The 72,089-nt window shown below is 40.8% G+C and overlaps 1 protein-coding gene across 2 annotated transcripts; it reads right to left on the reverse strand.

Moving 5' to 3' along the window:
• Positions 1 to 11,342: 11,342 nt before the first annotated feature.
• Positions 11,343 to 56,978, reverse strand: ANKRD55 (ankyrin repeat domain 55). Of its 2 annotated transcripts, XM_062609513.1 has the most exons (10): positions 56,546 to 56,976; positions 50,272 to 50,394; positions 48,276 to 48,406; positions 46,084 to 46,193; positions 37,768 to 37,828; positions 34,125 to 34,253; positions 22,169 to 22,353; positions 20,237 to 20,404; positions 17,863 to 18,515; positions 11,343 to 12,371 (listed from the first exon to the last, which is right to left on the reverse strand). In XM_062609513.1, the coding sequence occupies exons 1-10, from the start codon at positions 56,583 to 56,585 to the stop codon at positions 12,208 to 12,210; spliced, it is 1,764 nt and encodes a 587-aa protein (XP_062465497.1). In that variant the 5' UTR covers positions 56,586 to 56,976; the 3' UTR covers positions 11,343 to 12,207. The 2 variants fall into 2 exon arrangements, with proteins under 2 accessions (XP_062465497.1, XP_062465498.1); XM_062609514.1 differs by lacking the exon at positions 17,863 to 18,515 and having other exon boundaries at positions 12,271 to 12,371; positions 56,546 to 56,978.
• Between the last annotated feature and the right edge of the window lie 15,111 nt (positions 56,979 to 72,089).

Consider the following 72,089-nt stretch of genomic DNA (forward strand, 5'->3'; position numbering starts at 1 on the left):
ACTAGTCTACTGGGAAGGTTTCACTGATGGAGAGAGTACTTTTTGTTAAGTGCTAAATTTCACTGGAATGTATTAAAATATTACCCAGTTGCTGTAAGGTCTCCATGGGTTTTAGCATCCAGGTGCTGTCCTCACATAAAAACTGAGAGGACAATAAAACCTGTGTGAAAACAGACTATTTTCCTGTTTACCACCTTACCAGAGAGCACCAGAAGTGTGCAAAAACTGGTGCTTGCTTTTTTCTATTTAGATAAAGAGCTTACCCTGGTTCCTGCCACAGCTTTAAATTCTGGTTTTGACACTTGTTTGGCATGTGCTGACCTTATGTTTACAAAAATAACATCGAAAACTGATGTTGATAGATATGACAGTATTGGTGTAAAATGAAATTTTCTTTATGACAAAAGAATTTGGGAAAGTATTATTGCTGTTGTGAACCACAATTACCATGGTTAAGAAGGTGAATTCTCCATGACTGCTCCATAGAAAGGAGCAATATTGCTGAAAACCCTGACGCATTGGTTTTTTGTCTTTCTGAAACTAAGTAGTATATATGAACTCTGCGCCAGGAACACTATAGGAAGGGCTTGAGCTGAGCCTTTAAAGTGCCTATAAATACAGTATTCGGTTAACTGTATATTAGGCAGGTATGTAAGAGTGAAAACAATAAAATCCCAATGTAAATTCATTGGCCATTAAAAAACCCAGCAGAACAGAAGGAAGTAGAATGGCAGCAAGGGCTCCTTGGTTGTGCTACTGGCAAGTCAATGTATCTTTGAGTGGAAATTTCCATGCATATTAATCAATATGAACCCTTTCAGTGGGCTATGTTTTGTGTCTCCTGAAGAAACCTAAGCAATGGCAAATCAGAAGTGGCTTTCAAAAGATACGTCTTGGAATCCACAATGAGAATTTATTTACAGGAAAATCAATCTTTGAAAAATGTCTAGCTGAGAGAGGAGTACCACAGGGACAGTGACAAGCTTCAAGTGGCTTAAGTCTGTAGTTTCTAGGACAAACTGAAAAAAAGCCCAAATCAACAATGGGAGGAAAATCTCCGTAAAATCACAACAGAGTGATCTGTGGAAAAAACACCACAGTGTAATAGTGCAACTAGGCTGAAGTGCAAAGATATTTTTAGAGTTTTAAGTATTAGAATTTTCAAAAGCATTCAACCCTTTTTGATAATTTCCCTACATTTGTTGTCTCTGTGGATCCACAGCTGAAGAGTGAACGAATCTTTAAGAAGCTCCAGACCTCCAGATCAGAAAAGAAGTACATCTGTCTGATGCTAAGAGCTGAACAGAATGGCAGCCGAAGCCTCTGGGTTAAGTCATCATTTAACAGTTTGGTTTAGCTGTTTTTAGTAATAAATCTCTGCCTTATTTCCAAGCATCTACTACAAGTAGTCACTTCACAAACAGGACAGTATGGGCAGATTTTAGAAACTGAAAACGCAGTCTTTACAACTGTAAAGGCTAGACTTTCTGGTTAGACTGTAAATTTTTTCCTTTCTTGGATTACCTTGGATACCCTCAACTTCTGTGTATGAAAGATAAAGTCCCATTTCTTTTCAGTCGTGTAAGTGCACTGTGGGAATGTCTTCCTTCATAGTTTTCAGTATATGTGCTAAGCTACTTTCAGCTCAGTTGACAGGCTGAAATTAATAGCTGAAGTTTTTGGCACGGTGTGTAAGCAGGAGATCTTCCTCTCCTGCTCCTTTCCCTCACTTGTCCTCTTACCAAGCTAATCTTCCTAATGTAATTTTTATAGGGAATGCTATGACTATGGTGTCTTCTGTAGTGATGATAATCATTACAGAGACACATTGGGAGAGCTGCTCTGAGCCTTTTCTTAGTGCATTGATGTGACAGATGAGCTCTTACAACCCTGTTAGAATTGTTTTAAAAGATGCGTGCTTTTGTATTCCTAAGTGTTAACTAGGATGCTTCTGATGTTCTGCAGTGGAAAAGCATATAGGTCGTGCAGACTTATCCTTGATGGTGTTCTCTTTGGGATGAAGAGACAGAGATCTCCACCTTTGGCAGTGGTAGGGGTGTTAAAAATTCTTTGCTAGGACTGAATCTTAGAGGATATAGCTTCCTCTTTAGGTATTTGTACCAGAAAATTAACTGGCTCGTCAGATACTCTGCTCATCAATAGAATAGCCTTTGAAAGATCCCCATAATACTGGATGATCCTTTGTTTTACATATGTTTACATTTTTCTCTGTTTTAAATGAATAATGCTAACCTCCTGCATAGTTTACTGGGAGAGTAGACCACTCACTCCATTCAGTATCTATGTATAATTAAATTGTCCACTGGAATAAAGGCTGCACCATTTTTAAAAGCATTCTCAAATCCTCTTCATAAGAATGATATATGAAATGTAGAGTGTGTTCCAGTGAGGAAGTATATTGTGTTTTTGTCAGAAAATGTATCCTCTATGTACATATATTTTCTTAGCTTTATGTGCCAAGCCAAACTCCCCAGACAGCTGGGTACTGCAACACTCTAGGAGTTAACACTCAACTAGTGTCACAGAAGAATATGCCAAAGATATTTAATTACTAGACAGAGGAAAAAAAATCTCTGTCATGACCTACTGACCAGACATTTCTTGGCAATTGCTGATCAACTGTGTTAGCCTTTTATTGTCTCTCCTGCCATTATCTTCCAGGAAAGATCTGAACAAGAGGTCAGTGTAGCTTAAATAGGTATTGGTTCATTTGTTATCTTTCATACAGTATGCTGCAGTCAACAGTCTGCTCTCCTCTGAAGGTGAAAGACTTCAATTTAATTTGATTTGTTTATTTACTGTAGACATTTGCTGTCCAATACAAAAGATAAGAATAGTTCTTGGTGAGAACATTTCTGAGAATAATTTTTATTGCTTTCTGTGAGCATTAATTTTTAAAAGATCTGTATTTGGTAAATTGTGGACTACTTCTTTATTGACAGTACAGAAGAAACACATTAGAAAAGTGACCTGGATCTTAGTTCAGAATACCGACCATTTAAGACTACTTCTGTTAAGTACTGTATTCAATGCTTTCCTTTGAGCATAGAGTCTATTTTGTGGGTTGTAGACCCAGGGAAAAAAAACATTCCTTCTATGAAAAAGGTGAGTGAATAAGAAGGCAATGATAGGAAAAAATCAGGTGGTGGATATCTTCTGTCATGCAAACTGATTGTATAGAGAGGAGGTGGTGGTAATGAGTCTGTCTTCAAATGACTGCACCTGAAAATCTGCATTTCTGAAGGAATTTCTTTTGAAAGGCAGAGTTATCTTTGATGGTGTTTTATTTTTCATTATTTTGCTTCATCTGTCCATGCTGCATTAACAAAGCACTGCTGAATAGGAAAACCAGAAAGCTGATTACTTCCTTTCTGGGAATGGAAGTGTCTAGCCAAAGGCATGGGGGAATGTCTCTCCCTTTCTCTCTTACTGTAATACTGGAAACATTTTAAATTTGTTCAAGCTTCTGTGGAAAGCCAACACAGACTGCTCCTGTATCTTTGTCTCCAGCATGGAACTGCAGCTGGCAAACAAATGGCCCTACCACAGCTTTTACATGATTGTTATTAGGCAGCCCAGGACTTTCCTTATCCCTGGACTGGCAGGGTAACACAGGAGATGAGAGATTCACCCTGTCTCTCAAAGCCAATCATAGCAATGAGGATCCTCTTCTACTCAGGAAAAAATGGAGTTGCAGCATATGGCCTACCTCTTTTGATGCATTCCAGCGGATTTGATGCATTCCAGCTGATAGCAGAAAGCTCAGTTTTCTAACCCACTCAAAAGGGCTAGAGTGGCAATGGAGATGATACAAACATTTGAACTCACTGGGACTTTCTTGCTGTGCCATTTGGTCTTCTCTTCCTTCCATACACTGAATCCATTCCAAGAGTGTGTTAAACTACAGAAAATTAATCTCTGCCAGAGTGGATACTCTGGGCTCTCACTTTGTGGAGATAAACCTTGTTCTCGTGATGTCTACGCTGACACTTAGGATTAACATAGAGATTATTTGCTGCCAGTCAGAGATGTATGAATTAGTTTTTCTTTCTTCTCTCTGCAGTCTGCACCAGAACCATCTGGTCTATACTGATAGTGGCTTAAGATTTGCACTGAAGTTTGAATGTTTCTAGGAACTGACTTACAAACCACTTGCCTCTTGTGTGGCCGCAGGGAGAGAGAGGTATAAAAGGGCTGGAGTCAGATTAAGAATCTGGGGATTGCAAGTGAAGTTCCAGAGAAGCTCAGGGGCTCTGGAGAGCTTGAGGGCCTGTAGAACCTGTAGAACAAATACCAGTCTGCTACACAGTAGGAGGGATTCTGGACTTTTCAGTGAGGCTAGACTGAGAAGGACTGGTCAGGTACAAACACAGCATGCCAGAACTGATTTTTCCCTAGCAGAGAATGCTCCTTTTGTGCAATAGTTTTTCTGTCCAGCCTTAGGGACTAGGTTGGCTGTCAGGCCCAAGCACGTGAGCATTTTCCTCTCACAGATTTCAGCAAAAAGCTAGAGGATTACATCACTTGTTGAATTTGGGCTTTATACCCTTACATTTGGATTAGATGTTTAAAAATAAAATATCCTTTCATTTTTGTGCAAAATTTCCCTCTTCCCTGTGTTGCATCAGAGCAGCTGTTGTGCTCTGCTTTTTTCCTTCTGGAACTGTGTAACAGCTACTAGCCACCCTTCTATTTACAGTCATTGCCACAAGGAAACTGGAAACTTCAGCTACTGGGACATGATTATCTTTCATGTCAGGTTTGTCTTTTGCTGTGACACAGCAAAATAAATGTACAGCTAATAAAAAGTTATCTAGAGATAAACAGAAATGTTATATCTTGGTTGAAAGAGCTGCTGCTGGAGACCTAATGTAGGACAGATTTACTAGAAATGGGGATACAGAATGTATTATGAAACGGGAAGATCCTCCCTTTTCCCCCATCCAAAGTAATGCCCACAGCCCCTCTGTAATAAGAAGTGGGAAAGTCTCCAGAGTAGTAGCAGCAAGATTTAGGTAAGCATTCTGAAGCAAGTAGAGGTTGGCATCTTTGTTGGCCTCTAGGAGAGGACAGTCTTGTGAAATGTTTAGTCAAAGGCTTATAGCACTTGCCAAGGCTCTTGAATGAACAGCAGTCTAGATAGAGATTTTCTTCTTCAGTTCGGTGATCAAAGGGATGTAATAATGCCGAATAACTCAGGACTGTGAAATCCTTGTTTTATGAAAATAACAATGCATAATTGCGTTTTTGTCACTGAGGAATGTGAAGAATCAAGTGAAAGAGACATAAATCTGTCAGTGCAATGAAGGGCGTGCTACAGCCCTGTCTGTCCCAAAGGGGTTAGCATTTCATTGTACTTATTTAGATTGCTGAATTCTCAAAACCCACAAGCTTACAATGTAGAAAATGTGTGAAAAACAAAGAGCCAAACCCCCTTATTTTTAAGACTGCATTTTATTTTGATTTTATAATGTTAAAAAGATGTTTTTGGTGGCACACAGCCTCAGAATCAGCACCTTTGCATTTACAAACTACAGAGAACCCCGACAGTTTGATTCCCTACTTTCAGCTTTTAAGTCATGCAGAAAATCTTACTCTTTGATCCTGTTTTCTATGAAAGACTTAACAGCACATTGCTGCAACAAGACAGCATGTTATGAGGATTCCATTCACAAAATAGATTTACAGCACATTAAATATTGATTTAGTAATTTTCATAAATAAAAACTACAATGAAAATGCCTATATAAATACACAGTGCAGCTTTTGTGATGTGCTACCCTTTCTTGGGTTTTGTTCATTTACACTCCAGTGCAAATTAATGAGATTTTACTATAGGGTTATCTTGTAGCAAGCTCTTAGATATATTTCAACTGATTGAGGCTAGTGTAATGAGTTAATTTTCAGCATCTGGTTTGGTGAGAGATTTCTTAAGGTCTTCTGCAGGGTTAGATCTCTTCTGGCTTGGGATAGCAGGTAGGACACAGCTTGGTTTCAGAGGCTCTCCTGATACACCAGGCAAGATGGAATAGAGCAAATGATTCTCAGAATGTCCCCTTTTATGGGATTTGGAGGCTGGGGCTGGTGGGAGAATAACTGCACCAGTCCTTGGGGAATTTAAAGGCAGTGACTTAAAATTCTTACCACCCTGCAGCTGAACTAGAGGAAAAAGAAAAAGAGAGAAAGAGTGGACAGAAAGTGAAAAGCATGACATTTTAACAAATGAATTTTCTACATTATTTGTTTGTCTTGTGTGTACTCAAACCTGCATCTGAAAAATGTGATTAAAATATGATTAAAAAGATCTCTAAAGCCTGGCAGAGCTAATCTTCAACTGAAGAAAACAATTCCAGTGTTCCAGTAAATCTAAGTGATTTACTTTGTGTTTGGTGATTGATAAGACTTGATAAATTCAAAGGTTTACTTTTGATAAGCAGAGAATCCATAGTTTGTCTGAAGGAGACTTGGTCTGTTTGAACAGATTGACACAAGATACTTTTTTCATCAAAAACCACAGGCTGATAGAAACAGAAATGTTGCATGGAAATATATTATTTTAACAAAACCTGTGTGTAAGGATGCTCTATTACGCAGGGTAAGTTCTTGGGAAGATGAAATGGAAGAACATTAAGGAGGAAATTCTTTCCTGCTAGGGTGGTGAGGCACTGGAATGGGTTGCCCAGGGAGGTTGTGAATGCTCCATCCCTGGCAGTGTTCAAGACCAGGTTGGACGAAGCCTTGGGTGATATGGTTTAATGTGAGGTGTCCCTGCCCACGGCAGGGGGGTTGAAACGAGATGATCTTAAGGTCCTTTCCAACCCTAATGATTCTATGATTCTATGATTCTAACATGGGACACTGTCTAGGTTGCTTTAGGCACAGTCAATCATGAGGATTGATCCACACAGGCTCTGCAAGTCACAGGCCACAAAACTAGACCATTACCCTGAAGCACACTAAAACCTGCACTGAAACTGAAGAACCACAGCTGTTGTATGCCTCATATGTGTCAGAAATCTTTTAAGGAACCGTAGGTTTTGATTATCCTTAATCTCCATCTCACACTCAGCAGTGTAACATTGTTTGTGCTTTAAATTTAGTATAGTTCTGAATCTTTTCTGAATATTCTCTAAATCAAAATCCTCAACTTCCTTCATTCAGGAAACTTGCTAACTAATTTCTTTTGTTTTTTTTTAAAAAGGAGAGTTCAAAACCTTAATTGCAGACCTGCTTTTCTCTGCAGGAAGAGAATTTACTGTGAATTGCATTAGCTTCTTTTCATTTTATTCTCCATTTTATTCCCAAGCTTTTTGTATACAAACAGTTTGGGGTTTTCAGTTTAACTATATGAAGAGTTCCTTACTGGAGTTAACACCACAGAATCTTCCTTGAATTTTTTCACATTGATTTTTCCTTGATTCCATTCTCATTCCAGCTGTGATTTCCTTTCATCTACATCTGTTATGATAAATACCTGAGAGGCTCTTAATTTTGACTTAATTTTCATTTTTCCTGGCAGCTCCTTTGATTATTCCAATTTCATAGTGTCAGAAATTTTTCTGGTGCAGGTTCAGGGAATTTCTACAGAAATGAGGGCTTGAGAAGAGTATTCTCTCTTAACCCACATAAATTCCTTTGTAATTCCAGAGAAACATCTGAAGTTAACCTTCTGAAGTCTGCCTTCTCACTGCTCATCAAGCAACACCAAAAAGAATAACTGGGATACTGGTGGAGTGGATGCAGAAGTGAGAAATTATGTAGTTTTAATAAGGAAGGGTTATTAACTTTTTCACAAATTTTCATAAAAAATAAGGTAGGTTTTGTTTTTGTTTTTGTTTTTTCTTTTCATGCTAATTTCAGTACAATTCAAGTTCTGATGGCCTGAGCAGGTGATGTTTACTAGAACTTTGGCAATGTAGTGTAATTTGTGGGTCATATTCAAAGTTCATTCATGTTCAAAATTTCAGGAAATCACTTAGTTCTCTTTTCCATGAAAAAGAAAACCAAACCAAAATAACAAAAAAGCAACAACACCCCTCCCCCCAGTAAATACTTTGCTTTATTTCGTATTGAATTTCTGTGAATTGGGCATGGTTAGATACAATAAATGAGTTCATTTGTTTTCTGGCACATTATAGAATGCTTTGAGTTCATTGAAACTTTGGTGTGTAAACCAAATACATACAGAGAGGCTCACTTGTTTCCCTCTTTGGAGCACAGGCATATGTTTGTGGATTAAAGTTTACACCTGTGTAAATTATCTCCAGAACACTTTCTGTACCAGATAAACCTTCAACAATGTGTTTAAGTAGGGCAAATGTAGGGTAGTTTAACTTCATTCACATGACCAGATAGCCATCACAAACCCATGCTCATTCAAAGGAGTAAAAAACAGCATCCAAATATCAAGTCTTTCTATGTGGTCTTACATACTGTGCTCAGTTTAGGGTATACTGTGAGGATATCAGGACTGGATGGCTTTGAAATAATGTATATAGTGACTAGTTTTAATATATGTATTGAAACACAGGAGCCTGGACCCAGCACTGGGGTGTGAGAGACACAGCCCTTAAGACTGGTTACTATACATCCAGAAGCTGTATAGAGCAAAAGCACCAGTAATTATTCACAGAGGGCAGAGTTAACCACCAAAGACCTAGTGATACAAGAAGAGCTACTAATTCAGGGAACCTTTTCCACTCAGTAGTGACTCTTGAGTAGCTACTATTACAAACTGCAGAGGTAATAATATGGGAATCAGGGAGTCATTGCCCAAGGACTATGTACTTCAGCAGAAGGAATGGTTCTTAGACTCTCTTACTTTTGCAAGCAGTGGACCATGGTAGGCCATGGTAGACCCTGTGCAGAGAGGATGGTGCTTTGTGGAGTCCTTTGCTTTTGAGTTAGGAAAGAAGAAACTTCAAATCATGACAAATAACAAGAAAACCAACCACTGATCAACACAAAATATTGTTAAATGACCTGCAGAAATAGATTTTTTCTTTTTCCCCAACAAGTAATATCCGCGCTATGGCTTCAAACTTTAGACCAGGCTTAGAAGGCTACATGAAGAAATGAGAGCAGCAGAGTTCTCTAGAAGTCCCGTATTTGTTTGGAAAATGATTCTGGTGTTGTGTGAGCAGTGTGTGATTGTTGTAAGTCTGTTTTCCAGGTGTCCTTGGGGGAATCATGTGGTGAGATAGAAAGTGTGTGCAGGGGATGGAGCAGCAGCATGCAGAGTATAACAGAGATGCCAGACTGCTGAGGCTACTCAGGAAGCCCTTGAGGGACCTTTTAGGCCTTGGGAGTGTCTGGAGGGTGGAAGTTTATAAAGTGTGGTTTAAAGTCACTCAAATATTCTTTTCCTAGGCTACTGTTTAATTACTTTTATCCTCTTTCTAACTTTTATTTTTAAATGTTTTTGCTTAGAGATTAAAATATCTCTTCCTTTTTTTTTTTTTTTTTTCATTGCCCTTCCTTTCTTGGGAGATGTTTCTGCTTTCTGTTACTCTCTAAGCAGTTTCAGTTCTCTTTCTGATTTATGCTTACTTTATTGTTCTAACTCCCTGGTTGCTTTTGTTTTCCACTGGCTTTGTTACATGCTTTTAACACACATCTTCTGTAATGAAACCGTTAGAAAAATGTTTATATTTAAACTTCCTTGCTGGAGCCATTTGCCTGGATGTCCAAATCATTTTTCCTGTGTTCAAATCAGTAATATTTTTAAGGCTGCACGGAGGATGAGGAAAATCTTGGCTCTGAAGCACATATTTGCAAAACTTTAGGATCAAATGTGTCATTTATGTTAACAAAGACGAAATGTAAATCTATTTTCCAAATAACTTTCTCTTTTCTTTTTTTTTTTTTTAATTTATTTCTTTATTGGCTTAAACTGATGTTCAAGCAGTAATGGGCACCTTGGTATCTGTGCTTTGGTAGTCAATTAAACCATGATTATTAACTGTGATAACTGAATTTTATTTGTAAAACACAGGTTTTTTGCATGAGCCTAGAACTAAAATCCCGATCATTTGTATGATTTACTGCAAGAGCACCAGTGATTATGAAATTTTTTTTTTTTTTAATTTTTTTAGGATTTTGCTTACAACTATGTTTTAACTAGAAAACACAGATAACATTAGTAGAAAGCTTAAAAATAGGAGTCTTGGAACTGGGGATTTGAAAGCAGTGAGATTATTTTCCTTCCTCTGAGCAGACAGAGAATACCACCTCAGTATTCCACATATCTCTACTTTCTTCTTCCTCTCTTACTGTGCAGCAGCAGTGCAGGAGTCTGTATTTCCCCTACCCAGTCTGATGTTCCCCATAAAACTATCTGCTGTTTCCTTTTTAGTAGTATTGTTGTAACTGCAGAATTGCTTCTGAAACTCGTATCATAAGAGGCAATGAATCCTAAGTTTAACTCTGAGGGCTTCAGGACCTGGCTGATATGTAGGATGACAAATAGTAAACTGGAAATCCTAATCCAAAGTACACTGGGGGATTTGTGCCTTGTGGAGAGCAAGAATGTGAGGTCAGGACACTGCTGGGAGTAGGGCCAGTGTTTGTATGTGAAGAACACCCCAGTTGCTGGCTGGATCCAGCCTGGGATACTCACTTATTCTTGACACTGCCAGGTCTGTGGGAGCAGGGTGAAGCTTTCCATGCTCTTTGAGACCTTGGTTCACTGCCTTGGGAATAAGGAGCTAGCTGAAAGTACAGAGAGGCTGCTGCTCTCTCGATTGTTTTATTTTTGTTCCTGTGTTATAGAAGCTACCCTAACTGTTGCTTTTAGAATGAGAGAAATGAATGATTCCCATCCTCATGTAAAAGCTGCTCTATCTGCTGTACTTAAGGCAGGGAGAGATAGACAATCTTTTCAGCTATGTAACATTTAGAAAATGACTGTTTCTTGTTCTAATCATCTTCTCTCTAGTTTTTGCTAGCAAAAGGACACAAAAATCTGTGTCATATTTTTGATGTTGTCTGCAGAAGAGTCTTTACTTATCCTGGCTTTCATCTCACATGTCTGACCTCTCTTTGCCAAGCAGTCATTAGGGTGTTGTCATCCATCTCTTTACATCCTGCCCCCTAAGAAAAGCTTCCAGAGTCATACAAATATATGCAATTGATAGTGAAACCAAGAGCAAAAAATCCTGTCTCTGAGAATTCCAGTCACCTCTGCTCTGGAAAGCAAATGTAGAACCATGCTCTCATCTGTATTGATGTACATCACTTCTACTAGCCCAGCTCTATTAAATTTATTGGAGAAAAGGGTTGTGAAGAGCAACCCAACCTGGAGGTGGGCCAGTCACTAGTGGAATACCCCAGGAGCTGATACTGGGGCTAATACTATTTAATGCCCTCGTTAGTGACTTGGATGATGGGGCAGAGTGCACCTCCTGCAAATTTGCAAATAATGTGAAACTGGGAGGAGTGGTCTTCACAGGCTGGAGAAGTGGGTGGACAAGACTCTTATAAAGGGAAACGTATAGTCCTGCGCCTTGGGAGGAGTAAGTCTCTGCACCAATATATGCTGAAGATCAAACAGCTGTAAAGGAGCTTGTCAGAAAGGGATCTGGGAGTTCCGATAGACAATGAGCTGAACATAAGCCAGCAATGTGGCCATGCAGCAAAGACAGCCAACAGTCTCCATTAGAAAAAGCGTTGCCAGCAGATTGTGGCAGGTGATCTTTTCCCTCTGCTCAGTATTGATAAGGCACATCTGGAGTGCTGTGTCCCATTCTGGGACCTCCAGTACAGGAGAGACATGGACATACTGGAGCAGCAGTCCAACAAAGGGTGGTGGAGATGACTAAGGGATTGGAGTGTCCAACCTCAAAGGGGTGACTGAAAGAGCTGGGACTGTCCAGCCTTGAGAAGGGGGAGCCAGACTCTTCTCAGTAGTATTCTATGAAAAGAAACAAGTCAATGGGCAAATAACTAAGAAGAAACATTTTTTGCTCTAAAGGAGCTCAAACACTGGAACAGGCTTTCCAGAGAAGTTGTGTAGTCCCCGTCATTAGAGTTATTTAAAACATAGGTGGATACGACCCTGAGCAGCCTGCTGTAGGTGACTTCTCCATGGACATGGAGGTTGGACTAGACAATCTCCAAATGTGCTTTCCAACCTCAGCCATTCTGTGGTGCTGTGAAAACAGGAACATGAAACCTCTCTCAAAACCCTCAGATGCCAGTGCTGGAGGCACACAAGTATGATACTGTAACTGAGACTTGACTGTACTTACGTTTGTGAGCACAGTGGTTGGGCATGGGAGCTAGGCTGTTCTGTACAGGAGTATTATTTTGTATTTTGGGTTGGTCTGTGAAAATCTGTTGAAAATTTTTACCTGTGAAAGAGAAAATATTATCTGTTACCGTATGAAAATAATTGTTAATAATATGATGCACTGTAGATCTCTGGCTTTTAGAAAAAACCCTAGATTTAGTAATTCTCAGGCATATGTAATAACAAGAAACCACTGATGGAAAAAAGCTTTTCTTTCTTTTTTTTTTTTTAATCTACATTCATTTAAAAGAATGACTGATTTAATATAACCTTCATGTGTACCCTTATCACTTCCTTTCATATAATATAATAATTGGTTTTAAAACAGGCACAGTCCAGTAGCTAGGTCCATGTAAGAATATTTGGACACTAAATTTGTAGAAATATTCAACTAGATGGATTTGATTTCAGAATCAAAGCTTTCATTTGCAAACTTTTCTAATAGGGTCTCAGCCTTTCTAAATACTACAACACAAATAGAGTTCAACTTCTGGTTGGTAAATGAGACTGGTGGAGGTCTATCAGCAGTAAAGATGAGGTCTGAGAGGGTTTTACCACAGATGAAAACATAGCAGAACTGATGTAAACTGTTACTGATTCTTATTAAGCTATGTTAATGGCAATTACATTTTTCCAAGAACAGATACTGGAAAATGAAAGGTTAATTGGCTAACTGTGGCATTTCACTGGCTATGATTAAAATTAACTTGGTTTTAGTACTGTTAAAAAAGAAAATACAATAGATGACATATTGCATTTTGCTACGTAAATGACAAATCAAATAAAGAGGAAATTCAAGCACCAAATAAACATTTTCACCAGATCATCTTCCTGAGTTGGTCTTATTCAGTGATGTTTGAGTCCCCAGATTTTTCTTTTTTGTTATCCCCAGAGCTGAGATGAGCTGTGTAAGGAGTCTTGGGTTGTCTTGCCAAACAGCTGCTCATCCAGCATGGCATTGCAATGTAAGCTCACTGCAGATCAAGTATATGCTCTGTTGGCACGCAGAGAGAAAGGGAGACATGGACTGCATGTAGCAGGACATCTTAGGCAACAGTTAAAAATGGAATTATGTAAATGGCCTTTGTGGCTTTGTAGTTACTTAAAAGTACATATGTATTGCTGGCTTGTTCAAGATAAAGCTGTAGGAAAATAGTTGTAGAACTGTTTCCTAGAAGTGCACTAAAGTAATTGTCAAGACTGCTGTAACTGTGTTACTGACCAAATGGATTCTCTATGAAAGGAGCTAACGTGGTCTTTATTGGACAAATCCCCATGGTATAGTGCATCCTTCAGCTGAACATGGAGCAAAATTCTGGTCCAAAGACCACTGCAGTTGATAACCATTGGCTCAATCTACTGGATCCCAGGCATAAAGCTGATGTATATTGGACTAAGAATTCCTTACAGATGAGGTATGTCTATTACAAACAGACTTTAGTTTCCTTTTCCCATGTTTTACTCTTTATTTAGTCTTTGACACTTCTCCAGGGTGATCCATAAATGGGTGTAAAACTTGGGAAATTTCTTCTATAGACATTGCATCCACTGTGCACAAAGAAATAAATACATAAATTCCAAAACAGCAGAGTATCAAGCCTGCTGTTTCCATTAGTGAAATTTGAATTATGTTGATTTCAATAATGCTTGTGCTGAGAACTAATGGTTTATGTACCATTATGGCCTTGATTATGGGAGGTTGTTTCTATCAAGAGACATATTTATTTCATAAGTGGGGATATATGGCTGCAAAACAACAGTACAAAGTGTAATCATGTTTGCAAGGCTGATATGAATGTTTGGAATGGAATCCTTGTGTCTAAAAGTTCTGGCATCAAGGGAAGGTATTCTTCTGCCCTTTCTTTCTATCTGCTCCATGTAACATCAGAGAAAAAAGTTTTTCTTTTTTTACTATATCATCTTTGTCATCCCTAAGAGCATATTTATGATGATATTTATTTTTTAATGAAATAGAAAGGGTACAATTTATTATCATAGAATGCAGGACTGCTCTGCATTTTATTTTGTTTGCTGACATTTTTTACAGGTTGTTCTTTGTTTTTCCTTTGCATTTAGGTAGGCGAACCACATTGTGGTGTGTTTTGTGTAAAAATTGTAAATATTATGATGAATGTCCCACTGTAAATCAGTCCTTCAGTTTGAGAAACAAACAGCTACACCAATCATCTTTGCTCTATTCTTTCCTGGCCAAAAAGTGCTTCCTGTTGAGCTATACCATACTGATTATGCCAACATAAGCTTAATAATAGCCTATTTTTTACATTACCTGTACAAGCAAATAGAAGGTACTGGGCTGGTGTAGTAAAACCCTTAATAAAGTATCACCTTCAGCAAAGGTTGATACTCTAAAAGATGAATGAAAGAAAAAAAATGCTCCAGCTGGTTAGGGGGTGCTAACAGCTGCCTTACATTTGAGACAGTTTCCCTTTTACCTATTTGCTTGGAGTTTCTCTACTTGCACCATTTTCCCTGTGGAAAGTAGATGGCAGTACATTTTGCAAAAAGAGATGATTACAAAGCTCATTAATACAAAATGTTTTGGATTGTGGATGCCAGCTCAGCACTGTGGCTGGCAAACTCTTGCAATATTGACAGTGGTTTTTGGTATAATCTGTCTTTGCTCTTCCCAGTGGAGGGCAAGACAAAGTAGTTATTCTGAGTGAAACCAGTGCCATGACTGTAAGGTAAGTCTCATTGCTACCCAAAGCAACTTCTCCCCGCTGTGTAAATGCAAAGTCTCAGCTAGTATAGTGACTCATGTTTCATTTCCAGGAGCACAGAAACCAGAACAAAATACCTCCAAAAGTCCCAGTCTATGTGCCAGTCTATGTGCCTTAGTAGCTTACTCAACTCTGACTTTAATAAAAGGTCATGCAAGAAAATCAATTCTGGGTGTTAGCTGAGAAAATAATTTTAAAATTGAGTTCCTCTAGATTATTGATACCCATAATCCTGCCCTGGATGTTCAGTGATTAGGGAGTTATTTTTAACCCCCACAGTCATGACTTGAGAAATGCAGTTTTAACACTTCACTGTCTTTCAGAGTCCAGATGAAGTTTTTCCCCTCAGCTAGGCCTTCTGCAGAAAAAAACCAATGAGGAAATATCTCTCCTCGGAGACAGCTGCCTGCACAGCACTGCTGGCTGGGCTGGAGCCAGGATTACTTTACTTCTGATCCCTCTCAGTCCTGCAGGCACAGTGCACTGGAGACCTGGAGCTCATACAGTAAATGCAGCTCTAATTCACAGCAAGTCAGGTGCCTGTCATTACAGGGGCAAACAGATTTAAACCATGCACACAGGCATGAAGGAGGATAAGCAGATCTTTTTATCATGAAGAAATGTTAGGCAGTATCTGAGTTGTGCAATGTTTTCCTGTCAGACACTCCTTGCGTCCTTAAAAGCTTTTAATTCATATGCTTCAGTGGAAGTTTTTTTTGCCAGCTACAAGAATCATTTTATTGTTGGAAAGTTTTGTTAAAGGGAGCTGGTACACAGAGAGCTGGGCTTAAAGCAGACTCAGGCTTTATTTTCTCTGAGGGAGATAATAAACTGTTAGGGATAAAATGACTTACTCCTCCTTTGGACATGCAAAGACTGCTCCCATTGTGACAATTAGAAGATTTCCCATAATTGATACAATTTTTCCCTTATTCATGCATGTAGATTGCGGGTGCTATACCAAGTCTCTGTGCAGATAACAGAGCACTGAATGGATGCTCAGGGTCTGTCCTGATTCAGGGTCTGTCCTGATTCAGCTGGTTGCAACTTTTTATCATAGGATGTTCACAGAAAACTGCCTGTCCTTCTGTCCAGAGCAAAAAAGGATTTAACCATACAGTATTCCACAGTCTTAAAAAAAATCTATAGTCACATTTTAAGTAACATGATCGTTACTTCCACATCACATGCATTCATGGTCTAGCTAATCCCATGAAGAAATGTTTTTCTATAGTTATCCCCAGGTTTGGTTTTTCCAGTTTGAGTTCATTCCTCCTCTGCTGTCAACAGCCCTCAAATATCTCAGTCTCAGTGTAGCCTGTTATATTTGGGTTGTAGAGAAGCCCTGCAGATTTTCTTGTCTTTCATGTGTGAGCTGAACCTTGAAGAGTTCAGTGTAGAAAGAGTCATGCTGGAGCAGTCCTTGTAGCCATATGGAGTTTGGGGTTTGTATGGTAGAGTGAATAGCTGAAGCGTGCATAGTAAAAAAGTAGTGACACTTATGGATCAGGCCTACCAAATTTTCAGGAATGTGGCCTGATGTTCAGGAAGTGGAACTTTTTGAATAGCTACTTTTTTAACCCTGAAAACCAGTGTAAAATATCCAGCCTTTGTTTGCACAACGTAGAATAACCAAACATTCTGAAATTGCCACATCTACTCTCATTATTAGAGATGTGAACAAAGATTTGCTATTTTATAGATCCCTTCACGTAGAAGTCTGCACTATCATGCAAGCTCAGATAGTTACCTGACCTCTGAGAGTGTTCTTTTCAGAGAGGGTTTCTGTTCATTCCTATTTCCTGTAAAAGATAGCAGCTCTTGTTTGTTGGGGTGAGGGTAGATTAACTTATTGTGTAATATTTACTTCTTGTAATGGTGTATCGGTAAGTTTGGGATTTTTTTTTTGTTTGCTTCATTTTCTGTTGGATATTACAGTGGTTGGAAAGCACGCTAGATGTGTTTAATTTTGGCATGAGACTAATCCCAAAGGAGATGAAGTTGAAGACACTGATATGTTGAGGTAAACTCCAGCATGCAGGCTAGCCAGCCACATTCATTTAAACATTAATATGAGTCAAACAAAGTACTAGATCCCAAATCCAGTCAACCCCTGATTTTGTGTTTACTTCAGAATTCTGATGCTCTTCTTTGTTACTGTTGCATTACAGTTTCCAAACCACAACATAAAAGCATTTACTCTGTGTCTGTAAATCTAGCAACCTGAACTCAGCTTTGCAAAAACTGTAAGAGCAGCACCTTGGACCAAAATGCTGGCACTTGGGGTAGGAAGGGTGAGAAGGGGTGACACTACAGTCTAAAAGTGCCAAGGTGCAGAGCTGTCCAGCATGGCACACATGGGCTTACCTGGTTGGATCCAGAAGCAGCTGTCAGCACAGTTGGAGATTTGAGTGCAGTACTGTTCCCTTGCACATCTAGTTCCAAGACTAAATGTGGACACAGGACAGCAGGTGTGTCTGAGGGTGTTACCATGCAATTCACAAAGCACATATATGATCTGAAGGTACTTACCTTGCTCAGGTACATTCTGTGCTTCCTGACTACCTGTATTTTTATTTCTTCATCAGACCTACTTAAATCTCTTATTTCTCACCCCTAAGCACCTTGCTTAAGCTGTCAGCTGATGTTCTGTACTTATGCTATCTTCAATTGCTACTACATACAGGGAGAAGAAATTGGAAAAGGTATTGAAAAACTTGGAATGTCATGGGTCCGACTTAGAAGTTTTTTCTGACTCAGCTTGCTACATCAGTAGACATTATAGGGTTTGGAAGATAGAAAAGAAATTACCTGATGAAGAACTGGGAAGTGAGGGAAGGTGGGGAGGGCACAAACGCACATGGTGAGATCTGCCAGAGTTTAAGCCATTTATCAGTTTGTCTGAAGGAGTTCTAGTGCAGGCTGAGTAGGAGAATAGCTGATTGGAGCCTGTGTTCCAGGGATCACCCAACAAAGCCTGGCAGCTGCTTCTGGGGTCCAGCAAGTTGTGTTCACTCTGCCTCTTCAGAGACTCGTGTGCAAATTGATGGGTGCTGGTGCTGGAGGAGAAGGTTGATGTGCTCCGGGAAGCAGTTAGGAAGGAATTGCCCACAGTGATGGGGGGAAGGCTCTGGGTTCTGATGGGCAGAAGTCCCTGACACTCTGGCTGCTTCTTTTCTGGTATGAGGTACTTTGTGTCTGTGTTCCTTCTTTTAAAGCCAATAGTGGTCACACGCTTATCTTTGCAGTTTGTGTCCATAATGCAATCAAAAGTGGTGATGATGTCATCTACATCTGACCTCTCTTCTCTGGGATTTCGGTCTCTGCTTTTCTCCTTCTGACTGTTTTTTTGATCATTTTTATTCTTTTTGAAAGAGAAGATATGGTTCAGTATACTGAATCGTCCTTCTTTCTTTGGGGGTCTGTTGTTCTGGGAGGGAAACTGTTGACCTGGCTCAGATCTACTGGAATTACAAATCAAAATGTGATGTCATTATTGCCAAATAATAAATAAATACTGTATTTGCCCATGAAATGGAGTATGTATTGTTCAGACACATTTGCAGGAGTCATTCAAGGAGGCAGAAAATTAGGAATGCAGGTTTGTAATTAACAGAGACTATAAATGATACCATGTTACTTCACTCTTTCTTATGGGGTTCATTGCCTTACACTCATCTTAATGTAGGCTCAGTGCAGCTATCAGGAAAAAAAAAATAAACAAACTTTCCTGGCTTCAGCATCTACCAGCTGCGGAATTATTCTTACTGGTGAAGCAAGATCCAATAATAACAAGAATAACATGATGGGATTTTTAAAACCAAGTGGTCTTTGTATTATGTCATATTTGGAAAATAGTACTTCCAACAGCACAGTCATTGCTAACACTGTAACAAAGGCACTAGTTGGCCATTCCTCCCCTTTCTCTTTTCCCTTCCCTTTCCCTTTTCCTTTCCTTTACCCTTTCTCTTTTCCCTTCCCTTTACCTTTCCCTTCCCTTTCCCTGTCTCTTTTCCTTTCCTTTTCCTTTTCCCTTTCCCTTTCCCTTTCCCTTTCCCTTTCCCTTTCCCTTTCCCTTTCCCTTTCCCTTTCCCTTCCCTTTCCCTTTCCTTTCCCTTTGCCTTTCCTTTTCCCTTTCCTTTTCCTTTTCCCTTTCCCTTTCCCTTTCCCTTTCCCTTTTCTTTCCCTTTGCCTTTCCTTTTCCCTTTCCTTTTCCTTTTCCTTTTCCTTTTCCTTTTCCTTTTCCTTTTCCTTTTCCTTTTCCTTTTCCCTTTCCCTTTCCCTTTCCCTTGCCTTGCTTGTACTAAAGATGTCTGGTGTAGTTTTAGATCTATCAAGATAATTGCCTACAGTAATGATGCTGTAGTGTTTTTAGTAGTGTTTTTTAGATGAGATTTTGCTAACCAACATTTCAGATCTACTCTGTCAGGCAGAGTGCAGGAGGAGGAGGGGAAATGTTACCCATGTCTCAGAATTTGTAACATAGGAAATAATACTAACTTCTGACTGAAAGGAGGGGAAAGCACAAAGAAATGTGATAATAAGTGCATGCTCATTTACCAAAGCTGAAGAACTAAAATTAATTAAATGACAACTGCTGAAACATGAGAAATACAAAGAGAGAGGAAGATCATAAGCAGTGGTAAAAGGCTCATACTTTTTAACAGAAAAAAAAAGTCAGAGTAAGAAGAATTCAATAATATAATCAAGGCAGAGAACTAAATAAGGAAAACACTCCTAAACACTTATCCAGAGGATGCAGACTTGAAATTTAATTTATTATCTACCTGGCAAAGCTGCTTTTGTGTTCAGTCTATGTCAGATTAAATGAACACACAGCTAGTTACAGAGCTTTCAAAGAAGAGGAAGGCATAATAGTGAGGGGTGAAATTATTCTGTAAGATAAATTTTCTGAATGAAGGCGACTGAGCAAGATCTATACTCACATCTTCTTGCTTCAGAACCCTCTACTGATTGGCAGACTAACACTGTAACCTCTGTGATGAATTTTCAGTAGATGACTAATTCTAATGTTGCTACTTGGGTGGAAAACTTGAACTGAGTATTGCATATGAATCGAGAAGACATCACCCAGGGCTCAAACCCTATGATAGCAAACAAAAAGCAATATATTTGCTTTCTAGTAACTAGCAGTATATGAGCAAAATGTGAACTTTTGTTTTACCTGCTCTCCTGAGACAGCAGATTGATGCATGCTGTATGCCCACAGTACATTGCATATATCAGAGGAGTGTTTTCATTGATGTCTCGAGGGTCGCTATCTATCCCCAGCTCTAGCAGTGTCTGCACACAGTCAGCTTTCCCTGCTGCTGCAGCCCAGTGCAAAGGTGTCCTATGGAAAAGGAGGAGTATCATTAAAATAAATGGATAAATTTACTATTGAAACTACTAATGACATAATGAGATGTGCTTCTATGCTACTTATCCAGATCCACAACATCCATTTTATGGTATTCTTCAGTGACTTACCCCGTGCTGATGTAGTTGCCAGTGGTGGTAATAAGGCCACTGAAGAACTTCTATCTATGTGTGACTATTTAGCTGTAAAGAAAGTAGATCTGGGGTTGCAAAATGCTTATACATGCTATATAATAGCAACTGCTGGAGCTGCAGAGTGGGAAGAGTCCCTGAAGTTTTCAAAGCAGAATTAGAAAAAAAAGATCTTTATAGTGTCTCCTGCATAGTGTCTCCTGCACAGGGACAAGGTCTTTTCATCTTTACACCAAACACAATTAGCAATGGTTGGCTCAGGCATCTCCGTGGAAGTAACTGGAAAAGAAGCCTCCTCTGGGTAAATGAGAAGGACTGGACACATCTGCCAGGCTGTTGTTGGCTCTTTGTCAGTTTCTGTGTTTTTTGACGGGCACAGACTGGAGCAGATATAATTGTCTTGAATATGTGCATGACAATTAAACATATTTTCTGCTTGGCAGAAGATTTGCATCTTGTCTTTGGAAAACTATGTGAAGTTTCCAACTTGTAATACTTTGCACTTATGAAAAATCTGGAAGCACAGAAAACACCATAAGAAAACTGTGAGAATGAAAAAGAAAATTAACCTTTCTTCTGCCTGTTTCTTTGCAATCCCAGTGATTTCAGATGGATGCAGTCGGACACATAATAGAATGGAAATTTGCTGTATTTACAGTGAACAGCTTATCTTTTCCTCTCTTCAAGTATAACATCTATGGAAATATCTGAGAATGTGCAATAGTAGGTCACGTCTTACTGAGCTCTTTACTGTAGTTAAACTCCTCCCTTCACTCTTCTTTCCATAAAAACACAGCCTTCTCAGCTACATTTTACTGATGTTTAGAAACTTCTCCAGAACCCTGTTGGTTTTATTTCTGTTCCATTTTATTGCACTTTTCCATGAAGAATGCTATTATTTTAAGTACCTGAAGGCCTAAGCCAAGAAAATGTTCGCTTTTGCTCCACTGAGCAGAATAAGCAATGTGAACAGTCAGTTGGTTCTGTTTGCATTAAATAGATTTTAGAGCAAAGTTCCAAGGGAGGTAGGTGTGGGCTGAAAAACAGTAAAGGAGATGACTCTTGTGCACTTATGGTATAGGTATGTCATCCTAGAAGAAATCAAATGCGTCATCAAAATGGAAGGTGAAGTTCCCTTGGTCCTAAGGAATACTGTGTAAGCATTCTTATGAAACACGGGAGAATGTGTTTCATTCTTAAATGAAACAAGGGAACATTGCCATTTCTTAAATACAAATAGCAGCAGGATCCTAGTCAAATTGTAGGATCCTGTTCTATTGTTTTGAAAAGAATGTCTACTTTTGATTGAAAGAAGTTAAGTCAAATGGTGACAAAGTCCTTTCACACATAATCTTATCATTTCCTACCAGAAACACAAAGCTAAATAACATTCCTACTAGTCAGTTATTATACCAGATATGATATGTGTGGGCTGGACTGCTTTGCACTGCTTCTGAGCAAGCACAGTTCTCCCTAAGTGCGGTTCATTAGTCTAGTGCACAAGACCATGGCCTGTGAAACAGGAAACACCATTATAGAATAAACAGAGCTAGTCTCAGGTTAATAGAAAGGAAGCAGCAATTTCAGTCAGAGTTTCCATGGTTACCTTTCATCCACATCAAGGGCCTGCAGGTTGCACCCCGGGACTTTAGCCAGCTCACTAATAATATCACTGTAGCCTGAAGCAGCAGCAATGTGCATACATGTTTTGCCATTCTCATCATCGTAGTTTATTATTGATGATCCCTGGTAGTGGTCTAGAATGATGGAACACAGAACCCTGTTGCCACTCTGGGAGGAAGTTCAGAGAAGAAAAGCATTTTATGATGGAGCTTACACCAAACTGCATTTTCTCTGCTAGAAAAGGCTAAATACAATAATGGTATTTTGTTTTGCGTATACCAGACTCCCCAGGTATGAAAGCCAAAAGCTTCCGATCTCCTGCTGGGAACTGAGTTTGAATTATGAATTTCCTAGAACACTTTGAACACTGCAAAAATAATAAATAATGTACCACTACAAACATCTCCAAAAGTTACAGAGTGTAAATTACTCAACAACTTTCTCAGAAATAACTTTGGGTTTTTTGCAGTTTTGCTAATCCAGAGTCCAGAAAGACACAAGCCTAAGGACCTCAGAAGACCAACCCAATTCTGTAAGCCTGTCCAGCTACACCTAGAAAAGCCATGTCAAATATTTGCTCAAGTGGTTCTTGAAAATTTTCTTAGCTAGTATGCTCTAGTACCTTAATAGTAAGTTGAAATTGTTCTCTAGCTTGCAAATGAAACTGAACATTTTATATGCTAACTTGGTGGAAAGAGAGAGAAAGAATCTGTGATTTTTTTCTGTAACAAGAGAGAAGCACACAGCTGGAGATGTCTTACTAGACCACCAAATTCAATCCCTGTGATCACTAGCAGCTATGTTACATCACCCATTTCATAGACTTACTGTGTCCAATAAAAGCAGTTAGTTTTTTTTTTGTCCCCATTACTCCCAGAGGAAGTCAGCTCAAGAACTTGTTTGCTTTAATGATTAATATCTCTAATTTGTATACATACCCATGTCTGATTTATGTCATTTTGGTTCTATGCCAGCATTACTATTTAGATTAAATACTTCTTTACCTGGTATGTGTTCTTCAGATCTATTCATAGACAATCTTCATATTGTTTCTGAGCAGTTCTCTTGTTGCTCTAATTAATCAAGGCCTTTTAAGTTTTCCATGTAAAATGCACTTTTTATTTCTCTCATCAACCTACTAACCATTCTCCTTTTATGTTTTAGTTGTGTATCCTTGGAGAGGGATGAATAAAATTGTATGTAGTTGTGCATAGTAGTGGAGACCTCATAGTAGCCTTCCAGTATCTGAAGGGGGCCTACAAGGATGCTGGAGAGGGACTGTAGTGATAAGACAAGGGGTAATGGGTTTGAACTTGAACAGGGGAAGTTCAGGTTAGATGTAAGGAAGAAATTCTTTACTGTTAGGGTTGTGAGGCACTGGAACAGGTTGCCAAAAGGTGTGGTAAATGCTCCATCCTTGCCAGTGTTCAAGGCCAGGCTGGACAGAGCCTTAGGTGACATGGTCTAGGGGAAGGTGTCCCTGCCCATGGCAGGGAGGTTGGAAGTAAGTGATCTTAAGGTCCTTTCTATACCTAACCATTATATGATTCTATGATAGACGTTTTTGCTAGGTCTTTGTACAGTGACACTAGCTCTTCCCTATTTGTGTTAGAAATACCTCTTTTGGTATGTCACAGAAGAGCATTTGCCTAATTCACAGCTGTGTCTCATTAGAAGCTACTAGTAATTTTGGAATAACTCTTTACAACTCAGTACTTCTCTCTCTTCCATAATTGTTTCCAAACAGTTTCTAGTTTCTGGGAGAACCTTCTGTTATTAGTGCCCAAATGAATGACTTAAATTTTTTATCCTATGCATTTTTTCCCATTTGTATTACTGTAGATTTGAAGGTACTCCATTTTCCACTGTATGATATCCCTATTCCTTTCTGTTAATGTCTTCCAGTTTTTTCGCTTTGGCACATTTCATCAGAAGGTCTCTGTATTTTGTGCCACGTTATCATGAAAATATTAACCAAGATTGATTCTGCACCTTATTCCTGAAAGTAATTTCTTTTCAGGCATTATTGAACATTCAGTTATTACTCTTGACTTCTTGATTTTGAGATACAAGTTCTTTTGCTTCTCCATACTTTTGCTTATTATTCTGTAAGGTGTCTACTTATTCTAAATATGTCTTTCAAGATGGAGAGACATCCATTATATCTCAAGTCTTTTCTACACACTTTTCTCCTCCGCTTTTGGGACACAGATATCTGCTACATATTGCACCATTGGCAGGATACAAGCCAGGTCTCTGGAACCTGGTGGTCCCAGTGATTCTCAGTCCCACAATTTACTGAAATATGTCCCTCTGAAATAAGGAATTTTGTCTTGTATATATTGTTTTTAGTCAGCTGTTTAATTTATAGTCTACTCATGATCATGCCATCCAAGCTTGTTTTCTATGACCAGGCATTTTATAATACCCTTATTAACCACATTAAAATTGTTAATAATTAATAGTTGCTTGAATATCTAATGAAAAAAGGGTGTTGATCAACATTTTGAAGAATACCAATGTCCTATGAATAATGGTTTTATTCTCCAGTCCTTACACCAAATGTCCTCCATACTAGCATAATTCTGGTTAGAGATATAAATCCCTGGTCGCATTCAAGGCTAACTGAATCTAAATGTCTATTATATACTGCTAGTACTACCACAATAGATATCTATCTATTGCCATCCTTCTCCAACTTATTTTGGTTAGAAAAGAATAAAATTAGTAATATGCATTACCTTAGTATTTCTGTATTTGTGTTCTAATGATACTACTGTTCTTCTAATCTTATGCTATCTTGCTAAATCCAAATTTCACATCTGCACCTACCGTTTCAGTCCCCCAGTGTTTTTGCACAACACCTAGTATTTGCGTAAGAAATTTCCCACTGTTCTTACTGGCATTTTATACATTTACAGACAGTTCTGTCTCCCACTAATCTTCCACTTTCTAGACTAAACAAACCATTTCAACCTCTCTTCATCAGTCAGGTTTTTCAACCCACTTATAGTTGGTTCTTTTGGCCTCTTTCCAGTTTGTCTACAGCTTTCTTCAACTATGGCATCTCAAACAGTACAATTATCCAGCTGAGGTTTCTCTCCTGACACAGAAAATGACATTGCTACTTCCTGTAGCCCACATATATGGTGCTTCTGTTAATATGCCCCAGAATGATGTTAGTTTGATTTGTATCGACATTGTAAATTAAACCTCTACTCACTTTTTAATCCACTACTCTTAATTTTGTGCAAACAGCTTCAGTCTTTCACTGTTCTACTTTACACTGTTCTACTCTATGAATTGCAGTTCAATCCTAAAATTTATCAAAATAATTTTGAATATCATCCTAACCCATGAAGTGTCCCTCTAATTTGGTTCTAGATGTAGGTTATATGCATATTCTGTATTTTATCATCTTATTATGGAACAAATAAAAGCATTCTTATGATAAATCCCTAGTTAGACTCTCTATGAGATGTCCAAATCCAAAGGTTATTTGAACTGTTCTGAATGTGTCTGATAGAGAATATAGGAGTGTGAACAATCATATAGTGATTCATATATATAATCCCAGTCTCTGGGTTGATTTTGATTGCATTACTCCTTATTCTTCCCCACTGGGACTTTGGACTATCTTTGGACTGAGTTCTGAGTCCATTATAGAAGATTGTATTTATACAAATTGTGCTGTTCACATCATTCAGTGTGCTCAAAATAGTATGTACTGCTCAAAACAGAAAGAGACAAAAAATTGGACTTTCTATGATCACTCTATTCACCACTTGCTTAAGAAAGGTTCTGTGCTGTGTGATGAATTTTATTTTGTTGGCACTCTGCCAGTATTTCTATGTTTTACTACATGGTATTAGAGTGATTAATTGACATTCAAACTATAGCCTTACTATATCCAATAGCCTCTTATCTGAGGAAGCAAGAATTGCTTTGAATATGGCTGTTAAATTTCTGTCCTGTTTTAACAATATTTGATTCTTCTGCTGAAGGAGATCTCCGGCCAACTGTTCTGTGGTTTTCCAGCTCTCTCTTCTTAGGAATGCCTTCTTATCTTTACATTCATCTTGGCTTTTTTAAGTTGCACACAAAATTCTCCTAAAATGCTTACGCTGCCCTTATTCCTAGATTGATAGCTTTGAGCTGAGGTCACCAAAAATATAGGCTTTCTGTGGTAAATTTACCATGAACCACTCTACTATTGTTAGAGCAGAGGATGTTCAGTGGTAAATTTACCATAGGAAAATTATATGTTTTTGTAACCTTACTCTATGTATCCCTACATTTCATCTTTGCTTTTTGTATTCAAATTCCTCTCACCAATGTTCTCAGAGATTATTAGTTATTTTGCTGTGTGTTTCTATATAATTCTGCAGGGCTCCCCACTCAGTTTTATTTACACTTTTTTCCCATCTCACTCCTTTAGCTCCTTCCACCCAGTATTCATTTTTGTAAGTGAAATTTTCTTTATTAGATCACCCATCTAAATTAGACTGACTTACTTCATTAAGGAGAAATGTCCTAAAGCCTCAAGCTGGGAGACCTTGAAAGGCAAGCTGTCATTGTGCTTTATGCAAGATTTTGTCTGAGGTTTGTGTCTTCTCCAGACTGTGGCAAACATTCAGTAACAGGGTCATTAGTGAATTTGTTGTTAGCTCTTAACTTTGACTTCATTACAACTCCATTTTTGTCAGGTTTGTTAATAAAAAGCCCAGCTCCTGATAGTTGCATCTCTCAGTACTTTCAAAACAAGAAAATAATTCTTCACGAAGTATTCACTGAATCAGGTGCCATAAGGAGAATTATGAATGTTTGGTGCACTTTTATGGTTTCAGTACATTTTTTACCTGTTTCTACCCAATTTATCCTCGTTGTTATGGCCATTGTTCTTATACTTCTGCCATTCTGATATGCAGAATGGTAATTTTACTTAGAAAGTTTATTGTCACTTGTGCAGTATTCTGCTATAACACTGCATTTTGTTTTGCCAGGTCTTCAACTGTACATAATACAATATTTTCTTTGTTCACTGCACTGTATAGAGGGTTATTTTTCCCACCTTGTCAGAATACTCTAACGAGCTACAGATTTCGATGTCAAGGAGAAGAACCATGTGAAGGGAGTCTGCTAAGCTGGCTTGTGGCTACCAGTAATGTAGAGGTGGGAGGAGGAGTGGGACAGACTATAGACCACTTAACTGTTTTCAGGAAACCCTGACAAAGTACTTTTCTTCCAAGTGAATGCCTCCAGAGGTTATGTGGTTAGGTATTATTAGTTCTCCTATACTTTCTGTCTGTTTGTATTAGTGTGCAGTTTAAAACCTTCCTGTATCTATAGCCAGCTTTGCTGAATGGAAATTCCCCACTAGCAGCTCTTGACATTTCTTCTTATTATTAGCATTGAAGGCTAAATTAAGGCCGTCTGTGTTCCCTGTCCTTCTATATCCTCCCTTTTCAATCCCACGCCTTTCTCTTTGTTGTCTTTCTGCTCTGACACTGAAGGGCTTGACATTTTAAGTATTATTTCACATCTCTGTCTCATTGTAGGTGAAGAGTCTTCCATTTCAAACACAGCGAATGCCAATCTCAAGAGCAGGGACATGCTGCAGCACCTCTAGTCTGCCATAAACACAGCACATTGAGAAATGCCCATAAATATTGCAACCTGGGTTGCTGAAGGGTTTTGCACACATGGAAGCTTTCTCCCATTTTTAAGGACATTCAGCATCCCTCTCTGTACTCCAGACTAGGGAAAGCTGAGGAGTGGAAGCATGTTCACTCTACCTGCACTGCTGCCCTGCCCTGGCTGCCAGATGGCTATGCTGGCAGTGCAGAGGCAGCGCACAAATTCAGAGCACCCTGTGGTTTCTCTGCTCTCAGGGGACAGAGGTCACTGGGCCCTATGCTGAGCAAAGGAACAATCCATAATGCCATCTTCAGCTTTCCTTCTGCCAGGAAACTTGCCAGGAGTTGCCTGGATGCAGCCCAGGCCCTTCACAGGGTATGTTTCTGATGGCAAACCAATATAAATTAACAACAACTCTACTGACGCCACTGTAGTTACACTGGTGAGACTCGGCCAGCTTAGAGAGAAGCTCATAATTCTTCTCCTAACCCTAGTACTTCAACCTCAGACACCCACTGAGACAGGTCACTTGCAGACTCAGGAGTGACCCAGCTTGGCTTGACTTTGTGGTACTCTTGGAAAGAGATCGTGTTGCTGTGCTACAGGATACTTTGTCCTGTGGTCCTCAGAGCACTGCTGCCTCTGGTACAGCTAGGAGACACGGTGTTTTTAAAATACTTACCCTCTCAACAGCCTTAGTGGGTATTGGAAAAAGCTACCAAGTGACAAAGGCAGTCATGGAGGCATGCCTCTATAGTTACCACATATTCCTCCCTCTCCTACCCTCTCTTTGCTCAAACTAGAAACTGCATGAAATACTCGCCAATTCTCTGAGAATGAGTTTCACTTGTAGTCTTCTATAATAAGTGCGTGATTTACTGTCTAAATGACTATGGCTATGACTAATATTACTTGGCAGCTTTCTCCTGCTAGTACGTTGTCGTGAGGGCTAATTTGTCCGGATGAGCTGTTTACGTGCTTTGAATAAGAGGTCATTTTTTATTCTGCAGGAGAATAAGAATTTTTTTCTTTACTACTAGCAGAGAAATTGAAACATTTCTCTTCCAGTACCTTTTTCCAGGTATAGGAGATCAGGACATTTATAGATATGCAAAAAGTGTGATGCATGTACATTACTCATGTTCTGGTGTCCACTTGCAGAGTTACACATAGTCTGTTCTGAGAAGAGTTCTGGTAATTATCCTGTACTTACCTACAGGTTTTCCCCAAGACAAATTTCTACTATGCTCAGTGGGAGTTCTGCAATTGATTTCCTTGATTTGGCACAAATAATTACATTGTCAACAGCATGTTGACAGTTAATTATTTCAGGTAAAGGCATTTTTTTCTGATGATCTGGTTGTACTGATGAGTTTGTATATCAATACTGCTGTACCCTGTACAAGTCACAGAAGGGGCTTTGGCTTATGAAATGACACAAATGAAACCACAAAAGTAGGTTATAGCTCTTCTGAAAAACTAAGTAGCAAGAGGGAACATTCCTGAGCATCAGAACTTGGCTGTATACAGTAAAATTTTAGAACTCCTCCCTGGCATGGATTTGTATTGGGTCAATTAACACTTTCCCTACCAGTTCCTGTATGTAGTTCAGGAGATAGCATGAGCTGCAGACCATTTCTAATAAGTGGTCTGCATACTATGACCATCCTGTTTTAGAGAATAAGAGTTTAGCTTAATTAGTTGGTAGGGACACAGGCTGTCCTGTGATAGTGATACCGGGAAATAAAGGGTTAACATTGTGCCTGCTTTCTTAAGTAGTCGCTGTGCTTGGTGAAGCAGAACTGTAGGAGTTAAAGTTGCTAGAATGGTGAAGCAGAATTGTAGGAGTTACAGCTGCTAGGCAGAATTGTAGTAGATAAGATTCACAGCTTAATATTTAAGACATTCTTGTTCAAATAGTATCTTTAGAAAGAAAAGGAACAAAAGATAGCCAGAGTAACAAAATTTGCAAACTCGACAAGTTTCTGCTTTAAGATACATAAAACCAGCTTGTACCGAACCTGAAGTCTGGATAGGAGCCAAAATGAGTCTGCGTGAAAGGAAGAGGTTACTCACTGTGATGAAGAGGAACTACAAGCGTTCATCCTGACGACCCCCTAACAAGGACCACCAGGAGGCACTGCGCAGGCACACCAATGGAATGAGTGCCAGAAAACTAATTATAATACTAGATGGGAATAGGTTTTGCATATGTATTAGGCGTGAAGCAATCTCACGTTTAGGTAATCATTATATGTAATATAAACGAACTGAGTGTCAAAGGGGGGTGCGCATGCTTTTGGAGGAGCAACCCCCAAGCGCCTCAGCGCTGAATAAAGCATACCTACTTTACAACTCTAACGAGTTGTGGAGTCAATCCATGTATCAATAGTTAGCCTTGATGCCAGACTCAAGGCTAAATCACATTCAATTTTTATTGCTGACATTGTCACAAATGTTTACTGCACTTTTTGGAAGAAGCTTCTGATGGTACTGGAGCAGTTTTATTTCTTACTCAAAGCTATTTGCAAACTCTCTTCTTCCTTGTTTTGCAACTTGACAGCTCACTCTATATAGAGTCTTGCTGCTATGCAAAGAGTGACAGCTGTACCTTTGCTGGAATGACAATATTTATACAACAAAGGGATTTCTTAAGGGTATGCTTGGCAAATGCACATAGAACCTATTTTTCATTTGTTTGCTAACAGTCAAAATTGTCTTTAAAGCTTAGTGACATAAATAAAGAAATCAGTACTCTTTCTTTCAGTTATTTCGAGAAAACTGCATGAAACAAGGAGAAAACAAGTACAGTTTTGCAGAGAAAGAAATCTGCCTGAAACCAACCAGACTGTGAACAGTGCCTAGCAAATACACTTTTTCTGGCCCAACTGAACAACAAACATGTCACATGGACAAACACCCACTAAATTTAAGGAGGTTTTTGGAAGTCTCTCTGAATCCTTCAACAGTAGGCAGCCCTCAGAAAAAAAAACAGGGTGCTGGGCAGAAAGCACACAGATCCCTCAAGGAAGACCCCGGGCCTGAGGCATTGCTGCCTTCCCTGTCCCCTTCCTCTGCCCTGGCTGTGTGGCCAGCTGTGTCCTTGAGGTGCCCAGCGTCAATGAAGAGGTTTGTTCCTAGAGATCCTGACATTTAAGCGTGCTTTCACCTCCCAAATCATTACAGAGGCTGCCACGCTTGCTCAGCCAAACACAAATGGATAATTGCCTACACTTTTCTTTTACGATGTGTTTAAGATATACAAGTATTTTGCTTTTCTCTTAGGAAACAGGGTGCTGAAATAATTGCACTGTTGTGGAGCAAACACGCAGGCTTGTAATTTTTTTAAAACTTTGCACTCCAAATCAACCTATAAAAAGTCATCAGCGCAGTTTTGCATGGCAGAATATTATTTTTAATACCTTCTTTTTAGTTGCCTTTTTTTTTATCCCTAAGAGTTTGCATTTCTTCACTTGAGAAGAACTCTTTAATGGACTTTTTGTTTATTCTTTAAATGAAAGCTGATATTTTTCTGTAATCCTATGACTTTGGAAAACAGTTTTAAAAAAGAGACAAAGAAATTTCTGGTAAAAATTATTACAACTGGCAAGGCAATGCAGAAAGATGCCCAAACTTCTCAAGCTATTTCCAAGGTACTACTAATTTTATTATGATACAGTAGTATGTATGACAGTGTATACCATATAGTATGTACTATATTCTACTAGGATTTCAATTACACCATTATCTAGATCTGCTAGAATGGCTTTAAACTTCGTTGCGGTACCAGTGAACTTTTTTTTTTTTTTTGTCACAGAGGTGCGTTTCCTTTTCATTACAGAAATTAGTGCTGGTTGAAATGAGAGAAATGTCTCCTGAAATACTTCCAATATAGTCCTATCCGCACCAGATGATAAAAATATGTGTAAAAAGTGTGACATGAGATATTCTCACTCCAAAACAGAATGATTTGTGTCTTTGACACTGCTATAACACATTTGCACTGAAGATGCGAACTTGAGTGGCAGGACGTTTCAGCTTTTCAATAGAGCAGACTTTGGTGCGGGCAAGGTCTGTCTACTTAGATGGTTGGGCCTCCACAGCTGCCATTTGTCTGATGGAAGACCAAGTACCAAACATATGGTCTTTGAAACAGCCATTGTGGAACAACTATTTCACAGGAAACATGCCTGAGAATCTGGTTTTGAATGGCAGCCAGGGGATTTTATGTGGTCCTGGTCTGCGTTTCAGCCCAGTGTGCACAAACTGCCTCTTTCCTGCAACAAGTTTCAGTGCCTGGTCTCCCCCTTGATGTATTTTTAAAAATGAAATTTAACACAGGGCCCTATTCAGCCGAAAAAAGCTCCTGCAGCTGGTACTGCCTGAGCAATGTGAGTCTCTTGTGCCCTGAAGATATTAATACAATACTTAAAGCAAAAATCCCCCCTTTCCAGCAGCCACAGAGGAGACAATTAGACAAAACAATAATCCCACCTAGCAGAGCTGTTGTTCTGCTCTCTATCATAGAAGAGAAAGTCATGCCTGTCCATGGTGTCTCTTTCTTCTGGGTCTAACAGGGCAGCAGAGAGCACCGGCTGAAAATAATTTTTCTTGGCCAAGCCTAAGTAGGAGAAATGGTAACAGACCTGTTCCATGCTCTGGTATTTCAACTACCCCTTCTGGGACTAGAATATGCAGAAGTATGTGGATGGAAGAAGCAATTTATAAGGCTTCATAGCAGAAATCTGACAAGAAGGATGTTATTTCCTCTGATTTCTGGGAGTAACTTACAGGGAGAAAGAAAAGGGAATTCTGATGTGCCTCCATCTTAGTCCAAGTGGGTTTTGTGAGGTTTTAATTTCCCCCTTTCTCAAGAGTTATTCTGCGTATTTGTGACAGAAAAGTAGAAGTGGGAGTTAATCCTGCAATTACATTAATGAGGTTTACAAAATACAGAATCAGGGAGAGATTAAGGTATGAGAGGAACTCTGAAGGTCATGATATGAAGGGGATTCCCTATTGTCTTTCTGTCTGAGAGAAAGCTTATTCCCAGAACTCTGATCCAGACCACTGCATAGCCTGTAGGAGCTTGCATGAGTTTCAGAGATTTCCCACTGGAAGCAGCCTGCACTGGAATATGCCTAGTCAAAATGAAGAACAGGTTTTAGAGTAGATACGTTTAGTCTCCCAAGGCAAAATAACAGGGGATGTAGCTGAGTTTCAGACTGATTGGGGTCAAAGAATAACAAAACTAATGTTGAAACAATACCAGTTGCAGAGGCCAAAATATACCCCTGCTTAAGACAAACAAAAGTTGAGCCTATTGTACAAGAACCATCTGTGTGAGGTCATGGTCAAAGGAAACAGATTATTTGTTCTAGGTGTCCTTGCTCATTTACAAATATAACATGTGGCAGTTCAGAGCTTTTAAATTTCTTTGTTGACACATTTTTTAAGACAAGTGAACTTAGACCAAAAGGTAAGGATGCAAATATTTAGTCATTGTAGGCAAATGTTACTGGATTTTTATGCAAGTTCTATTTCTGGTTATCTGTTGTGCAGGTGTTTTGAACATTGATACCAGAACTTGCTATGGCAAGTGAGCAAGTAAAAACATATTTATATAATTCCATCTGGGAAGTTTTCTGCAGTAAAGTTTGAGAATAACTTAGTAAATTTGGCTATATTTTATACCCCTTACTACCAATTGCATAGTACAGTATTTAATGCCACATTAAACCTGCGTGTTTTTTTTTCTAATTACTGCCTGAGTAATTTTTAGCAATTTGACTTTTTTTTTCTTTTTCATAGAAGATAGGAACATATAGTTCAACAGGAAATGTGTTTGCTTCCTTGTCTGCCTTAATCTCCAGAGAAGCAGGGCCTCAACCCTTCAGCTAATTATTCTGCAACTATAGCATACATTTTAACTTGTATTTACATTATTTTATTCCTAAAGGCCTTTGGCAACAGCATTTGAGCTGCTGATTTCTGCAACCCTGATTTGGTGAAAAAATTTAAGCATGAGTTCAACATGAGGCATACATGTGCTCTCATTGAGATAAATGATAACTTTGTTCAGGGCAACAGAGCCGAGCCTATTTTAAGTATGCCTTACTCTCCAACAAAGGTGTTAGATCCTTGATCTGTGCCCACTGGCAAAATGCTGGGGTTTTAGTAGGCATTCCTCTCATCACTTTTCCCAATTTCACAGCCAAAATAATTGCTTTTGAAGTATTTCAGACACCCAATAGCCAGCTCAGCTCAAGCAACTGCCTGGTGAAACCATGGCCATGGCTCACCTGTACTGCCCAGTGCAGAGCTGTTTTGAGGTCTTTGTCCACCAGAGTGAGGTCTGCTCCCCTGTGCAGCAGAGTCTGGGCGTGCTGGGGCCTGTTGTGGAAAGCAGCCCAGTGGAGTGAAGTCATTCCCTGAAAGCCACAAACCCAAAAGAGGAAATTATTGTCACTCAATAGGACCGTCAAGTCTCTTCTCAAGTCTCTAGATAAGCTAGACAGTTCTGAAACTGTTTGGGACTGATAGACTCTTCCATCTTGCTCTTGATTTGGAATAATTAGTAACAGCTTCTGAATCAGTGGAGTCACAAGGAGGAATCAAGCTTTTTGAAGTTATTACAGAACATGGATACAAATGCAAATGTGCTTTTTGTACATCACTGCAGCCTATTCTAAATAATGGGTAGTCAGGACCATGACAGAAGGGGGGGGGGGGAGGGGGTACTGCCTTACTACTCAGTTTGTATCCTGTCAGAAAAGCCCATTTTAGACTGGTGTTTGACATGATGCAGTATGGTGTTTTGTTTAGGTCTTATCCTGGATCCAAAATAAATATTATAAGCTAGTATTCTTAGCTGGCACTAAAAAATGTCAATAAAAAAGTCACATTATAAACTTGTTATTTTTGTTGTTTAGGGAGAAAACAAAGCAGCTATTGACCTGCATTTACATCCCATCCTAGCTGTGTTCAGTCAGTCTTGGTAGATCAGAGAATTCATGGCATGTATTTGCACTGTCATCACCACTGTTACACACTACATCCATAATATTAAAGATTCTTTGTATACAGTTACTTTTTAAATGTGTTTCCTAAAAACTGCTACTGTTCTGGTGTGGTAGCATAGTACTTTGGACAGGATAGTTCTTTACTATCTCTTATCAGGGAAAATGCATTTCAAGGGTCTTGTCTGATTTCAAAAATTATAAAAAGCAGAAAATGTGGAGCGGAACATTAAATTAAAACTTGACATAGGACCCCATAAAGCCAACTGGCAACAATGTACAAGCTATAAGATGTTGGCACAAACAGTTTATCTGTGCATTAATACTGGAAGTTCTTAGAAGTGATTTTCTAACTAAAAGCTTGAATGCCCTAACAGTAATATCTCTCACTCATTAGGTATTCTAGAGGGCTTTTCAAGTCTCCTGATGTCTTAAGTATAGGCGATGACAAAATAGAGCAGTTGAATAAGAGCAGTTTTGGTTTTAGTTAGGGCTTCAGTGTGGGGGGTAGCTTTTGTAAAACCAAAAATGTGGGTAAAATCCTACCCTAACTGAAATTAATGGGAGATCTGCCACTGACATCAGTGGACCGAGGTTTTGACAGAAGAGACTTATTACTGTTGATGGACACTCAGTATCTGAGTGCTGTGAAGTGAGGATTCACTGAAGTTATTTTCATCTAGGAAACAGGTCCTTACCCCTAGTCTAGGACAGCAGGAAAAATCAGTGAAAGAGAAGAAGCGACAGTGTAGCAAGCCAGATTTCTGTCATCCCCTCTCAGTCTATTGACACGGACAAAATATCCTTGAAAAATCAACTTTCTCTCTGTTTCTACTGTGGTAACCAGCAGTCAGCTGTAACATAGGAGTGTGAGAACTGTGGGTGGGGATCAAAGTCCTCTCTAGTCCAGGAACACAGCTCAGAGAGGTCAGTAGCAGATGCTTATGGAGAAATTATAGGAAACAAGGCTTGACATACAGTCTCCTAAAATTTGGTAATCAGACTGAAGACTTCCTATGAAATCCAGACCTCCACAAGCTAATGATGCAAAGAGTAAAATGTAATTATTTTTATTTTTTTCTAAAACTGCTGCTGGATAATTTCTGTAGGTGTCCCCATCAATTTAGATGTAAAAAAACAGTTAATAATTATTACCTTTCAAACTTGTCCATGAAGTTTATTATGCCATGGATTTATATAATTCCTCTGGCATAGCTGCCAAGGTGAAAATCCTGTTTTTGTTCATTTGTTCTAGTTGTTAGCCTGCCCATGAAAGGAAGCTAATCTACAACTACTGCCATCTTTCTAGTCTTTTTCTGTTGATTTTTATTCTCCTATATTCTTTTTCAGATTACTCCTCCAGCTGACATTCAAGCATAATGCTGTTTCCTGGTTTGTTCTCTATTTCTTTTCTAATAATTTGTACATTCCATGTGTCCTTTTGGAGCAGCCATCTGGGCAAAGAGCATTGAGCTGTTTGTAGCAGCAGCTCACATGTGTGGGCCTGTGCAGTGGGCAATGGCTGTCTAGCCTGCACCCATCCATATATGCATGGTGATACCACCCTTGACTGGCATCTGTAGATAGGTTACTGTTGGTGAGAGGAAGCATGAGAGTGATATCAGAACTGTCAAAGCTGAAGATCTAGCAGATTATATTAAAGGTGAGACAGCCAAACAAACATTTGTAAATAATAGTGGACATAAAAGGAGAAAACCCAAGAAATGGCTGTGGGAAATAAAGTGTGACACTTGTTTTGCCCAGATTTGAGGCTTATTCAGGGGATGTTTCTTCACATTATCTCACAGGCCTCATAAGTAAACCCACAGAAAGCTGCCGTTGTGGAAAGTATGAAACCTCCAGATGTATTTCTTATTGTTTATGCATTCATGCATTTATTGGGGTGTTTTTCTCAAGTGTAAGATGAGAAAACTGAACTGTTTTATGACAAAAGAACAGTTCTGTTAGCTGAAATAATTTGTGAGGATCCATATTTCCAGAAAACACGACTGTTCAGGGCTTAGTACTCACACTTGAACAAGTATCTTCTCAGTGCCAAATGCCAGTGAGATGGACTAAAAGTTCCAGACTGCATGTAGCAGTGCATTACAGCAAAAGATTACAGCTTGAAATCATGATCCACAGTTCCATGCAATTCATTAGCAACATAATTCTATACCAAGACAAAGCATACATCTGGTTTAGGTTGTGAGCAGTGTCACCAAACCGTCCACTGGATAAGGAAGGTTCATAGGAAGGGGATCAATTAACAACTCTGTGGCAGCTCTGGCACAGTGGAGAAGAGGTACATTCTCGAGCAATTGTTAGAGTGAAGAGAAACATATGAAAAGACATCCAGGGTCTCTCTCTTGTTTTGGCTTCTCTATTAGGAGAAGAGAACATTTGGGAAGTTAACACTCATCTATGAATACTGTATATATACATATATATATATATATATATATATATATATATATATATATATGCAGGACACAGTTCTTTAAGGACCAGAAGACAGTATAATTTTTTTGTCTCCATGACTGTTCTGTGTAATGTTAGCTTGCCAGTATTTTTTCTAATAACAGTAGTTTAATGAGGATGACTGGTAAAGGTGACAGTTTAGTCCAGTGTCTAACTTCAGAAAAATCAAAAGCTATTGACATCTTGGCAAGTTGAGTTAAGAGACTGATTCAATATACTTCATAGTTGGCAGTGTATGGAGAAGGTATATTAACCTAATGGTGAATCACGTATAGTAAGAAAAATGACATAATGCTTTCCAGAGTTCAGCAAAAGCATTCTAGAAATTTTTGTCTAGTGCACAAGTTCATTGTAAAATTGATACTACAGTGGACTTTTTCTGAGCAGCATGAATTGTATGCCCCCAGAGCCTGAGACTGTGACTTTTAGCACAAAACTCACTCACCTCATTGTCCTGATGATTGATTTCATGAAGATTTGACTTCTGCAGAAGCACGTTCAGAAGCCTGTGGAAGCAATGACATAATCAGTGTGCTGTTGTCCTGACTAAACCTGAAAAAAAGACATTTTTTTGAGAAACGAAACATGCAATTTCAAGAAAAATCAGTATTAGTGATAGGCATAGGTCAGAATGTCTGACCTATGACAAGTCTGTGCTTTGTCATATTAGAAAAGACAATAGGACTTTATGGCTTACTGTAACAACAGAAGTTTAATGCTGGGAATTAAAAGCAGATCCCCTAGGAAGAATTCTTGTGCTGATTGCCAGACTGGAATCAAAATGTGTAATACTATACATGTGTGCAATTTTTGGTAGCTTAGCAATTCATTGTCATACTATTTAATGAAGTTTTTAACAAAGAGAAATGCTAATGACCAGTTTCTAAGAGGATTTTTCACTCTCCTTAACTCTTGGACTAATGTGATGCTGTGTACAAGTTTGTGTGTGTGTTCATGCATACTATATATTTACACACACAAACCAACAGTATTTTACAAGGACTTGCAGTTTGTCTGCTGGGATAGGACATTGTTATGATATAAAACATAGCAGTGAATTGATTCACATTTTATAGAATAATAGACCACAAACACTCCTCTCTGGTAGAGGGAACAGTTACAATAAAATAGTTTCGTGAAATATTATCCAAGTGCAATAATACTTTTAACACTGCATGGATTTTGTTTTTCTTTTCCTTTCATCCCTATGAAGGTGTTCTAAAATAGGTTTGGTGAAGGTGGTTTTGTTTTATAGTAGGATGCTAAGTGTTTGGATCTTGGTAAAGGACCATCCTGTCACAGGCTATAACAAAACCAAATAGCATAGATCCTAACATGGATGTACAGATCTTATGATTCTGGCAAATGGGAAGATAGATCCTTAGTCGATTCCTAGGTAAGATCGTACTGCAAATCAGTGTCTCATATGAAGGTGTAAATGTGCTAGAAACCTTCAAAATATAAGCGTGTTTAAAGACATACTGATTTGCAAGGAAACCAAAAGATGATGAAGTGTCAAGAATGAAACTCTGATAGATGTACAGACAATGCACAGATAAATGTGTACAATCATGCATCATTAACGTGCATAGGAGGTAGAAAAAAAATCTTGTACTGCTTTTCACCAGGACAATTTTCAACATCTTCCAGTGTGTTTTCTGTATGGAACTGTCCTCAAGTGTGTGGATCAGATCAAGTCAAGCATGCTTATTTTCTCCCCAGTAAGGACAACTAGATAATTTAATTTATTCAAAATAAAGACATTTGCAGTTGCTTAGGGGTGATTTGAGCAATTCTGCAGGTGAAAGTCTTAGTGATTGGTAACCACATCTTCAGGTGCCAGAAATCCAAATTGAATATTTTCCTAATGAGAATATTCCTAAAGGGTGAAGACTGGTCAGACGCCAGTGCTTTGCTAGGACTTCAAATCCATTTGTATATGGATACAAATACTTGTAGAAAAGAGGTGTTACACATCCTTTTCTGAATCATACAGCTGATGGCATAATGAAATTAAACTATAGGAACTCTGAAAAGGATGGTATTTTAGAATTGCTGCGATTAGCTTGGTAAAAATTTATAAAATGGAAGAGACATTTTGTGGTCATTTGGCACAATGACTCAGAGTCTCAGAAATACAGGTCTTGGTAAAAAAGAATTAGTGAGCAGCAAAGAATTTGGATAACCATAATATGCTGGTAAAACCCATTTATCACACAGTTTTATAATCTGATGCATGGTTCTGTTTAACCCCAGATATCATCAATAAAACTAGTGATGTGAAGGAAATCTCATTCTTTTAGGGTAAAATCTCTGTCAACAGCAAACTTTGGGTCACTTATATCCTTAGAGATTATGGGAACAGAAGTGCTACCACTACAATATGTAGATATTCCACCATGCAGCTGAAATTTCTGTGATACCTGCTCTAAAAGGCATAGACCAGGAATGGATTCTCTGTTTACCCTTCCTCTTAGGCTCTGCAGAACATGCTGAAGCAGGTAAGTCAATTACCAAAACAATACATAAAATGGCTGATCAAGCTTTCAGACTCGGCTGAAAAAGCATTTCATAGCTGGCCACTGCATATACCCTTTGACAACACCTTTGGTTTCAGAGAGTGACAATGACTGTGGTGGAAAAGCCTCTCCGCTCAGTGCTCCAGGCAAGTCTTCTGGGCCTGGTGCAAGCTCAGTGAGAAGACACAGGAAACGGAATCACAGAACTGGTAAATTGGTCTGTTGGTAAGGTGAGTTGGTAATTGGTCAGTTGCTGAGGTGAGTAGCTCGAGAGAGGACTCATTCAGCACCGGAGCTGGGGCGGAGATCAGCGTCCAGGAGCCTCAACTCAGAGCGCCAAGAGCCACCGAGGGAGCCTCAACTCCTCGACGGGACCTGCCCAGGAGCCGGCAGCTCAGCTGACGAGAGCGAGCGGGGACTCACAGCGGGCGGAGGCAGGAGCAGCGGCACCAGCCCTGAGTGGGTAAAAACCTGCCCCAGGGAGAGCGGCGAACAGAGCGGGTCGGGGCAGTTTGCGCGGGCAGGCGGGCGGGACGGTGAGCGCTCGGCGTATGAGCAGGGCCCGGTCCGGGAGCTCTGCTCTGGCTGCCCCGGCGGTGGCAGCGTAGGCACCCAGACAGAGCCGGTGAGAGGGGAGGCTGCAGTGCAGAGCTCGGGGTGTAGAGAGTGCCTGCACTGGTCTGGTGAGGGGAGGGTGCACAATGGGCAGGGCTGCACTCGGTGCTCCCTGGTGGAGGTCCTCCTGCAGCAGGGGCTGAGCTGCGGGACGCTGTCAGTAGGCTGCGAGATGTCAGGGAAGCTGAGAGGAAGCAGGAATGCTTGCTCCCGGCCCAAACTGTGCAGGGGCCTCGAGCTTCACCTCTACCTCATGAAGGAAAGAAGGAGGCCGTTAACCTGGGAAGCTGGGAATTAGTGACAAAAAAAAAACAACGAAAAACAAAAACAAAACAACACAAAAAAGAAAAAAAGGAGGAAAAGGACAATTAAAAGCAAGGGGCTTCCCCCTAAATCCCCTGTCTCCACGCAGAACTGCTTTGCTGTTCTGCAGGGGGCTAATGAGGAAATGCACTCGAGCCAGAAACAGCCAGGCTGATGCACTGGTAAAGAAGATCTCTACTGGTGCTGCCAGGAAAAAGCAGCGGGTCGTTATGTAGTAGGGGACTCTACACTGAAAGGGACAGAAGCACTTGTCTGCCAGCCAGACCCCGTCTCAAGGGAGGTGTGTTGCCTACCGGGGGCACGGATCAGGGATGTGGCAGAGAGGCTGCCTGCTCTAGTAAGTCCCACGGACTATTACCCACTCCTGGTGATACATGTGGGTGCTAGGGATATAGATAGTAGTAGCCCGGGGAACATAAAGAAGAACTACAGAGCCCTGGGGGAGGTGGTTAGGGGCTCTGGAGCTCAGGTGGTCTTTTCGTCAATTCTCCAGGGTACAGGGGAGGACCTAAAAAAAGCTAGGAGGATTGGCCAGGTTAATAACTGGTTAAAAGGGTGGTGCCATAGTCAGGGATGTGGGTGTCTTGAACACGGGACCCAAGTTTGTAGGCCAGGTCTAGTGGGGGCTGGTGGAGCTGGTCTGAAAAAAAAGGGAAAGAGCAGTTTTGGTAGGAGGCTTGCCAGGCTGGTCAAGGAGGCTTTAAACTAGATGTGTTGGGGGAGGGGGTCATCATTCCATCCCAACACACCCAGTCAGTTGCCAGCACCTATAATAAATGCTTGGAGAAATGTAGATATAGAAACATAGAATCATAGGATAGTTAGGATTGGAAAGGACCTTAAGATCATCTAGTTCCAACCCCCCTGCCATGGGCAGGGACACCTCACACTAAACCATACCACCCAAGGCTTCGTCCAACCTGGTCTTGAGCACTGCCAGGGATGGAGCATTCACAACCTCCCTGGGCAGCCTATTCCAGTGCCTCACCACCCTAACAGGAAAGGATTTCCTCCTTACATCCAATCTAAACTTCCCCTGTTTAAGTTTCAACACGTTACCCCTTATCCTATCACTACCTTCTCTTCTCCAGGCTGAACAGCCCCAACTTCCTCAGCCTGTCTTCATACGGGAGGTGCTCCAGTCCCCTGTTCATCCTCGTGGCCCTTCTCTGGACTTGTTCCAACAGTTCCATGTCGTTTTTAAGTTGAGGACACCAGAAAAGCACACAATACTCCAGGTGAGGTCTCACGAGAGCAGAGTAAAGGGGCCGGACCACCTCCTTCAACCTGCTGGTCACGCTTCTTTTGATGCAGCCCAGGATATGGTTGGCTTTCTGGGCTACAAGCGCACACTGCTTGTTCATGTTCATTTTCTCATTCCAGCTGCTCCAGCCAATGAGCTGGCTTCATTTGGAGCTCCGCTCAGATGCCTCTATACAAACTCTCGTAGCATGGGGAACAAACAAGAGGAATTAGAGATGTGTGCACGTCTACAGGGGTATGATATAACAGGCATCACAGAAACATGGTGGGATGGCTCCTATGACTGGAGTGTTGGAATGGAAGGTTACAGGCTCTTTAGAAAAGACAGGCCCAGTAGGTGGGGAGGGGGAGTTGCTATTTATGTTAAGGATAGGCTGGAGAATATGGAACTGTCTGGGGACAGGTGAGCAGTTAACAGAGAGTTTGTGGGTCAGGGTTAAAGGGAAAATAGCTATGGGAGACATTACTGTGGGGATCTGTTACAGACCGCCTGATCAAGGAGAACCTGCGGATGAAGCACTCTATAGACAGACAGGAAAAGCCTCACGCTCGCAGGCCCTTGTTCTCATGGGTGAGTTCAACCACCCTGACATCTGTTGGAAGGACGGTACGGCCCGGCACAAGCAATCCAGGAGGTTCCTTGATTGTGTGGAAGTCAACTTCCTTCTGCATGTAACAGAGGAGCCGACAAGGAGAGGTGCCATGCTTGACCTCGTGCTCACCAACAGGGAAGGGCTCCTTGGAAATATGATGCTCGAAGGCAGCCTTGGATACAGCGATCACAAGATGGTCGAATCTGAGATCCTCAGGAGAGTGAGAAGAGCATGCAGCAAGCTCACTGCCCTGGACTTCAAAAGAGCAGACTTTGGCCTCTTCAGGAACCTGCTTAGTAAGGTTCCATGGGATATAGCCCTAGAGGGCAGGGGGGCCAAAGACTCTTGGTTGATATTCAAGGATAACCTGCTACAAGCTCAGGAGTGTTGCATCCCAACCAGAAGGAAGTGCAGCAGGAGGGCCAGGAGACCTCCTTGGGTGGATAAGGAGCTCCTGAGGAAAATTCAAATGAAAAAAGACATTTACAAAAAGTGAAAGCAAGGACAGGCGGCCTGGGAAGAGTACAGGGATGTTGTCCGGAAAGCCATGGACCAGGTTAGGAAAGCTAAAGCCCAGTTAGAATGAAACTTGGCTAGGGATATTGAGGATAACAGGAAGGGATTCTAGAGGTATGTAGCAAATAAAAAACAGACTAGGGAGAATGTAGGCCCCCTCAGGAAGCTCTCGGGAGAGCTGGCTACACAGGATTTGGAGAAGGCTGAGGTTCTGAATGACTTCTTTGCCTCGGTCTTCACTGGCAAAGGCTCTGCCCAAACCACCCAAGTCTTGGAAGGTGGAGGCAGGGACTGTGAGAATGAAGACCTTGGGCCCACTGTAGGAGAGGAACTGGTTCGAGACCATCTTAAAAATCTGAATGTGCACAAGTCCATGGGACCTGATGCGATCCATCCACAGGTCCTGAAGGAGCTGGCGAATGAAGTTGCTAAGCTACTGGCCGTCATATTTGAGAAATCATGGCAGTCAGGTGAAGTTCCCGACGACTGGAAAAAGGGAAATATAACCCCCATTTTCAAGAAGGGGAAAACGGATGACCTGTGGAATTACAGACCAGTCAGTCTCACCTCTGTGCCTGCCAAAATCTTGGAGCAGATTCTCCTGGAAGGCATGCTAAGGCACATGAAAAACAACAAGGTGCTAGGTGACAGCCGGCATGGCTTCACTAACGGGAAATCCTGCCTGACCCATTTGGTGGCCTTCTGTGATGGGGCTACGGAACTGATGGACAGGGGTAGAGCAGTTGATGTCATCTACCTGGACTTGTGCAAAGTGTTCGACACTGTCCCACATGACATCCTCGTCTCTAAATTGGAGTGACATCAATTTGATGGATGGACCACTCGGTGGATAATGAACTGGCTGGATGGCCGCACGCAAAGAGTCGTGGTCAATGGCTCAGTGTCCATCTGGAGACCAGTAACGAGTGGTGTCCCTCAGGGATCGGTGTTGGGACCGGTCTTGTTTAATACCTTCACCGCTGACATGGACAGTGGGATTGAGTGCGCCCTCAGCAAGTTTGCCCATGACACGAAGGTGTCTGTTTCGGTTGATATGCTGGAGGGAAGGAATGCCATCCAGAGGGACCTTGACACGCTTGTGAGGTGGGCTGATGCCAACCTCATGAAGTTTAACCATGCCAAGTGCAAGGTCCTACACCTGGGTCGGAGCAATCCCAGGCACAGCTACAGGTTGGGCAAAGAAAATATTCAGAGCAGCCCTGCAGAGAAGGACTTGGGGGTGCTGGTTGATGAGGAAATGAACATGAGGTGGCAGTGTGCGCTCGCAGCCCAGAAAGCCAACTGTGTGCTGGGCTGCATCAAAAGGAGCGTGACCAGCAGGTCGAAGGAGGTGATCCTGCCCCTCTACTCTGCTCTCGTGAGACCTCACCTGGAGTATTGTGTGCAGTTCTGGCGTCCTCAACTTAAAAAGGACACGGAACTGTTGGAACAAGTCCAGAGAAGGGCCACGAGGATGAACAGGGGACTGGAGCACCTCCTGTATGAAGACAGGCTGAGAAAGTTGGGGCTGTTCAGCCTGGAGAAGAGAAGGCTGCGTGGAGACCTCATAGCAGCCTTCCAGTATCTGAAGGGGGCCTGTAGGGATGCTGGAGAGGGACTCTACATTAGGGACTGTAGTGATAGTACAAGGGGTAACGGGTTAAAATTTAAACAGGGGAATTTTAGATTGGATGTAAGGAGGAAATTCTTTCCTGTTAGGGTGGTGAGGCACTGGAATGGGTTGCCCAGGGAGGTTGTGAATGCTCCATCCCTGGCAGTGTTCAAGACCAGGTTGGACGAAGTCTTGGGTGATAGGTTTAGTGTGAGGTGTCCCTGCCCATGGCAGGGGAGTTGGAGCTAGATGATCTTAAGGTCCTTTCCAACCCTAACTATTCAATGGTTCTATGAAATTCCTGTGCAGAGTAAAGGTCTGCCTGTACCCGTGGAGAATGAGAAAATCATTCAGGGAACCCTGTGTGCTGCTTTTAAATTATTGTTAAATTACTGTAATTTATTGTTCCTTTTCAAATAGCAGCCTGTACAGTATTTTACAAGCATTGTCTTTTGTCTGTGTAGGCTTGGTTTAATGATAGTGACCTGTACTTTTGCTGTTCTCTCCAAGTGATGCATGAAAAGCAATGATAATGTGAAAAATTGATAAAACTGTTAGAAAAAGGCTAGAGAGCAAGGTCAGTGGATGTCTGAGCTGGTCTGATGTGATGACAGCAGCAAAACTGTAGTCTTATTGATTACGTCACATGAAATTTTTGTATATACTGAACGTTATACCTCTCTCTAATGTCATCTTATACCTCCAGACATGTTTTACTTGTGAAAGCTTTTTTCTAAGTGAATTTATTCAAATGTACAAATCAATTTTTTTTTTTTTTGACTTTCCTATTATCAGAAGCTGGAATGAGACAAAGAAGTTCCTAAGACTTCTTGTGAAGACACTCTATGGTTGTTATTCCATGTTCAGCAGAAGTAGCTTAAAATGAGCCAGTCCACCAAACCTAGCACCCCCTTTACAGTTGGGGTTCTCACAGAGGTTATCTTGTAGAGAACATTCCTCACATTTGCCATGCTACTCAGAGAAGTCCAGAGAAGGAGTAATATCTTGTAGTATTTCTTGTGGGGAGATGGCAGAAGGGAAACCCAGGGTTGCAACCTCTGTTATACTTTTTTTTCCCCCCTCCCGTTACTGTGATCTTAAACCAGGCTCCTCACCTTGACCATGTATCTCTGCTACACAAGTCGTGTACAGTGCTTTTCCTTCTCTGCCCCCTTCATAATAGCCACTAAAAGAAGGAGCAAGTCACAAGTGTAACAGCTAATCTTCCTGAGTGGGGCTCCCCTTTAGGCTGGGTAGCTTGTGCTGGTGACTACCTGTTGAAATTCTACCAGCAAATGTTGTTGGAGCCTGGGACATACCTCACATCAGGCTCTGCAGTAGCAGCATGCAGTGGCAACCTCCCATTTTTGTCAGGTATGTTCTGCTTAGCACCATTTCTGATCAGGCTGATACAGCCTTCCAGCCAGCCCTAAAAAAGAAATCACAGCATGTCAAAGAGGAAGGTGAAATGCATCAGGACAGATCTTTGGTGCTTCTGGCACCCGGGTGCTAGTGTAGCTGTTTCTGCCAGCAGAGGAACTGGTCTCAGCACTCAGAGCAGTTTCCCTTTGGAGTACAAATCTCACGCTAGCTCAGCCATTCATTTCTGTGATAAAGTGTTTTCTTTACACTGCATTTTGTTTTTTCTGCAGCTGTGGCAAATACTGACCTAGTAAACAATGGTTAAAAACCTGCTAATTGCAGGATCACTAGGAAATGCTACACATATTCCTGCATGTGGATTTAATTATGCTAGATTAAACCAGAAACATGAGTACTTAATCTTATTTCCTTGATGAGATTTTAGCAGGGATGGCAAATCAATAGTAAAAAGCCTTAGAGTGTGGTCTTACAAACACTGTTGCAGAAGTTTGAACTAGTGACAATGTTAGACTGAAAACAACACCAAAACAGATGGGATTAATCAGTGCTCAGCCTAAAACCTTCTATTGATCAACTCAGCAAAAAAAGCAAGTAAACAACCTGGTTGCAATGGCATAAATCTTTCACTGTATACTTAAATCCCAGGGAAATCAAGCATGAGTTTGTTTTCTTCAATCCTCTGCCGGCAATCGATAAAGACCATTCCCTCCTGTATGAGCTATGTCGGATTGGCATTACCAGCATTTATAGGGAAGAGGTGTAGAATAATGGAACCAGAGCAGCCCTGTTGTAGCTGCTGGTGGAAGTACAAGGACACCCAATTCTGCATGTGATTGTGACTGTGGAGCTTTGCTGAATTCAGTTCCCTGCACAGACATCACAGCCAAATGCTCTCTAGACCTCTGAATATATCCATCACAGAAACAGAAATGGAAACTTCAAAGCCTGGGTGGTTTAAATCTTTTCCAGTCATTTCTTCTTTTTCTTTTTTTTTTTCTTTTTCCCAAAGAATATTTTTTTCCCCTCTGGGAAAAGAGGAAGGAAAAAAGGAGCATGACACTAATTATGGGATTTTTAAAAAATATCTGGCAGAAGAAATGTTTATTCTCAAGAAAGTGGGGCATCCTCCTTGCACTGAATGCGACTGCCTGTTTTGCAATTTTCTACACTTATTTTCTGGCCTAATATTACACAGCTGAGCAGAAGCATTGTTTTTGCCCTGAACTTGCAGGAAGAAACTAGATGTTTCCATAGCAAGGGAAGTAGTTTAATTAGGCTGCCATGGTATCTGTTTAAATGAACTGGCTGTCATCCAGCCATAACTCATACTATGCACCATAGGTGAACATTCCTTCCTCCTTTCTGTCCAACTAATAATGGCAGCCCTTTGCCCAGCTAACTTGGTTCCCATCCTTTCTCTGACTTCTGAATTACCTCCAGCAAGGAGTAGAAGACTAAAGACAAGAGAATCATCCTTGTGTACTTCAGAGATCACCACATCTCCCTTCCCAAGCTTCAAAATGGGATGGCTGCCCCGTTGTCACTTGCATGTGGGTTGACTCAGGGGCTGGATTGCTTACGATCTTAGTGTCTGCACTGGTGCCTGCACCACCTTGAACTCAAATTCTTAACCTTGCCATCCAAGGTCTATCAATACTCTGGCTCATGTATTGCACAGTAAAACATGCCTGCTGACAACCAGATTTTGAGATAGAAGTGCTCTCTCTGGAGCATACATATCTGATGCTGACAGTGGGTGGGGGGAGAAGTTAATCTGCATATTGAGAACAAGAGTGGATTTTCCACTGCAACAGAAGCAAATGCAACAGCAAGTGCAACAGAAGCAAGTGGCTTGAAATCACACAGAGGACCCTGGACCTAGTGAGATCCCCATACCATGTACTAATTTTACAACCTGAAAGAGAAAGGACACTGACACGAGTCCTGATCCTTTTCCAATAATCATCAGCTTTGCATTATAGTAAAGTTTACAATTTCACTCTTGTCTATAACTAAATATTTTGCACTTGTTTTCTTTCTGTAGTATAAGCAGAAATCTTATTTGGTCTGCACATTTACTCCCTTTACTCCATCTATCTTTCCATACTTCTCCCCCAAGCTTTGGTACCAGATAAGTTGCCAGACATAAACTGGTACGTCCACAAGCATCTTGAGTATTAATATTGGCTCCCATCTTCAACAGAAGCTTCACTGTATCAACCTGGCGTCCTGACACAGCATGCAGCAAAGGTGTGCAACCTGGGGAAGAAAGTCAAATGTTCTTTTACAATTTTTATTTTGTCAAAGCCATAAGCTAGAGATATTTCCTTATTTGCTAATGTTAGTACTGGCAAAGTAACTGACAACTGTTCCAACAGTTGCACTCAGCTTTTTGTAGGCAGGAAGTAACTGCTATGCCAGTCACTGACCACTGGTTTTAAAAAGAGCATGACTTCATTAGCAAAAGCCTTGCCTCATTAACTCTGCTTCTGGAGGGAAAAGTGTTTTTCTGTTGACAAGCTTCCAATATGAACTGTTGGTTTTGTATACCGTTTTGGAGACTGATATTCTTCAGAGTGACTAGTAGCCAGATGGTGCTTGGCTAATTTTCACAAACCCCAGCTTCATCCTGTCTCTATGTATTCAAAAGACTTATGAAATCAAGCCCTGTCCTGTGCAAAGGTGCATGTATGTGAATTGATGCTTTATGTAGACAGCAACTTATTTTAAAGGCTCTAGAATATTTTCTTTTGTGTTGTCATGAGAACTTTTTTAATATTCTGCAACAATTTCTGTGCTGGAAAATACTCTGAAATCTACATTCAAGCCTAATACTCGAATTTCATAATGAAACATTATGATATCGTTCAATTGATTCCTCTTCCTTTCATTCTATTAACTAGTGAATAACATCAAGAGATTTTCCTGCAGAATCTGACAAAACAATTTGAAATTAATAAACTGGGAATAAACATGAATTTTGAAAGCTGTAAATCTACTAGAAACTTCAGGCACAACTGAAGAATAATTATTCTTGCTGGATTCAGTAAGACTGTTGAGCAAATGTGTACTACCCAACCTGAGGTTATGCATACTCTGCCATACATGCAGGATATGAGCCACACATTTGTCTTGCAAGACTGGTGTTTAGTTACATCTGTATGTGCAATGAAATAAACAAGTTTCTCCTGGAGCTGAAATACTTCCATTTGCTGATCAGTCTATCTCCACCCACAGCCCTTCATACCTAGTACCTCTCCTGTTAAGGATCTGGACTGGGAGCATTTTAGCTTGATAAAGTATTTTTCCTACTGACCCAATAGCTGTTTTAAAGATAATAGGATGTCTGGCTTAAAGTGTAGGAAAAATTGGTAATTTGGTAAAAGCTGGTAAAGATTAAAATAGACAATGCTGATATGGACCCTTTAAAAGAAACTGCAGTAAAAAAATACTTTGAATAAACAAAGTCTTCTTTAGGAGAAACGTCCAGAGGCGGCTCTAATTCAATTGGGGAATAGAGTCAAGTAAAACCTAAGCAATGGACTGCACTTTGTAATAACATTAAATATTTTCCTGAACACAAACAAAAAGGAACACAGTCTTGCAGATAAAACAGATTATTGAAATTATTGCACGCTGTACACTCAACCCTTTGAGTTTGTAATTTAAACAGTTACGTGACAAAATCATTCAAACTGTATCTGTACATACAGATACAGTACATATACATATGTACTGTACATACACTTCACAAGTGCAAAAGAGTGAAATTCCCTACTCTAGCATTGTGCAGACTATGTAGCATTTGCCTTTCCTTATATGAAATCACAACAATTTCTCATCATCTCCCTGAAGAAGATAAAATAGATTCATGATAAAGTACTGTCCCATTTTGGCACAACAATGTATTTGTATCCATATAAAAAAAAAATCTTACAATTAAAGGCGAAAGAAATATCCAAACTAAGCATTTTCAGTGGATGTTCCAAAGAATAACTCAAATTTCCCATATTCTGCTACTAAATATAATTTGCTGAACACAAAAATCAGGATAAAAAAATGGAAAAGTTTCATTGCAAGCTGAAGCAAGTAATCCCATGAGAACAAGCTCAGCCTTCATTTACCCTCGCTGTCGCAGGATTCCAGGATGGAAGGATCTTCTCGAATCACTGCAGTTAGTGTGCTTACATCGCCACTAGCTGCTGCTTGGTAAACCAGAGACAAGTCCCCCTCTTCTGCTGCATCACCTGCAGGGGAGAAGTATGTCCATGAGTAAGCAGAGAGTAAGTACAAATGATTAACAGTGAAAATTTATGACTGAATAACTCGAGGTGGAACAAAGTGTGTCTAAACAGCCCTGTGTTTTTTGTTAGTCATTGAAACTTGTTTTTCATCATAACTTCTTCCGTAAACTGTCAGACATCGACAGTGAGAGGACATAAGAAAACTTCTGGAAGGTTTCCATCTCTCCTAACTATGACGTAACATAACTTGTGAAACAATGAAGGAATAGCTGAACTAGCTCATAATATCGCTGTTATATTTTTATGAGATAGGATGAAATCAGGACACAGTTGATTTCAGTTTCTGTGTTATCCTTGCACCAGTCAGAAGACAGGCTTTTCACTTCCTTTCCCTGCAGTATCCAGGGGGATTCAGTTCTCAGGAGAGTGAACTTCTGGCAGCAATGGTTTGTATTATCAGTTCCTACAGAAAAGAATGGTGGAATATTAGTTGGAACCCAGGAGAGGTTTATTTTGTTTGGCAGTAATAGAATGAGGTATTATTTAAAGCAGATGACTTGCAGGACCTGTTCCTAAATACTCCTCAGAATTTTGTTTCTAGAGAAATTCATGTGATGATTCTGTCTTTTTTTGCTTGTAACTTCCTTAGAGACTGATCATCCCATGTCTGACACCTCCTTTGGCTTCAAGTGGATTATGAACCTGTTAACTCCAGGAGTCGAAAGAGTTGATTTTTTTGGTGTAGGGGCAAATCTGTCATAATGTTAAAATGCTCTAGCTATATATTTTTGGTCAGCCACAGTCTCATGTTTAATTTTAGAGTTTCTGATCTCTATTAAATCAATCAGAACAGCTGCAGTGAGCTGTGTTCTTCACTGTGGCTGAGGGCCAGAGCTACAGACTATAGCATTTCTCCAGCCACTGAACTACCTTGTAATTAGGAGAAAGTAAAACTAATGCCTAAATCACACTAGAGAGCTGATCAAAGGAACGACAGAGCAAGTGAGTGGTGGCTTATCCTTACTGTCATGTCTTCTGGAGATGGCATAACTATACAGAAAAATGGGAGATGGTTTAAAGAGAATTTGAAAAGTTAATAAAGTCTTTTTCATAATAAAATATTGCATTTTCATATATATGAACATGTATATGTTTTGAATGATAAAAGGTTTTTAAAGATAACTTTAAAGTATTAGCCACACAATTCACATTGTGATCAGATGTTGCCACAGCTGAACCCTCCTGAGCTCCACACTGGGGTTTACAGCCCTGTGCAATTCCCCACATGTGACCTTCTCCCCAGGATGCAATAATGACTCTCAACTTCAAAACTTGGCTTCCATGGAAACACAATCAGCCCTTGCCCTGGGAAAGGTTAGTCTGTCAGACCCAGAGCTCTTATTGTGGGCTTGGGAAAACTTGAGAGCTGATGTTAAATTTCTCTTCACCAGCACACAGATTCCCTTTCTATCACCTCTCAACTGAAGAAAATTTGATTTCCTTTCTTTCTTCTAGTTATCTTTTAAATAACACATTTGATACGGTTTGTAAATTAAAAATGTTAACTTGTTTTTTATTCTACTGGGGAGTCTATCACTGAGACAACTGTTCATTTGGCTCAGAAGCTTTGACCTGTGTGCTTGGGAGATCAGGAGAGACTAAGAGTCATTGCCTCTCAAGAGTCATCATCAGTGACTAGTATACAAAAAAAGAAGTGACTTTACCACAGGGCCCATTAATCAGATTTCCTTATCATGCCAGATCTGCAGACTGCTCTCACAATCAGCAAACTCAGAAAAAGACATGTTAGTAACAAGCTCAGGTCTGAGCTAGTCCCTTACTCAAAGAGGGGTGTAGTATGGGCTGGGTGGAAGGCAAGGAGACAAGGCAGAAGTTCGTCACTGGTGCTGCTCCTCTTGGCCAGCCTCTGGAGGTACACTTGCCAGCCACAAGCACCAGCCTAAGCTCTTCTCACAGCTGCATGTGGTGCTTGTTATATGGGAATGGTACAGAGAAGAAGCTGCTGGCATTGGGAAAGAAACCATTAGATATACTGAGATACACAGTGGATCAAAGGGACTCTCACCTCGTTTCATGCACTACACATGTAAATTTCATACTTTTTGCTGTTTAGCCTTGTAAATACTGTTAAATCTTCCTGCTGTGAGTCAGGAGGGAGCAATCCACCCATAAAGAGAAACTTTCCATCTCCCAAGCAGAGCATGTGCTTACCCAGAGGGCATGGTGGTGGGAAGATGAGGACATGGGCACAAAACGGCATGTGGGTCCCTGACTCCTTCTACCCCTTCTCATCTAACTAAAACCACCTCACCTTCTCCCCTGTGCCTTTGCTTGTGCTGGGCTGCATCTGCTTTTTCTAGAGCAATTATCCTGCTGTATGAGGAGAAGAAGCGAAACTAAATAAATGGATGAATGAATGAAGCTTTCCCCATGCCTGTGCTCACAGATCACGAGCTCCACTCTTGTTAAGCTACAGTGGCATGAAGCCCCATCCAAGATTCACAGTTCCCTATCTGTGAATCCTAGCTGTCAGAGCTAGAAAAGGCAGAAGAACCAGGCTGTCACCCTGCTGATGAGGAAGACTGGGCCAGGAGGACTTGATGGGCACCCATATTGTGCATCTGACATAAGGTAGACTGACACTAATTCAATTTCTATAGGGTGACATGATTTCAAGTAGGGTGTCTTGAACATGACCTTTGTGGCTTTGTGTAGGAGGCGAGGAGGAAGATAGATGTGTGGCATTCTGATGCTTCAGATGGCAGGGAGTAGGAAATGCCAGGATGTAATTTCTCCTGCTTCATCTTCCTGCAGCTTAACCCAACAAGGAATAAGGGGGCATAGGCACAAAGCTTGTAGGCTGTTTAATTTTGCGGACACATCCCTGGGCATGCAGAATGGGTGTTCTGCAGAAGGTGACAGTGAGGTACTGAGCACTTGTGTCTCCCTTTGTGAGCTTAACCTCCTGGGGAACTCAGCTGTGACTGGGGAATCAGCACTAAGTGGGATAAAGGGACTGTGAGTAGCCAAATGCCTGACTCTCCATCCTCAAATGTGTTAGCATTACTTCATTTATTGTTTTGCAGTTCTGTAAATGCCAGTGAATACTGGTGCCATCTCAGATACATTTATATTTTATTTTGCAAAATTATTGTGCTACTGGTAAAAGGAAGCTGTCAGCTTCAGGAAGGCAGAAGGTCCGACTGAGAGCCCATGTATGGAGCAAGGATAGAGAGAAACTGCAGGCTAGCACAACAGTGGCATAGAAAGATCTGGAAGAAACTTAGTGAATAGACCAAATGACATACAGGTTGTGACAGCTTTTGTAGCTACAATCCCCAGAAAGAATCAATCTTAAAAGCCAATTTATCTGAAATAAAGTGCAGTATTTTGAAAGTACGTGATTCCTTTAAGGCAAAGTAATTTTGGTTAGGAAAGGGTTTATATAAAGATACAAGCAGAATGATCACAGGATTCAGAGCAATGAAATTACACAGCTTGTGAAATTAATTCTTCTCAGACTCTCCTGTGATGAATGCATGCTTTACATGATTTGCTGTGTCGGCTGATGTGTTGTTTTACAAAGCGCACATTGGAGGTATGTTAAGTGTGTGCTTTCTCCTGCATTGGAATTTGCTGTAGCTTATTTTACGTGGTCTTGACAATGACTGATTTCGACCTTGCTAAAACAGTAGGTTTGGAAAACAGAAGGCCATAATACAGTGTAATTTATGTTCATTGTGAAGGAGAAATATTGGTGTATATTATTTACTCCCTTCTTTCCTATAAGTCTTCTTTCCACCGGTAGCCAAATGCCTTATGTGATTTCCCACAGCTCATCAGTAGCACACAATACTAGGCAGTTTATTTGATTTCAGCATGTCAGTGTCAAGGGTCAGAAGGATGTGGGTAAGTGCAGTTTTTGAGAATTATAACTTGCTCTGCTGTCAATACTGGTAGGTATTATTTTAATGAGCTGTACCATAGGAAGTGTTGTAAAGAGACAGTATGCTTTTCAAGCCTGGGATGCTGTTCATTTGATCTGTAACTGGGATAGTTTTCTGATGTTTGGGGTGAAGAAAGGTTTGTAGGGAGGGTTGAATTACTTTACTGGACCGACAGATTTATCTGGTGTGTTTGAATGATGATCATTCATTCATTCATGTGTATTCTTTCGCTGTTATAAATCATTCCAATGAAAGATACTCCCTTTCTCCTTACTAAAAAAATTGTGCCTACTTGAATCAGTAATGTGACGAGACATTAACATGCTGTTCAGATAAAATCCACCACAGGCTGTATATTTTGAATAGCACTTTCTTTGCATGATAACCAGTGGTTTCACTGTCCCATTACTGCTTACTGCTTGCTCCTGCTCTCCATCCACCTCCCACACAGCACAGCTGTCAGGGAAGGCAAACAGTAAGTCACAAATCATCTAATGAGCCAGCATCCCTGGTGTGGTGGTGATGGCGAGTTTATCTGGAGGGGACTCTTTTGCTGTGGAGGTGCTATGAGAGGAGTGTAAGATGGGCCTGGAGATGATGCTGGACAGGAATAAGGATAGGTCAGTATGGAGAGTGTCCTGACAGCAGAAAAGGCTGCTGATCAGTAGCAAGGGTAGTACAGGCGTATGTTGCCCCCTCTCTCTTTTACTTCTATCAGTATATGGTGGTTAAGGTCAGTGGTCTCCTGAACGGCTTTCTGCCCCCTTATCCATCTGAAGACTTGACTTCCCATTCCCCAGCCCTGATCACATTCCAGCCTCATTCCCAGCATCACTGCCACTGGCTCCCTGGCAGCCATCTCCCTAGCACTGACTGTTCAGGGTTTCCCCTCTCCCTTCCCAGTCTGAGCACTGCAGGGTCGATGTGTGGCACAGAGCATACTCGCGGTGCATGCAGACAGAGAGTTTTAGAATGGCTGTTTGGAGCTGCAGTAGCTCAGTCATCCCCACACCTCTGTCCTGCTTGGGAAAATGCTCCATACGTGATTCACACATGACCTTGGGGCACCTCTCTCTATTCCTGCAGTACAGATCCCCCTTCTCCTGTTGCACTTCCCTTTCTCCTTTATCCTTGCTGGTAGGATTTTTTGCCTTTTGTCACTCAGTTTTGCTTGATGGCTTCCCACTGCTCCCTGTCTGCTCAGGGTGGGGTTCTGTCTGGGATGGTGTGCTCTCGACTTGCTTCAGGCTTTGAGCACTACTGTGGCTGAAAGGCAGCTTTAAGTCCACTGCTCTACGTGGAGTGTGTTTACTCTGGATACACCAAAGAAGCATAGGCAAGCTCAAAAGTACAACCATAGGCAAGCACCCATGTCAGCTCGGACACTTTGCAAGCATGCATGAGAAACTGTAGCCCCTGCAAACAAATCATTTTGGCAAGCTGACTGAAAGAGAGATTTGTTGGAACACATGTAAACAAGCAATGACAGCTACCTGCTTTGGGAACATAAAAGGACTGCCACTGCGTTCCTCTGAGTAGATTAAGCCGTAAGACACAAAAGCTTGCACTGGCAAACATGAAATTCAAACATTTAACTTAAAAAACAGAAAACAAAGAGACATTTGTATTTCCATAGCAACCTTACCATGTAGAAAATCTTCATGTTGGGGATTTAAAAAATAATTTAAATTCACAGTTACAGCAGTACTTACCTATAGAGCTAAGATTTCCTGAAGCAAAGCTGATCACTTGACAGCATCTAGTTCTTTCAATGTACACAAACTAGTAAACTTAGGAAAATATTTTTTTCTTAAATTTTTACTCCATTTTAAACTGCTCTGTTTGCTAATATTGCATTTTTTTTATATATATCCATATACATGAAGACCAATATCTAATATAAATTTATACATGTATCTCTTGATGCTAAGCAGAAAAGAAATCTGATGCTCTTACTATTCTGCTGAAAAAAATTATTTAAAAAGAAAATACTGTAGCAATAGGCTGAAATACCCATGTCTAAATCTGAATAAAGAAATTCCTTCACATGTAACCAAAATAAATCTCTGTGAGACCTAATCTTTTCCAAAAAATTGTTGTTATTAATTCTGTCAAGTAATCCTAGTGAGTTTGATGGGAGGCATGGGAAGACCAGAAGATTTTGAAATTAGTAGCAGGTCACTTACCTCTGTGCTGATCAAACACTGATGAGGTACTGAAATCCATTGTGGTCTATCTCATTATTTACAACCAGACCACACAAATGACATCTCCAGGGTTTTCAGGGAAGAATCCCATATATAACAGTAAATAATGCAATGATAGCTGTCGCCAGTCTTCTTGTAAGAGAATCGAACTTGCTTTACCACTGAAGATTATTGTCAAAGCAAGGACATTATCACTATCCTAATGGGAATGGTATATTCTGTTTGCTATGCACCCTCTTCAAATGAGATCCCTGGAAGCTTAGCTGATCTTCTGAAAAAACGTCTTAGCTTCAGTGAGTGAAACTGCCTGTAAGCGGCTCTGAGAGATGCTGCAGCTACCCAGCCTCAGCAGCAGAGCTCTGCCCGTAGAAAACAAGCCTCAGAGGGTGAGTGGGACTGGGCTGTCAGACAGAGCATGTGCAGAGCTGCCAGCGCAGTTTGGATGCAGACATCCTTGCTGTGCCAGCCAAGTGGCATGTGCTCCATTCACCGACAGCCCTGTGGGCAGGCTGCCTGTACCACTGTGCTGTCAGTATGTGTCTGAGGAAGGCCTGTGAAGTGATGTTTTCAGAGATTACCCAATTCCTGATTAACACCTGCGCAGAGAATCCAAATTAACAAGCCCTTTCTACCTTAGTTTAGTGCCATCCAGTTACAGTTAAAGTACAACGTTTCATGAAGGGATAATAATTGAGAACACATTACCATGGCTGAAGTGCATAGTGATAGCTCCAACAGCTTAGTGCAATAGGTATAATAGCTCACAGCGGATGCTCCAAACCTAGTTTTGCCAAACTGACAGTTGACCAACACCTCCACCCTATTTTTTTTGACTGGGCCTCTGCCTTCCTAAGTTGGGACACAGACTCTACTGCAAAGGGCTGGGGGGGGGGGAGGGGAACAACTCTTGTGAGCTTTGCTTTTAGCTGGGTTGTCTCTGTGGGAGAAATAAAAATAAATGGGCTGACTTGGAATTCACCTGGAGCAGTGGGTCACCAGCGGTGCCTAGGGGTTGGTAGATGGGAGGGACAGAACAATTTTGCTTAGCACTGACGCACTGGAAGAAACACATAACTACTGTAGAATAATGCAAACAAATATGCAAAAATTCAAAAAAGCTAGACACTTTTGAACCTCAAACAAGAACCAAAACAAGATCTATACTAAAGCTAACCATAGGTTTGGTCAGCATAAGAAGACCCTAGACTTTATTCATTGTGTTTATTCTGTACTGATGTTTTGACCAGTTCCTGTGACTACAACAGGTGTTAGGAATATAAAGTACATTTGGACACTGTAGGAGTTGTATCTGGAGCTGATTCGCATCCCAAGCATCTGCTGCTGAACCTTAATCTAAATGATGTGTTTGGGAATAGATAGTGGGTCCAGGAAGGAACACAGCCTCAACAGCGTCAAATGACATACCACAGCTGAAATTCTCAAAAATGTGGCAGTGTGACCTGCTCAAGTGTCCTTAACTGCGGAGAGGCATGTGGTGGGACTGGAGCCAGAGACTGGCTCCGTTTCATTTCCCTGCTGCTGACTGGTTTATGCTATGGATCACCTCAGGCCTTTTTTATATTAAGGAGGGATCCACTATGTAGCAAGTGTGATCTGTGAACAGAGTATTAGTTATGCAGATGGTCAGCTCTAACTGTATCTATCTAGTTTGATCAATTAAATGCTCACAGTTTAACCTGCCCTCCTGAGATGGAAGCAATGGGCTTTGGAGATTACTGGTCCAGTCTCTTGCAGTGCATTTGCCTGGGCATGAGATGCATTGAAGGTATGAGGCCAGGTAATTTTGGGGAGAAACACCCAGGTACTCAGGTATGCAGCTGACTCCTCATGGGTCCCAAAGGGAACAGAATACTCATTGTAGCACTGTGTGCGTATGCCAAGGGCTCAGCCTGCCTTCAGCTATAGGAAAGATAGGCACCTCTTCTGAGATAAGTGTCCACAGCCCATGAAGACAAAATGTGTTTGAAGGTCAGTAACGTCTGTCCTCTACATCCATCAGAAAAAAAGCAAGGCCAGTGCTTGAGCAAAACAGCTTTCCCCAATGTAGGTACAAGCACCATGTGAACACAGCTGTGTGTCTCAGCTATGGTGAACATGTCAAAGCTCAGAGGTTGCCAGAAACCCCAAGATTTGGGAGCCGGACTTGAGTAACTGACTTTTCTGGAAGTATCTTTTTATTTCTTCTTTAGAAGGGTTGAAGGAGATGTCTCCAAATTCATCAGGACCTCCTGTGCTCAGTGGCTGTGAAAACAACCCTGGCTATGGACAACTAACCCAAAAAAGAGGTAGATCCTGGTGACAGCTCTAATTTGTTAAAGCAGGTAAAGATGACAGCTTTAATTTGTTAATTTACATTTTTCTTTAATTTAAGCAGTGCTCCTGAATTTTTATGCTGTCAGCAGCAGCTGTTTGTTTTGGGGGTTGCATTTGGTGGGAGAAAGCCCTGGTGTAGAAAAATTACAAAAAGCAAGTATCAGAAACACTGTTTTTCTTTGTGTTTTTGTTTGTTTGCCCACATTTGCCAGTGCATTGACATTTGACTGTATGTCGGGTAGTTAACTCTCCTCTTTCTAACTTGTTTCATTAGGTGAATGCAAAAGTTGTGGTGAGACGACAGAGAATGGGCAAAACATATACTCAAATGCTATGTAAATGTTATTTACAGGGGTGCAGAGCAGGGCTGACGTCTGGCATTGCAGAGACCGAGAGATCTTACCGAGCGCTTCCAACTGGCAGACAGCACCCGCTCTGTGCCGCATTGCCAACACGAGCATAGACCCAGCTTACACATCTACTCTTCTGCTGCCCCTGCAGAAGACGGCGCATGTGGGCAAGGGTTCTGCATGCATTTTCACCTTGGCACAGCCAGAGCTTTGCAGGAAGGATGCTGTGCCTCCGCAGAGCGCCTGGAGCGGCAGTGCCCCCATCTGTAAGGAGCACTGCCAGCAGCCCGCACCGCAGGCCAGCAGCCGCAGCAGCTGAACGTTTGTTTCCCTGCTTTCTTCACTGGTGTGTTGCAAGCCTCAGTATTGCCTGGTAAGGCATGTCATCTAGTGAATGGGAGTCAAAATGAACCGAGGTACCATCAACTTTCGCTTTCTGTTCCCAATGAAATCCAGTAATAATAAATTGATTATAAAGTATTTAAAGTACCATGCTATATAGACTGACTCCTGATTGGACTTGGAGCTCCATCCTCAGTGCTGGGAGTGCTAGTACCAAGCTCAGACGTGTGGAGAGGTCAGAGCCCTAGCCAGCAGGAGGATTCAGCTGTGCTCTCTGGTGAGGACTGATACAGGTACACCTAAATGGACAAAATCTGTGTTGAAATCTCAGCAAATAAGAGTGGCTTGAGAAAGGAGAATAAAGTTACAGCTACACCTTAGAGGTTCCCATGTGAAATTCAAGACAAAGTGAGGATGTGTTGCTTCATAAAGTGAAATACCTCCTCTGCTAAGTCAATATTATTTTTTGTCCTTAACTTCAACAGGATCAGGGCATCTCCCATGGTATGATTTATTGGGACATCCTAGCAGCTGTGAGACAATTTTAGCAGCAAGCCAATCACACCTGAGAGTCCATTCTGTAATTGGAGTAGGGCTGTTAAACAGCAACTGGTTTTACAGGTACTGTTTTCCCAGATGATAACTGGTTTGTGATTAACTAAACCGAATTCATACTTTTTCTCAGACTGATTGTGCCCGCTTCAGAAGGAGTGGGAAGTCTCACACTGAGTTTATCACCCTTGCCGTGCTGTAGCTTTTCTTGTTACCCTCCAAAGACTTTCTCATGATATTTTCAGGTCTAAAACTGTGTTCAGTACCTCTGGTATGGTGTAAGGCTGGTTTGAAGACCCTGGCAGAGTGGGCATGCCAGATGTGCATATGGAGAAGCAGACGGGGTGAGTGGGGGTTTGTGCTCAGCCAGGAGAGTCAAGGTGTGTATTCTGTGTACACACCCCTATGTGATACCAGGAGGTGGGGCATGACACATTCGTGGTATTACACTGGTAAAGGGTAACCTATGTGCAAATCCTTGTTTTCTTATTTTTATGTTTTTATTCCATTATTTTATTATTTTAAAAATCTATTACTGTTTATTGTACAAGATAACAAAGAGACAAAAAGGTGTCTGTTCCAGGTCATATCAAAAGTTCACTTAGCCAGATAACTGCAGGGTCTAAATAGCACTCATCAGCAGCTGTCTGGCTAACTGCAGGGCAGGTGTGTATTGATACTTCCTCTGAGCACTGCCCTAGTCTCCAGCCTTTTTCAGGTAGTGTCCTGCAGAGCAATCTCAAAGGCAGTGCTGCGATTCTACGGAGTTCCAGTAGATGGTGGGATGGGATCAGCACTTGGGTCTTTGAACCAGCAGAAGCAGCTCTTAAGTAGAGACGCTTGCATTGTTTCTCTAGTAAATCCTTTTAAGTGGAGGAAGAAAAGTTCATTTGTGGGAAACCGGTAATCTCTGATATTATGCAGTGCATTAAGAATGTCTGCAAATTAATGAAGTGCCATTCCAGATATCGAATAACAGTACAGAGCATGACTAATCATCTATGAATGGTAAGCTTTGAAAGCCTTGGTGTAAACCTTTGTGACACTAAATTTGCATTGGTAAAATACAGGAAAGGCTTAACATGTGTTTTTACTTCTTTGGCTCCAAAATGCTCTATCTTAAACAAGAAAGATAGCATGTTTTTACTTCTTTGGCTCCAAAATGCTCTATCTTAAACAAGAAAGATAGCAAATTATAGGTGGACTGAAAACATTATCAAGAACAACGAATCATAAGGACAAAACAGACTGACTGGTCTATGTTTAAAACGAGAAGGGAGAGTCACCCATTGCAGCCCTGAATCAGGAGAAAGCAGCTACCTCTTCCCCAGTGGGTGGGGATGTACATGTTGGGAATCCATCTCCCCATGCCTCTGACTTGCTGGGACAGCTAAGTTAGCTCATCTTTGTACTGGATTCAGAGTTATAATACCTGATGGATGCGAGTGTCTTTTCAAAGGTATTGGCACCATTCTGCTTTTGTGTGTTTGCTGCAAAGGTTTTCCTGTTGGACACCCAAAACCAAGTTAGTGAGGGAATGTCAGCAACTGTGGGAGCACTACCTGCGTAACTGTGGCTGTGTCCAGGCTCTGCAATGGGACACGCATCCAGATCCAACCAGGAGCAAGGATACAGAAAACAGGAAATTTGGGTGACAAGTCAATTCTTGGAGAAACTGCTTAAAAAAGAAACTGTTCATCCCCTGCCTCCAAGCACTTTCATACTATATGAAAGGCAAAATGTATCCAGTCTAGTTAGCTTTGTTTGTAGAAAAGACAGGAATCTCTTTATTTGTCATAGGGTTATTTTATCACACAAGCCTCATCTGTTCCTCATTAGTGCTTACAATACACTGATAGCAGCCAGCCACACTTCATATAGTTTTCTGCAATGAGCCAAGAAAGCATACACCTTCCTTCTAGTCCTTTTTATTTGAATCTCTTCTCTGCCTCTTAATGCGGAAGTCAGAGGGCAAAACCAAGATTAAATCCCACACTCATATCTTTGTATCATGTTTGTTCTAACAATTCCAGTTTCATTTAACAGCTACATAATATTGCAAAAGCTACTCCTCTGACCCTCTTCAGTGTGATTACAGTGAGGTGTGTAATGTGGAGTGAATTTGCTGATGACTTCTGGGTTTTTTTGTGTTTGGGGTAATTGAAGGCATGTGTTCATTAAGGTCTTTGATTAGCAGTTTTTACATTTCATTGCCAAGATATGCTAAAGCCCCAGATATGAGATAAAAAGAAAAAAAGGTGTCTGTAACATGCAAACTGCTAATTGTGGCATGAAGGGTTTAGTCTTGCATTCTTTGCATATGTGGGACTCATGTTGATATGTCAACCCAGATTATGAGCTTTACTTCAGGCTTGCAAGCTGACAAGTGCTCAGTAGTAATGGGGGACATAGGTCCCTAGTTTGGTATTACTATACTTAGACAGAAGTGCAATTTAACTGTGTGCCAATGAAACTCAAACAAAAATGCTAACGTTTAATTCATAGCTCAATATGTGTAGTGTACTCATGGTCAGAATTTGAAGTTAAGCACTGAGCAGTCCACAGCACCAGAGGCAGGTTCAGAAGAAAGCCAAGCACAATTGAGCAAAATGTATCCTTTTAAGACTTACATTACTACCTCTGCTGAAGGCGCAGTTAAATCTGCAATGCAGCAGGACTTTGTGTTGCAACAGCATTTATTAGTGCTTTGATGTAGTCAGGATAGTTCCCAGAGTTAGAAGACCAATTTATGGATGCCCCCTCCACCTTTACAATAACAACTGTAATTACTCTGAAATTATGGTAGTCCTGGGAGGGCCAACCGAGCGCTGTGCTCCCATGGTGTCAGGCAGGGCTGAAACACAACCTGAAACTCTCCTGAGGTGCCAAGGATTTCCAGCCTACCTAGAAAAGACATAAAAAGGTAGAAAAAGTTGTTGAGGTGAAGTACATTGTAGAGGTCACTTGGAAGGCCAGAGCAGGGTCGCAGACCTGGCTACCAGTCCTTGGACTAGCAAATGACTTCCAAATGGCCATGGTAGGCTAGTGCTTGGTCACTCGATATCCTGGCTGTGCGAGCAAGGGTGGCCTTACTGGTTAAATACAAAACTGGGAGATGGCTGTGTTCTGCTGCAGTCTGCTTTCATAGGTTCTGCTGTTCCAGTTTACTGGAAATAATAATGTAATAATATGTATTAGTTATAGAAATCACAGAACACATTCTGTACACAGAACTGATGTGTTTTTAAATGCTTGAGTGGATGTTTGCAGGAGAGCTGTTGCAAAGTCTGCTCATTTCTTACTGAGGTAGAATCAGTGTGCAACAGAAATGTAGAAAACATATTTTGCTGCTGACAAGTGGCTTTTATATGAAGTAATTTTTGAACTTCAGGGGACCTTTCCTGAGATTATGAAGCCACCCAAGTGGGTCAAAGTGTGGCCTTAAACCATGTGCATACTTTAACTGGCAAGAGAAACTGGAAACTCTTTGGGACCACTTGAAAACTCTGTGTTTATTCTGCATATGATGGACAGGCACTGACTCACTCGATTTGTGCTCTGACACAAAGACAAGCCTGGTTTGTTAGCTCAAGCCCAGCATTGTACTAATGCAGTCACACATTTTTCAGCTTGGAGTGTCTTTCCACTGTATCTCACTTACATACATGTAAAAAATAAGCACAAGGAGGAACTTTTCCTCTACAAATGTAATGTAAGCCTTTATATATGTTGGTCAGAACACTTACATACATGTAAAAAATAAGCACAAGGAGGAACTTTTCCTCTACAAATGTAATGTAAGCCTTTATATATGTTGGTCAGAAGTAATTGACAGGTTACACACATAAACATGCAGGAGTAGGAGCATGAGAGTAGAAGAGAGGAGGTGCCAAGGGTACCTCAAGCGATTTCAACTGAAAAGGATGCAGTGCCTGCACAGGGGGCTGTGCCACCAGTCCTGGGATGCAATGCAGTGCTGTACATTGTGTCAGGTTGTCCATGATACAATAGGCAACAGGTGAAATCCCATGGCTTCCTCCCTGCCCTGCAGAGCCTGTGCTAGGCATCCTGACCCAAAGCTTGAACAGGCATGGAGCTTCTAATTTTTTTCAGAAAGAGGAGAATGTTTTTAACTCTGGTTAGGTGGGCTTGAAGTAAAGATAGCTCTTGGAAAAGAGTGAAAACAGGTATTTAAGCAAAAGGTGAATGTGCACAGCTTCTTTGGAGACGATAAGGAAATTGCTGGTAAGGAAATGTCTTTGCATTTTCTCAGCTGGCTGGGAAGGCATTTTTCATGGCAGAAACTGTCAGTGTTGGCAATGCCATGTGTGCAGGCCCAACCTGGCCTGGACAAGTGAGTGGCTGGCAGGCTCACTGGCAGCTGGAGGTGTCAGGGATGGTTCATGCCAGGGCAGCAGTGTGGCTGTGCAGCCACCCCAAAAGGAGTGCAGGCCCTCAGCCAGCCCTGGCTCCCAGCAAGTGCTCAGTGAGAACCCACTCCTCCAGGCTTGCCTCATCCTGAGCGTTACCCTAGGGCTGTGCTGAAGTGTGATTTTTGTATGAAGGGGCTATTGAATCACACGTGTTTGTCTGCCTGCACAAACTCTTCACCGAGCTGAAATGTCAACAGCATGTTCAGGACATCAGGGAAGTATATAAAGGAAAGTGAGTGTTGCCCATGACCCCATAAATTCTGCTTTTCATTACTGTCAGACTGTGTGTCTCTTGTTTTGGATGCTTGCTTACCCTTCTGATCTCCTTCAGTGCTCACTGCTGGCTGGTGGGTAGGATATGGGGGTAAGAGCCCATCAGCAGCCTGCCCATGGGCTCTGTACCATGCTGCCCTCACTGCTTCAAAGCATCCGCTGGGCGCAGCATGGTCTCGTCTCAACCAGCCAGCTTTGGGGCAGTGCTGTGGTCTTCAGCAGCAGAAAGGCAATGGGTAGAGGGAATTGCAAAAAGGCTGTGATGGCTTTCTCACTAATTTAGGCACTAAAAATAAACAACCCTTCACACCTTCTGGATACTTCACAAAGCAACTTGAACAACCCGGAAAAAACATGTGAAACTAAAAATGGTTTTGTGATTTGCTCTCTGTCTGACTAAGGCAGAAGTGTTTTAAAGTTCTTTGAACATATTTCTGTTATTTAATTATTTTGAAATTATAGTACTTTCACATGTTGTACAGATTCTGTTTTCCTGTCCAGAGTCACTTTGGCATTTGTAAGTCCTAAACTATTTATTATAACATTATCAGGACTGGATAGGACTGCAGAAAAGTAAATATAAGAAGTATCATCTTTTTTAGAAACTGTGAGTCTTACAGAACAGGCCAAGATATTTTTAGGTGTGTGAAAAGGCATGTTTGATTTGTTTGTGTTAGGATTCAATTTGGCATATTAGTAAGGAAAGCCCTTTGCAATGTTTTTTTTCTATTTCAGAGTTGGTTTGCTGTGGCTTGTGAGGTTGGTTATAATGCACTACTGTCTTGACAGCTGCATGAACATGAAATTGTTATGTCTGTAAATCATAAAAATGTCATGAGTCTATAGAAAAATGAGATATTTTAGCTGGTCTTTATTATTCTGCTTTTCTAAAATAACTGTCATTTTTCACTTTTTGAGTATCTTTAGGTTTTTGTTTTTTTTCCCAAAAGTGATAAGAGCACATAAATATTTTAGTGTAACTCTGACCATGCAGGGATTTAAATTTGTGCAAGCAAAGCTGAAGCTTTTCAATGTCCAGGAAGCATTTTAGCAAGTAAATTTTGTTGTATGTAATGCCCTTAGATGATCATTCAAACTAGATGAACAACAAGTAGCTTACAGTTATTTGCCTACTGAGATTTGCCAAATCATACACACACACACATTGTACTTCCACACATGCAATAGGGCCTTTTCCAATGTTCAGCTAGAAGCCCACTACTGTAACTGAAAGTTCACTGAAAAAGCTACTGCAGTGGACTCAGACAGGAAAAAACGTGTATGGAATAAAACCAGATTATAGACAACCTTTTACTGAACTTGCTTAATCCAGGAGGAGATTTGTGGGTGGATGGTGGGAAAGGGGAAGGACACTGTCCCCGCTCCCTGTGTGGCACATGCTTCATGTCACATGCAAGGGGAGCAGCTGTGCAGTCTCTCCAATCCACTCCATGGCTGTAGTGATCTCTACTTAATCCATGGGAGATTTATAACTCGGCCCATGTGGGGCCATGCTAAATCACTCCATCAAAACTCTACAGCCAGGAACAATTGTCTAAAACTAATATCAAAACCACAGACTGGGTCAATTAATAAAACTGCTGAGAGACTGTCTGGAAGGACACCTTGTCAGAGCAGGGTCTTCATGAGGTCTAATCCATAGTACATGATGACAAACGTACTGGGGCCTTTATCTTCATGGATGCTACAGGATCTACAATATTTATGAGACCAGTAGGCCATCTGCTCCAGTGCCTCTTCAGAAACAGTGAGCAACAGGTGGTTACAAGTGTAGGAACAAAGCAGATAGAGAAAATCCTTTCTCTACTGTGACCTTCTAGTTTCTAGCAGTCAGTGCTTCAAAGACTGCCTGTGGTGGAGGCTGTGTCCAGATGATCACAGATAATAACTGTAGTCAGTAGACCTCTTGCTCATCAGTCTGTCTGTTGTTATTGATCTTGCATATGCTTTTGTCTTCTACATCATCTCAAATTACATGGTTAAATTTCTTGTGCCCAGTGATCTTGTACATTCAGAAACAGTAATTCTTGCTGTCTCTAGTATTTCTTATTTTATAGATCTCTGTCAGCAGTACTCAAGGATCCACATTCCTCTGAGGTTCTGGGTCTGGCTCTTTTTACACAGATTTTGCCTCAGACAGCAGGTAGTGGAGTTGTTTCATGTTTGGTGGATGTCTGCAATAGTGAAGAACAGCAAAACGGTGATTTCTTCCACTAGAAACAAATGCTTTTTGTCTGTCAGATTTTTACAACTAAGAACCATGAAATGAGATAAAATGAAGGAAAATATGAAAATGCCTTGCTGAAATAAATACTTGTGTAGCAGGTGGCATGGGATAGAGATATCTATGAGATTTTTCTCAGGACAACATTATCAATGAAGAGCTGAGCTAGAGCAGGTACAGCAGCTGCTTAAGCTTGGAGGATAGATTTACCTGGGAGAGTCTGCTGCTGAATCAGTGAAGTTCTGTCAGTGATGAATTTAGGCCAGTAATTACTAAAACAAATGAAAAATAGCAGCCAGAGGTTGTAGTCCTGCTATGAGTATCTGTCATGATGCCAGAAAGGCTTCTGAAGTACCTTAGAGCAGGTTTGCTTTTCTTCTAGTGGGAGGATACTCAAGAAAGGAGAAAAGATAAGGTTCTTTCTCAGACTGTAAAGAGGCTAGAAAGTTTAGCATGCTTAAAATTGCTTAGCAAACAATGGCTAATTCTAGCTTACAGCAAGACCATGTTTGTGCAATCTGCTGCCATGTTTTGCTGTGGGTAGGGAAGACAGTGTTTCATAGAACTGTTACCAGAGGTGGAGCAAATATGCCTACTTGGCCACACACTGTGTGTAGCAGACAGCATATGTTCACAATGCCAAAAGAAGAAGAGCCAAAGTGGCAAGAGGTGAAGGGGGTAGACTGTAGCAGTTGTTTCATGGGATACAGCACTCCTCAAGCTTCAATCTTTTTAGTTGCATGAAAGATGCTACTAATTTCATTTTCCAGTCAATAGTTCTTTCTCTTGGGTGCTTAAATCGCATAAACACAGCAGCTAGCCTACATATATGTATGTATGCACATATGTACACAACCTTCTCCCCATATACATTTAGCCACAAATATATAGTGGCCAACCTAATATATGTGTACAATTGATGTCTAACACATAATGCACTTATTTGAAATGCTATTGAGGGTGTATAATATGGTGCAGTTGCCGAAAATCTTTTGTAAATTTTCCTGTTTCTTTTTAGGTAATGCTATTTGTGAAAAGCCTTTGGGAGTAAAAAGCAGTATTTTGTTCTTTGAGGACAATTAAAAATGCAGATTTTCTCTGGACCCATATTCTTACTCATCCCATTATATGTTGGTCACCTGGGCATTTTAATCAGGATTATGGTGTCTAATGAGATTAGTTAGATAACACTTCTTGTTAATTAGGGTGGGTGTCCACTAAACATTTCAGAAAGGCATGTGGGTGCATGACAGAGAATGCTTTGAAGGACAACTGACAGTGTGAGACCAAGGTCAGAGGTAGGGTGCTGTGGGGTAGATTAGAATGCAAGTATGAGTGTTACCGTCAAGTGATTTTTAAACGTGTTGATGAAAAAGGCACTAATAGGGAAAAAAAACCCACACCAGACATACTTTTATAGAAGTAATCATATTTATTCAACTGCTGTTCAAACGATATTCAAATGTATCTACTGAATTTGAAGAGATGACGTGAACAAAGTGCAGTAAAAAAAACAAAAACGAAACCAACAGAAAAATTACAAGGAGGAAGTTCATTTTAAAGAAACTATTAGAAATAACTGACTTATTTCTCTGAATAGTTTTGAGTTGGAGATGTTTGCATTCTGCTGGGCATCGTAATTGTTTGACAGAACTTCAATGAATGCACTCGAGACCCACTTACATTTTGTGTCTACTCAAGTCCATTTTTTTTTTGTGTTTCCCAAGAACACAGAACACAAAGAGATCCTGATTCCTTACTTAGAAGGAAGGACAACAATTCAGAGTTTTGGAATGAAACATGGCATAGTAAAATGTATGCTGAATATCTGGATAGATGTTGTGATGGTAAGATAAATTAGACTGTAAAGGAGCCTGATGAAAGCCTAAGAGTCATTTAAACTAGAAAGAACAAAGCTGCCTGACATACAGTGTAGATAACATGCCTGTGCTCATGGGAGGGACAAGATGATATCATAGGTCTTTTCCATCATTTATTTTCTAATGTCTATAATCCATGATAAGGCATTCTTTTGTGGAGAGTAGGCCAGTTAAGCCTAGGCACTGACATTTGGATTTAGTTTAAAGAGGTATATGTAATAAGTCACAGGGAATCTTTCCAAAACCCTAAGAAATGATGCAAGACTAGCTGAGAAGTTACTGTGTTGAATACAGACCATGCTTAAAGAAGCAGGGTCTGCCTATGAGCCTACATGTGCATAGAAGTTAGCCTTACAGTGCTCCATTTGCACCTGGCTCCTATGTGTTATCATAACAAAAATCATAATGATTCAAAATAGCAGGGTATTGACTTTGTGATACTGACAACTGAACCCAAAGCCTCCGTAGAAACCTCCATGTGGAACTTATAAAGCATGGTATGGTTTCACAATATATGGGAAAAAGATTTTGTAGCACTTGAGCTTTATCCTTTCCATAGTTATAAGACAGAAACACATCCGCCTTTTTCTAGTGTCATAGGAATTAACAACAAGGTCTTACAGTGGAAGATGTAGCCTCTGCCTACTATGTGAGCAGTATAATAGTACTATTAGCTGCTGGCCTGAATGCACAACACACATGAGAATGAGCTTGTAGCTCATTGTAGCTTTTGTGCTCATAATATTATAGCAATATTTCACCCTCAGCATTGCAAACATGGCAATTACAAATATCAGAGGTGTGCAGGAAATACTTTTGCACACAAAATTTCCTTACGCTCTTCACATTGGTTCTTTTTTTTTTAAATAAAACCTAACATGTATGAGGAGAACATAATTAAAGTACATTTGTCTTACCTAAAACTAATTGATTCTGTAAAATCTATTTGAGGGAGGACAAAGAACTGGAGATTAAACATAACCTCAGCCAGTTGAAGAAATGAAAACTTTCAGGCTATGTATTCACAGTGGAAGGAGATGATACAGTGACATGGGGTGTGTGTGTGTGTGTGGGTGTGTGTGTGTGTGTGTGTGTGTGGTGTCTTCCAAAGCATTTAGCCCACATTCAGACAGCTAGGTAAGCATGAAGTCCACCTAAGTCTTTGCCTACTGCTTCCTGACTTAAGCTGTTCAGAAACATGAAATGGAAAACTCCAAAACTTAGATGCAGTTTTGGCCATTTGAATTTGGAGCTCTCTCTTCTTTCACTGATAGCAGCATGAGTTATGTATTTACTTAGGAGGCAATCATACCATATGTTTTTAAAAGTCTCATTCATGGCACACAGTAATGCATATCTTACTTTTTTTCCTGACATATCAGCTCTGGACCCCTGAGGAAACAGTATGAATAACCAGCAGTGTTGCCAGACATGGCATGTACTGGGGGTCATCGCACCCATCATCTGTTCCGGATAAACCCTCTGCTGTATGACTCAGTAGCATGAGTCACAAAGTTACTTTCCAAAACCAGCTACCCATTCTCATCTTCATCTGGGTGTTTCATTTCGGGTCATAATACTTTACTTTCAACTTTCTGAGCTACAAGTACAAAGTGGTTGGTTAGCTTTTCACTGTTTGCAACATTTATTTACCTAATAAAAACTGCACAGCTACATTGCTAAGAATGTAGTTCTGAGCCTCATTACCTCCCAGTTATCTAAAGTCTAATTTTACATTTTCACTATATTTTAGTTTGAACACATGAGATACCTTGAAAATTATTTGTTGATTGTTCTTGTTTTTCCAGTAAAAGAGTATCCCCAGAAGCAGATGCATTCATTTACAGGTGTTTTTCCTGGTTGATTTGTCATGGCATAGCCAGCCTCAAAATATGTTCATTTCAGTTGAGCATTGCTTGAGAAACATTTAGCAATTGCCATATTTTAGAGTGGAGGATCCCTAAATTGCCTTGGAAGTTGCACCTGATACAGAATACTGATAAGTTAATAATGCCAGTCTCAGGGGACACATGGCAAACAAAATTGCAGATGTGAAGCCTGGACTGAGTTGCATGTGTTTCTTGGAAGCCTCTCAAAAGGTTAATTGGAACCTGCCAAGCCTCACGCTGTAGGCTTTGAGAGGTGCTTGAGTTTCAGTACATGCTGGTGGCCTCAGGTTTTTTTCAGCTTTTGCCTGAGAAGGTGAAGAATATTTTAGCTTCATTTAACCTCAGATAGGGAGGGGCAATGCTTTTCCTGTGTTTGCTGCTGTGGTTTGCACCACGTTTCTGGAATCTGGTTCACACAGTCAGAGGCAAGAGTGATTTCAAGATGTCATGATACATCAGTGAAAGTAATTAAGAAAGAATGTGAGCTAGCACTTGCATTAATGCTGCCTAGTAATAAATAGCATAGCTACAATCTTGTTGGCTGCTGTAACAATGTGCAGACTTGAGCCTGTGCTTCTGCTTTCCTTTCTGCCTGCCTGACCTTGAGTAACTATGCCATCCCACCCTTGCAGTTGCGGAGGAGATTGTTTGGGTTGAAATTAGACAGCCCCAGATGGTACTCTAATGCTCAACCCCTGCTCTTTCAGTTCTTGTTATCTCTGCCACAGCTTTTCTACATGCCTTTTCACAGTTGGTTCAGTGCTGCAGGGTGAGGGAAGGAGCCTCACTGGGAAGCTCAAGGCAAATGCAGGGACATGGTATATGTTCAGTGCTTCACCCACACATCAGTTGCCACACAGTGACCACGAGCATCCTGCAAGCCATGGGGCAGTAGTAACTGTTCACTGAGTCATTTCACCTGTGTGCTGATCTAGGGCAGACGAAACACTCACACTTCAGCACAAATCCATTCTCTGGCTACCGCAGCTCTTCCAAAACTGGAATAGTTTTCATGGAGGTTTTTCCTTCCTTCCTTCATGGTTGCTGACATTGAAAGCATTGTGAACCACTGCTCCTGAAAGACTGCTAAAAACATATATCTGAAACAATCCCATGTTTACATTAGTTTTAATAAAACATCTTCCGATACCTACCAGAAGGCTCTTACTGGCTGAGTGTCTCTTTTTCAATAGCTCTGAGGATGTGCCTGACATTACTATGTCAG

Source organism: Pezoporus occidentalis, unplaced genomic scaffold, assembly GCF_034315485.1.
Source record: "Pezoporus occidentalis ecotype Australia unplaced genomic scaffold, CSIRO_AGI_Poc_V1 ctg139, whole genome shotgun sequence".
Classification (NCBI taxonomy): Eukaryota; Metazoa; Chordata; class Aves; order Psittaciformes; family Psittacidae; genus Pezoporus; species Pezoporus occidentalis.

Bases quoted from the DNA above. Each gene is read 5' to 3' on its own strand.
- ANKRD55 (XM_062609513.1), bottom strand. From the start codon at position 56,585: ATGGATTTCAGTACCTCATCAGTGTTTGATCAGCACAGAG. The intron at 48,407-50,271 runs GTAAATGAAGGC...TTTCTTCCCCAG, and splicing joins GGAATCCTGCGACAGCGAGG to GTTGCACACCTTTGCTGCAT. The intron at 20,405-22,168 runs GTAACCATGGAA...CCTTTTCCATAG, and splicing joins GCCCTTGATGTGGATGAAAG to GACACCTTTGCACTGGGCTG.